This window comes from Nansenia antarctica (assembly GCF_963989245.1).
Source record: "Nansenia antarctica genome assembly, chromosome: 3".
Lineage (NCBI taxonomy): Eukaryota > Metazoa > Chordata > Actinopteri > Argentiniformes > Microstomatidae > Nansenia > Nansenia antarctica.
The window spans coordinates 17,550,843-17,622,931 of NC_137688.1; the positions used below are offsets into that span (position 1 = coordinate 17,550,843).

The window sequence follows — 72,089 nt, forward strand, 5'->3', positions numbered from 1 at the left end:
AATATGAGCAAACTAATGTACAAGTACAAACATAGGAAAAGAGCTGGTGATATTATCTGACGAAGCATGACTTATTATTATTATATATTATGTTGTTATATTATCTGACTAAGCATCACTTTCCATTATAATATATAATATTATATTATTATATTATCTGACTAAGCTAAGACCTTTATGAGCCTTGATGTTGTGTTTCTGTGCCTTCCCTTCCAAACTCCACATGGTTGGAGGGAAAATCATGGTTGAATTCCATCTCTTCCTTTTCACTGCTGAGATCTGCAGGGACAAGCTTGTCATGGTGAGAGAGAGAGAGACAGACAGACAGACAGACAGATACTCCCTCTACAGCTCTGAAATATAAACATTGTGTTATATCTTCCCTTTCATGAACTCCAGCACTGCACAGCCCCGGGAGAGAAGGGTGTGACCTTTAAGAGTCAGCAGGAGGATCTACCATCATGCATCATGTCAATGCACATATCCTTCCCTAGAGAGCTGAGTAAAGTAATATTGGAAACGGTGTTCCCTCTACCTTAAAATGTCCCTATAATAATTGACTTCACCTCCCCTCTAGAGTCTGGATCAACAAGGCCACGAGGTCTGCACAGAGAATTGTCACACACAGAGAAACAATGGAGGCTATGGAGGTGATGAGGAACAAGGAGCAGCTGAACCAAACTGATTGCCAGAACGCCTGAGAAGGATGGAGTTAGGTAGAGGGACGAAAACACAACAGAACACATGACGCAACCAAAACATTTGTAACCAGCACATTTCCAGCAAATAGAGCAAACAGGCCTCAATACAGTGTGGATCCAGTTTAGCAGAGGCATTCTCAGATTGGCAGCATCATTAACCTCCTTGCCCTTCAAAATAAACATGTTACAGTGTCATTTACAGTGTTGAATTAAGAGTTCATCAGTCAGAATCAACAGTTTGGACCCTTATCAAAGATGAATATATCCCTTGAAATGTCTTCTGGTACTGTATATATTCAACCCACACAACGTGTGTGGTATCCAATGGCATATATAAATGAATTACCTTAATTTGAACAAAGTCTACTAGCTGATCAACTTGATAGAAGTCTGCACATTTTCAGCAAAGAGAGCCAGTGATTCCCCCATCACCTAGCCACTTCAAGTTATAGAGGCCTACAGTTATATTATACAATAGGGTTATGGATAGGGTAATTTAGCACTCAGCATGTCCATAGCAACACATAGCTCACACAGTATATTTGACATACAGTATGAGGATGTTTTATATGATGTAATATAATACATTAAATTATAAATGCAAAGAGAAAGATTGAGCGTGGGTAACAATATTGAGTCACCACATGAATAATAAAGGACTGTAAGTGTTTGTCATACAACCTGAATTCTTCTGAAAAACAGACACAGCCCCACATAAAAACATAATACCAATATCTTAATGTTTTTTAAAAATTATTATTATTATAAATGTAAAAATGCTACTACACCATCATCAACATGTAATGGGACCTTCAATGTCATACCCATTAAAAGGTATGAATTTACATCATGATAAACGTGGATCACATAGGGCCGAGTTATTGTTTGCTTGATTGTTTGTAATTGATCACAGTGGTAGCTGCTAACACACAGACACAAATATTTAGCTCTGTGGTGCTCATATAATTGTATGTAACGGTGCTAACAGAGGAACATTAGATCCACAGGCTGATTATATTCATAGTCACAGCGCCATCTCTTGGGCTTTTGAGAAACTGCAGGGCAAAGGGAATATGGACATGTGAAAGTTTTGCTGAGAGGTCTGTAAGTTCTTTAAATAATTTGAGTGGGCTGCTCTTCATATCTGAATTTTCCTGCTGAAAAGTGACCTTGGTTACTCATATTACCTAGAAATCGCACATTTTTATCGTAGTGACATTTTTATCGTAGTGACAGAATTAGTCTCTTAACTCAGACACAGACACACATTTTCTTGTAAATAATAATGTAACCGATCCTGTTTGAAATGTTGTAGATGTTTGTCTGAACCTGTCTGATCTCTTCTGCAGCAGCCACTGATAACAGAGGGGTTCTCTCACTACATTTACATTTTTGGCATTTAGCAGACGCCTTATTCCAAAGCGACTTACAATCAATACATTTGAATACTAAGCATGTGAATCAGCAATCCACCATTCGTTGCGGGAAGAGTAATCTAGCTCAGGCCCGGGGCCACCTTCTCCCTATCGTCTTCTACTAAAACTTCATTTTTTTTCTTTCTTTTTTTTTCTGGAGAAACTGAGAAACAGTATGAATGAATGAATGAATAAATGGACTTTATTGTCATTGCTACAGTACAGGTACCAAACAACGAAATTTAGGAGGGGTGGCTCCCCTGGTGTTAGGAAAGGGAAAAAAAAAAAACTTTTAGAAAACAAAATCACAAGGTAAGGAGCTGGTTTACATAAATAAAGGCTATGTACACAATCCACTGTACTATACTGTACAGATAGTCAACTAGGGTTGTCATATTGCACAATAGTATTTTTTCACGTTATTTAAAGTGTCACAGTTTGCAGGCTTGAAATGTACATGTTTGTGCCTCAGCACTACACCTGATTTTTTCAGTCCAGCAGCTGCCATACAATCCGTCCAGACTGTCCAGGGCCCAGAACTTAGGTCTTTGCTGTGTTCAGGGCCTGGACGGCCCTGTGGTAGAAGCAGTTCTTCAGTCTGTTTGTCTTAGCGGCCAGGGTCCTGAACCTCCTTTTCGAGGGCAGCCTGGTAAAGTGTACGTGCCCAGGGTGGGTCGGGTCCCTGGAGATCTTTGAGGCCTTCCTGAGACAGCGTGTGTTGTACAGCTCTTCCAGAGAGGGGAGGGGGGCGCCGGTGATCTTCTGTGCTGTTCTCACTACTCTCTGTAGCGCATTTCTCTCCGCTGTTGTGCAGCTGGAGAACCAGTTGCAGATGCCGTAGGTGAGGATGCTCTCCACTGCGCCGCGGTAGAAGGCCACCAGTATCTCCTGCTTGTTGTGTTCCTTCCTGAGGCATCTCAGGCAGGGCTCTACAGTGCGACCATTTCACTCGCATTTGCGACTAAAAATACATCTGTGCGACTAGAGAAATAAATTCACGAGCACACGTGCGAGTACAGATTATTATTTTATTTTATTTTTTTAATTCTAAAAATAAATCTGCGCGAACCGTGTGGCCACATTTTAAGCCGTCAGCCAGCCCGCTACGACCACGGGAAGTCATGTTAAAAGTGAAGTTACTTCTGTTAAACTGGCGCTAAGCTAACATCGCTAATCGCTAACTCCCTTTTGGGCCTTAAAGAGACAAGCGCCCTTTTCTCATCTCAAGCTTCATTAGCTTCATTAGCTCACCACATCTACAGATTTGGTCCCACACACTCCAGATTTGAACCCAAGGTTACAACCAGGGTTAACTACCCAGGGTAGAAAGTAGAAAGCTCTCAGACCTTCAGAACCCATTGAAAGTAGTGGAGGTACTCCAGAAGTCCAAATGCATCTCTAATCCTAGGAAACCCTAGGAAGCAAGTTGCCTAATGGCATGAAAATGCAACATGTTGTACTTGAGTGTGGCAGAGAGGTGGGACCCCCGGGGATGGTGGTGTGCTAACAGCTAGCCGCCGCAGAGGCACCGTGCTGGGCTGGCCACCTCCACATGTCACCACCCCGGGCAGCATGGGGCTGGGGACTGGTCATCTGGATGTGGGGTAGTTTAATACCCCTAGATGTGGAGTTGTCTGGCCACCGTGTGTGACTGATGTAGCCTGACCCAGCAGCAGGGAGGTGGGCAGCATGGAGACAGACCTCTGCATGGCCTGGCTGGGCTGCTAGCTGACAGACCTAGCCCTAAAGCCTGGCTGGGCTGCTAGCTGCTAGCTGACAGGCATGACATGGATGAATGAATGAACATGCTGCTAACCAGGAGAACTTGACACAGCTAGTTACCATAATACAATGCCATCAACTCTGCGTCTAGTAGGGCTGTAGGCATGGGCCAATGTGTGATTTTGGTGCAAAAATTGCAAAATCACTAATAAAAATGTGTTATAATTACATTTTTCACTGTGCTCCTAAATTTCTTTGTGTGCCCCTAACATTTTTCATTTAGGAGCACATGTGCTCCTAGTGAAAAAGGTTAGCGTAGAGCCCTGTCAGGGTGTATAGCCGCTGTTGTGCCCTCTTGATGGTGCCTTTTGTGTTGTCCTTCCAGGTCAGGTCATCCCGCATGTGATGTCCCAGGAATTGGAGGGTTGAGACTCTCTCCACGCTCTCTCCGTCGATGAGCAGGGGCTGGATCTCGGACTTTTTCCTCCTGAAGTCTACGATGAATTCCTGGGTCTTTGACTTGTTCAGCAGCAGGTTGTTAACCTTGCACAGCTTGCTCAGTTGCTCTACCTCATCCCTGTACGCCGCCTCGTCCCCCCCCCGAGATACATCCCACCACGGTGGTGTCGTCTGCAAACTTTACGATGTAGTTGCTGGGGTGGACGGGGGTGAAGTCGTAGGTGTAGAGGTTGTAGAGGATGGGGCTTAGCACGCAGCCCTGGGGGGACCCAGTGCTGAGGCTGAGGGCTGTGGAGGTGTGGGGGCCCACCCGCACCCTCTGGGGGCGGTCGGTCAGGAAGTCCTTGATCCACGCACATATAGAGTGTGATAGACCCAGGTCTAGTAGTTTGGTCACTAGCCTGTCTGGAAGGATGGTGTTGAAGGCGGAGCTGAAGTCCACGAAGAGCAGTCTCGCGTTGCTGTTTCCCCTCTCCAGGTGGGATAGAGTGGCGTGGAGAGTCGTCGCGATGGCGTCCTCTGTGGACCTGTGGGCTCTGTAGGCGAACTGGTATGGATCCAGGTTGGGCGGGAGGCGTGTGAGTATGTGGGCCCGGACTAGTTTCTCGAAGCACTTCATGATGATTGGTGTGAGTGCCACCGGGTGGTAGTCGTTTAGGCAGCTCACCGTGCTTTTCTTCGGGACTGGGATGATAGTTGAGGTTTTCAGGCAGGGTGGGACGGTGGCCTGGGACAGGGACTGGTTAAAGATGTTGGTGAAAACCCCGGCCAGCTGGTCGGCGCAGTCTCTCAGCACCCGTCCCAGGACGCCATCCGGCCCGAGGCTTTCCTGGGGTCCACCGCCTTCAGTACGCGTCTCACTTCATGCTCTGTGAGGGTGAGGCTGCTGAGAGCTGGAGAGAGTGGTGTTTGTGTTGCGGTTACCTCCGTTCGCCCCTCGTCGAACCGGGCGTAGAAGGTGTTCAGCTTTTCCGCCAGCAGGGGGTCGTCCTCTGCGGCTGTGAGCCTGTTGGCTCTGAAGTTTGTCATCTGCTGAACCCCCTGCCACATCCGCCTGGAGTCGTTGCTCAGGAGGCATTCCTCAATCTTCTCTCTGTGCTCTGCCTTGGCCGCTTTGATTCCACACTTTAGGTTGGCCCTGGTGGAGCTGTACAGCGGTGTGCTCTTCCCTGCGAAGAAGGCGTTGTCCCTCTCGTTGATCAGTTTTTGGACCTTCCCAGTCATCCATGGCTTCGTGTTGGGGTAGACCCGGACCCGTTTGTCCACGGTGACTGAGTTGGTGCAGTTCACTATGTGGTTCAGAACCGACGACGTGTACTGTTCCAGGTCCTCATGCTCATATTCCTGCCATAGGGTGTCATTTAGGCAGATCTGCAGTGGAGCGGACCCTTCTGGCCAGGTTCTGACAGTCTTAGTGGTGATGAGAGCACTTTTCCCCATGGTAGTGTATGCAGGAATCAGGAGGATTGACACATGGTCAGACATGCCTAGATGAGCTAGCGGACTAGCCTTGTAAGCACGTTTGATGTTGGTGTATACCTTGTCCAGTGTTTTTTCTCCTCTCGTTGCACATTTCACATGCTGATAGAACTTGGGTAGTACTGCCTTCAGGTCGACATGATTGAAATCCCCCGCTATGATGTGAATAGCCTGTGGATCAGTGCTTTGTTGGCCACTGATGACTTCATATAGTCGCACCAATGCTAGGCTGCTGTCTGCGCTAGGCGCTATGTACACACATGTTATTAGCACCGCGTTAAACTCCCTCGGGAGGTATGTGGGTCGGCATTTAACAGTCAAGTATTCCAGGTCTGGGGAGCAGTGGCTACTGACAGTTTTCGTGTTTAAGCACCAGCTATCCTTCGTCGATATTATGATCCCATCTCCTCTTGACTTGCCGCTAAGCTCCGTTCGGTCAGCGCGATGTAAGGTCCTTCCCTCTAAGCTAACAGTTGAGTCCACAATAGTGTTATTTAGCCAGGTTTCGGTCAGAATAATCACACAGCTATCCCCCACGATGTTGTTTTTGGCAACCTGTAGTCTCAGTTCATCCATCTTGTTCGTCAGGGACCTGACGTTGGAGAGGAAAATACTTGGCAAAGCAGGTTTGTCTGGGCTACGTCTTAATCTTGCTAGCAGGCCTCCCCGGCGGCCCCGTCGTTTCCTACGGTCTCGCCGCCGGCGTTTACGCCTCAGGGAGGGAACTGAGTACCAAGGTTCTCCCGGTAGACGGGCGATCTCTTTGTGTATCCTGTTTTGCTCCAGAAACTCCGCTGTAACTATCTTGTCGTTTTGCGTGCCGACTTCTAATAAGTCGAGCCTGCTGTAGGTACTATTTACACAACTGTTCCCTATAAGTACTAAAATAAAAGTGTACATACAAATGTACTTAAAAACACAAAGAAACACCAGTGTGGAAGCCACTTCAGCTGCAGCGTCTAAGCGCGCGGCCATCTTGGACATAGTACAAGGGGGGCAATAGAAGTTCTTAGGGACACAGTACAGGGGAAAGCGGGTGTCTTTAGGAGACGTAGTGGTGAGGGTCAGAAGATGTCTCAGGAGGAGCAGTTAAGATGTAACCTGAAGAGATGGGTCTTCAGTCTACGACGGAAGATGGGTAGTGACTCAGCCGTTCTGACGGCCGTGGGGAGCTCATTCCACCAGCAGGGAGCCAGTGTTGTGAAGAGACGTGATCGGGCAGCCCGACTGCTGTGTAGAGGAGGTGGGGCCAGTCGGCCAGCCGAGGTGGAGGAGCGGAGTGAGCGGGCAGGGGTTTGGGGGGTTACCATTTCCTTCAGGTAGGCAGAGGCTGTCCCTTTAGCTGCCTGGTATGCAAGCACCAGGGTCTTGAATCTGATGCGAGCTGCTATCGGGAGCCAGTGCAGGGTGCGAAGGAGAGGGGTGACATGCGAGTATTTGGGGAGGTTGAATACCAGCCGGGCAGCAGCATTCTGGATGAGCTGCAGAGGTCTAATGGCTGAAGCGGGGAGCCCAGCCAGGAGTACATTGCAGTAATCCAGGCGGGAGATGACCAGTGCCTGGGTCAAGAGTTGCGCTGCCTCTCTGGTAAGGAATGGTCGTATCCTTCTGATGTTGTAGAGGAAGAATCTGCAGGAGCGAGCCGTTGCTGCAATGTTCTCCGCACAGGATAGTCGGTTATCCAGGATCACTCCAAGGTTCTTGGCTGTCAGGGAGGGGGTTACAGTAGAGTTCTCCACTGTGATGGAGAAGTCTTGGAGAGGGCAGGCTTTCCCGGGGATGAAGAGGAGCTCGGTCTTGTTAAGATTGAGCTTGAGATGGTGGTTAGCCATCCAAGTTGAAATGTCAGCGAGACATGCTGAGATACGGGTTGACACGTGTACATCAGACGGGGGGAAGGACAGGAAGAGTTGAGTGTCGTCTGCGTAGCTGTGGTAGGAGAGCCCATGTGAAGAGATTACCGAGCCAAGAGACTTGGTGTAGAGGGAGAAAAGTAGGGGCCCTAGGACAGAACCCTGGGACTGGGGTACTCCAGTGGAGAGGGTTCGTGGAGAAGATAGCGATTCTCTCCAGGTCACCTGGTAGGAGCGGCCCGCCAGGTAGGAAGAAAACCAGGAGTGTGCGGTGCCAGAGATGCCCAGGTCTGAGAGGATGGAGAGAAGGATCTGGTGATTGACTGTGTCGAAGGCAGCCGACAGGTCAAGGAGAATGAGAACAGAGGAGAGGGAGGAAGCTTGGGCAGAGTGGAGGGCTTCCGTGACAGCAAGGAGCGCAGTCTCAGTGGAATGCCCAGCCTTGAAGCCGGATTGGTGGGGGTCTAAGTGATCCATCTTCCAGAGATAGTCAGTCAGTTGTTTGGATGCCGCGCGTTCAAGGGTTTTGGAAGGGAAGGAGAGAAGGGATACAGGTCTGTAATTGTGGACAGATGATGGGTCAAGGGTAGGTTTCTTGAGGAGAGGCTTGACTCTGGCTATTTTGAAGGCCGCTGGGACAGATCCTGTGGATAGGGAGGAGTTGATTAGGGTAGTAAGGTAAGGAAGGATGTCGGCGGAAATGGATTGGAGAAGGGGGGAGGGGATGGGATCAAGAGGGCATGTGGTTGCCCGCTTTGATGTGATAAGTGTGAGAGTCTCATCGGGGGAGAGGGGGGAAAAAGATGACAATCCAGAGACTGAGTGTCGAGGAGAGAGTTTGGAAGGGGTGTTAGCATTGTTAGTGGGAGGAGGGAGAGGTGGGGGGGAAAAGGTGCTGCTGATGTCGTCCACCTTTTTTTCAAAGTAGGTGACAAAGTCATCGCTGGACAGGGAGGAAGGAGGAGGGGGAGGAGGTGGATTAAGGAGTGAAGAGAAAGTATAGAACAGTTTTCTAGGATTAGAGGCAGAAGAATGTATTTTGGAATGATAGTAGGATGCTTTAGCAGCTGATGCCGAGGAGGCATAGTTGGCAAGGAGAGAGTGATAGAGGTTAAGGTCATTAGAAAGGCCTGTTTTTCTCCATTTCCTCTCAGCTGCTCTAAGCTCTAGTCTACAAGCATGTAGCGTTTCAGAGAGCCAGGGAGCTCGAGGAGAGGATCGAGCTGGCTTCAAGGTTAGTGGACAGAGGGTGTCGAAGGATGAGGTGAGAGCGGACAGGAGGGTTGAGGATGCCGCATCAGTGGATAGAAGGGAGAAGGATTCGACAGAGGGTAGGGAGGATAGGACAGAAGAAGAGAGGGTGATGGGGGACAGGGTACGTAGGTTACGACGAGAGGGTCTTAAGTGGTTAGAGGCTGAGAGGGAAGAGGAAGTTTTGAGGGGAAGGGAGAAGGATATAAAGTGGTGATCAGAAACTGGAAGAGGGGTAACGGTAAGGTTGGAAGTGTGGGAAGATCTGGTGAAGACAAGGTCGAGCTGATTGCCTGCCTTATGAGTCGGAGGAGAGGGGGACAGGGTAAGGCCGAAGGAGAGGAGAAGGTCAAGTACTCCAGATGAGAGAAGCTTCTCAGATTGGAAATTGAAGTCACCTAGTAGTACGAGCGGAGTGCCATCATCAGGGAAGGAGCTGAGAAGGCCATCCATCTCGCCTAGGAAGTCACCGAGCTGGCCTGGGGGGCGATAGATGACAACAATGTGGAGTTTGACCGGGGAGGAGACAAAAGCAGCATGAAATTCAAAGGAGGATATAGACAAGTGTGCCAGGGGAAGGACAGTATGTGACCACTTGGGCGAGATGAGGAGTCCTGTGCCTCCCCCTCGACCAGAGGGTCTCGGGGAATGAGAAAAGGAGTAGGTGGCAGAGAGGGCTGCCGGTGTAGCTGTGTTTTCTGGTGTGATCCAGGTTTCAGTGAGAGCAAGGAAATTGAGGGCCATAAGAGATGCATAAGCTGAGATAGCGTCAGCTTTCCGGACCGCCGACTGGCAATTCCAGAGACCGCCTGCGGCGATAAAGTCATGGTCAGTAGAAAAAGGTGGGTAGATGAGATTGGAAGGGTTGCGAGGTGGGATGTAGCATCTAGGTGTCCTCCTGAGTGTCAGAAGAACAGGGATAGGGAGAAAGCACATTGTGATAAAAGTCTGTAGAGGGGAAGAGGGCTAAAGAACCAACAGAACTAGGAGTAGCTAAGCGCACTCAGTAGACCGGAGTGACTAGAGAAGACAGCAACACTACAAACAACTAGAAGAGAAGGTACTTAGTACCCTGGCTTCCTCTCAGGCCTTCCTCGATGGACTCCCAGAGATAGACTCCCTTGTCTTGTTGTCACGAGTCTTAGTGTCAGGAGGCTGTCGCTCTCAGACAGGCCAGATATTAATGGAGGCTCAGTAATTGCTGACAACTAGCAGACTTGTAGCCCCTCCCACTAATGCGAACGACTGACAGGTGTTCTCACTAGTCGCATGTATGAGCCAAATGGCCCCTGGTCTATTCAATATATAGAGGACAGAAGGCTCCTCCTACTTGCAGATTAGCACCTACTTGGGTCAGAACTAGTGGTTTCACTAGAGTTATTCTGACAGGCTTTGTCTTTTAAAATAGACAGTTACAACACTATCACTTAATAAACAATTAAAAACTTTAAACTATTAAACTTAATAAACAACACCGGTATCCACTATTAGTAGTCCAGGAGGTAGAGGTTAGTAGAGGTTAGTAGAGGTTAGTGGAGGTTAGTAGAGGTTAGTAGAGGTTAGTAGAGGTTAGTAGAGGTTAGTAGAGGTTAGTGGAGGTTAGTGGAGGTTAGTGGAGGTTAGTGGAGGTTAGTGGAGGTTAGTGGAGGTTTGTGGAGGGATATAGCAGGTTGTCCTACATTTGCCCAGAAGCAGTTTCCGTATACTGGGGCTGTGTGTAAATAACCTCCTATGCATCCAGATATTTTCCTTTATTCATCCACGTTAATGAGATAAAAATATATATTTTGTTTAGATAGAGAGGTAGCCCAAGACAGCAGCAGCGGGGGAGAATTATGTTTCAGTACAAATCACAGCGTAGACACATACATTAAACAGTACCATAAATAAAGATGCAGAAAATCGTAAAATGAGATATGGGAATATTTATTTTCATTTTCAATCGCATATGAAGCAGCAGCAGCATGTGCTAAAACAATACTGAGGAGGTTGAGACGTCCTCGTCCTCTCTGGGAGTCTCTTTCTCTTCTTTCTTTCTCTCTCTTATCTCCTCTGTCTCTTGGCTGAGGTCTCCTCTGAGTCTGAGTCTGAGTCTGAGGAACAGCTGCCGGCGTCGTCCCTGGTCCTCTTACCTCTACCGCTGGGCCTGGGTGCCGCCGTCACAGGGGCCCTGGCCACCCTCACAGGGGCCGACACGTGTGGGAGGGGAGTCGTCTGGGGCCTCACGGTGTCTCCTCCTTCTAATAATAATAATAATACATTTTATTTATAAAAGCACTTTACATAGGACATCTCAGAGTGCTACAATTAAACACAGGAAGATAAAGCAATAAACATTTTCAATTAAAAGGCTAAAAAAAGGCTTTATTAAAAAGGTGGGTTTTAAGGCCTCGTTTAAAAGCATGGAGAGGACAGCAGACCTACCAGTAGGGAGACCAGCAGAGTGTCCACTAGAGAGACCAGCAGAGTGTCCAGGAGGGAGACCAGCAGAGTGTCCAGAAGGGAGACCAGCAAAGTGTCCAATAATGACACCAGCAGAGTGTCCAGAAGGGAGACCAGCAGAGTGTCCAGTAGACAGGCCAGCACAGTGTCCACTAGGGAGACCAGCAGAGTGTCCAGTAATGAGACCAGCAGAGTGTCCAGTAGACAGGCCAGCAGAGTGTCCAGTAGGGAGACCAGCGGGACAACAAGCAGCAGGGCGACACAGGCCCAACAGTCTGGCCCGTATGCTTCCATCAGGATCGTCCTCGTCTTCGGACAAGTCGTCGCCAGAGGAGAAGGGGGCGTAGCGAGGGTAGGGAGAGGGAGGGCGTGGAGGAGGGGCCCGAGGACGGGCGCGGCCGGGGCGTCCAGGGGCATCGCCCTTCCCTTCCTCTTCCTCGGAGTCATCGGAGGAGGAGGAGGAGGAGGAGGAGGGGACGTAGCGAGGGTAGGGAGAGGGAGGGCGTGGGAGGGCCCAGGAGTCGTCAGAGTCCGAGTCGTCAGAGTCCGAGTCGTCAGAGTCCGAGTCGTCAGAGTCCGAGTCGTCATCGGACGCACAGGAGGAGCAGCTGCCCTCCTCCTCCTCCTCTTCGTCACCTCTGGTGCTGACGGCGACAGGGGAGACGTAGTCATCAACGTAGTCGTCGTCGTCGTCAGGGGCGCTGTGCTCGCCGTCGCTGTCCAGGGCGGCGTGGCGTGCTGAGCCCAGCAGCATCAGGGGGGTCGCGATGCCTCGAGGGCGTCCAGCCCACGGCCTGAGGCCTGGAGGGCGTCTAGCCCGTACACCAGACACCGCCAAAGGAGTGTGTCGTCGTGTTTGTCTGCGGGCTGCTGGGACAAAATAGGACAACATTATAGTTATATAATGTAGCTAATATATATAATATAATATAATAGCACTTCCTAACTAGGCATACATACGTACATTTTACAGTTCTTCTATCTAACCTCCCTTGGGACATAAAAGTACTTGTAACCGATTCAAACATTCATTAAGATGCCTTTTTTTCTTTCTATCTATCTTGGCCAGGGACCACAGATGAAAATGAGCCTCCTGGCTAAATCTGGCATATGTACACTTGTTGTTAATAATAATAATATCTTAGATGTATATAGCGCCTTTCTCAGACCTAATGATGCTTAATTGATATGCATTGTCCTTTCTTAAATAAACTGAAATTGAAATTGAAATTCTGTACAAAAGAAGAGATTTGGTGAGGCTGCATCCTCATGTTATGCACCCAGATTGTGGAATGCACAGCCAGTTTACATTAGGGATGCAACCTCAGCACATATGTTCAAGTCAAGACTAAAAATGCATCTTTTTAATATTCATAAATAATGAAATTATGATTATATAATGATTAAAGTACTTTGAGCTGCAACGTTTGCAGGAAAAGTGCTATACAAATAAAGATTATTATTATTATTATTATTATTATTATAAAAGTACTTGTAACAGACTCAAACATTGATTATTTCACTGCTGATAGATGTTTGTTATCTGTAACTATGAAAATGAGAAGAGAATAGAAGACTTACCAAGGCCATGGGCCAGCCGGTTACTATTGATAGAAGACATTGTAGTGAAGGAAACATCAAAAGTATTACTAGTTGTGTTCTTGTTCTCTCAGCTATGCTATACGTAAGATAGGCACAGTTGTGTGTGAAGCTCTCACAGGTGTGACTGGTCTTCAGTGTTCTGGGTTCTAGAACGTTGGTGATGGTTTCCGTGACAATCAGAGTTGGATGTTCTTAGGTGAGTGTGTGACATCACAAACAGGACAGAATGGCCATACAATTCAGTGATATTTATAGAATATACTTTATTGTCATTGTACAAGTTGCCTATACAATGAAATTGTAGTGGTTCTTCTGAAGGTGCAAAAACAGAAAACATATTCACATATTCACAAACATATACACATATAACATATCACAAATATTACACACTAGACAATTAAAAAGCGAAAATGCTATAAAACAAGCTAAGAGACAATGAGGTCCGTGGTGTCAAGTGCAAATAAAGACAATCTTAAGAAAATAAAAACAATTATTTATAATTTATAGATCTATTCATATTTATTTATATATTTATATATATACACACAGTATATATATATATATATATATATATATATATATATATATATATAAAAGCAATATCACACGAGAGGGAGTGCTGTTATACAGAATATCAGCACAGCTGTGATTCGGTCGTAGGTACGAGGCCACAGGCCGAGTACCAAAGACAATCAGCATATTATGCCTCCAGGTTGAAAATGACAAGAAGGCTCGGTCCTTACCTATGGCATTAAGGAACTGGAGGTCGTTCTCCTCCTCCACTATCGTCCAGTGAAGCCCATGGTGGTGAGGCGATACAGAGTTGTGAACAGTTGTGCAGTATAAGGTTAAAGCATACAGGTCCTCTTAATGACAGCCTGGACAGCAGCCTGAAGTTTACATGCCCACAACAACATATACATGTGCACAACAGTAACATTTCAAGCAAAACGGTTAGTAATTTCTCAGTTAGTGCATTTCATGCACACACACACACACACACACACACACACACACACACACACACACACACACACACACACACACACACACACACACACACACAGACAATCTTATTGCTCTACTGCCCATTTCTGTTATTGTCTTTTTAAACTATTTTTGCTTCTTTGCAATTATGTTTATTACATTGTTGTTGCTTTTTATTATATTGCTGTCTGTGTCTTTATGTCTTATGCACCAACCACACCAAGTCAATTTCCTGTATGTGCAAATATACTTTGCAAAAAAGAATTCTGATGATTCTGATTCTGATTCTCATTGCTTTCATACAATGACAATAAAGAACAACAATTCTTCAGCATTTCTCCCATTATATTGAATCTCTCCTCCAAACATGTAAACTCTCTTCGACCAATAGTACCAAAACTAACAATCAGTCTGTAATCACAAAGGTGAACGTCGTAATTGTAATATACTATTCCAAGAAATGTGCTCAAAACAATCAAGTAAAACTGAAATATAGATTTATAATAGAAGTAGATCTAACTGCACCTCCTGCCTTCAGATGTACTTTAATAAAGTGGAAAAACAGTTGAAGGTGCCTGAGGTTCCACATTTGATTTGAATAACGTTTTGCATTGTTGCTAGGGTGTGAGACTGATGTATGACATTGTTTTTCTTTTCAGATATTTTGTATGGCAGGCTGCCATTTGTGACACATTCATTCTAGTGTTTTGGTCCGCATGTCGACAACCAATCAAAATGTTCAGACTTTTATTTTGAAACACAGACCAGGAATGACCAGGAATTGTATTTATTCACATGAAGGTATGGTCATATGGACCATTCATTGGACGTTGGATGCAAATGGACAGAGGACAAGAGATGCATGCAGGAGCACACAGCCTCTAAGACTCAGGTTGCTGGACGGACACAATTGGATATTACAGAACATGAATTCATTCACATGAACAGACAGTACCATAGTTCAATAAATTATCTGCATGCTCATGCATTTCTAGACATGCCCAACTTTTATGGACAGCATGTATTTTACAGCTCATTTACAAGGTAGGAACAGAGTTTCTTGCATCAACATGTTGGATGGGAGACTTTAGATCCTTTTGTTAATTCTCTTCATGGTCACACCCTTCTCTCCTGGGGTTGTGCACTTCTAGAGTCCATAGGAGGGAAGAGAGAGTTATGAGTAGTGTTTCTCTATGAGTGTATGTTTGCTCTTCTGTCATAAAGAGCGATGCATGCCATCCAGAACTGGAGAGAAAAATGTCACATCACCCTTATGGAATGAAGGAAGTTATACTGCAGTGGTATGTTCCATTGTAGTGTAGAAAATCACCCTCTTACCATAACAAGCTTGTCCTCATCAAGCTCAGCTGTGAACAAGTACTGGGGGAACTGTATACAGATTCTGCCCCCCTCCATGGTGACGGTGGCCTACGAGGGACACAAAGAGTTTGGCACATGAGAGTCACATTCTCTCTGATAGCCATGGAAGCTAGTTTTAAGTGGTCATTTTGTCTTGACACACTTCAGTTTGAAGTAACATTTTCAAGTGTCAAAATACCGTTACTTCAAATATAATGTAATATGTTCAATGACAGAATTAAATACTGGTCCTATTGAATATATCTAATACTGTATAATGAATCTAGTTGTTTCAATATAGTATGTGACATCATGGCCCTATCTTTTCCACAGCAAACTTCCACTTAGGGAGTGTGGATTCTCTTACCTTGAATTTGGTGTTCATCATGGTCTCCAGCTCACACTCCTGGCCAATGGTGAAGCTGTTTGTCCAGCTCCAGTTGGGGATCTTCTGGGTCCAGGTGAAGTCTTGGTCCTCCTGAACCACCTCTGTCACCACCTTGCAGTCTGTCTTGGCATTGAGGAACCCTAATGTGAAGAGTGAAGGAGGGCAGAGGATGGTTGACTGAGAGGTTTGGGTTTGTGACAATGTTGTCTGCGATACATACATCTACAATTCTGTCCAAACATGTTTCATTGAAACATTGTCGACTTTTACCGATGGCCTCTAGGAACTCCTCATAGTTCTCCTGACTCTCCAGCTCGTACCTCCCAGTGAACGCCATGGTGGTGAGGTCGAGGGCGCGCTGCGAGAGAGTTGACGAGGATGAGGTGAGAGAGGGCAGGAAGAGAAAGACGAGGCTGTGGCATGCTCTCTCTCTTTAAATACACCTCCGTCATCCACCCCCTGAGTGAGTCACTGCCACACCTGCCTTGTCCCCTCCCTCCACACACACACCACTGAGTAGCACAGAAACATACGGTGTCGGTCCTTGAGTGATGATGCAATGAGATGTGAATGAGACATGCAGAGGCTACAAGTTTGTACAAGTTTGTCTGAGACTAGAGCTAGAAGCTCTACATCGAGGTACCATGCGGAGATCAGCTAGCTCCCACCCAATACTGTAACACGCAATGGCAACAATGAATGCCTTCCATTCATGATTTGAGGAAAGGGGACGCGTTGCAATATTCCAACATTGCGAACAAGAGCAGAAAACAAACAAGCAAAATGGCATGTACTATACTGATTTATTGCCATGCAATCAGCTTGTCAGTCAATTGTTGGAATTTGGTATTATTTGCTCTAGGCACAGGGTCAGACATATTCAGCACCTCTGGAGCAATTAGGGGTTAAATGCCTTGCTCAAGGGCACATGCAGGCTCACTCTCGAGGCGGGGATCAAACCAGCAACCTTCTGATTGCTAGCCGGCCTCTCTAATCTCTAGGCTACTGCCGCTATACTGATACATGTCGTGAATCCTCGAAAGGTTGCATTTTTAGATCCTCTTGCTGGAAAGGTCACTGTTGCTTTTGCTCCACTTGCTGTTGAACACTAAGGGGGAGAGAAGGAGAACAGAAAATAGGGATAGGATGTAGCGAGGGTTGTAGTGAATTGCAATGATGGTTTTTAATATAACATTAATTGTTGTCGTGTGAAGCTTTAAACACACGCTCACACACACACACACACACACACACACCTCTCTCTCTCACCGCGATGAGCTTGTCTCTGCTGATCTCAGCTGTGTGCTGATAATTTGGGAATTGTACTCATAATTTGCCCTCGTCAATGGTGATGATGGCCTAACATATTGTGAAAGTCATTTCACAATAGTTGCCACAAACACTTCATAATCAGTTGGCAACACTGCATCAACTTATTTTATGTGCTGTCAGTCATTTAACAGCATTGTTCTGGTTAAACTTTAGAAGCACACAAAAGCCATTGTTTGTGAGGGCGTGAATTCATTCTCTGATCTTGAACTTCTTTGCTGCCTTGGTCTCCTCGTCGATGGTGAACTTGTTGGTCATGGGGGTGGTGGGGTTGATCTGGTTCCAGGTGAAATCGTTGCCGTTCTGAACTACCTCTGTTCCAACCTTCTCTATGGGATCCTATCAGGGATCCCTGGGGTAAAGTTGAGAGTCGGTGTAAGACTTAACTATTGGAAATAAGGGCACATAATAGTCAATATGGGCACAGAATATTCATAAGTCAGAAGAGAAGAAAAATTACCTCAGAACCATTTCAGTCACTGTAACATACGTAGATACACTGCCTTCAGACGATAATGTCAGTCTTGTAACATAGTTGTTTTCAAATGTCCTTGAGAAATTCATCGTTAGTTCTCCTGGTTCTCGATCTCGTATTTCCCAGTAATGGCCATGGTGGAGCAGCAGTGAGGAGATGAAGAGATGAGGTGCTGAGAGGCAGACATGTACAGAGAGGTAGAACTCTGCCTCTTGATATACACCTTCACCACCCACCCACACAAAGGCCCATAAAGACATAATACCATTGGCGCCACACTCCCTGGCAGTGTGCCTTGATGCTGATTAGTGACTGGAAGTTTGTTCACCCTCTATTGAACTGGAACAAAGAGACAAGAAGTCATATAAAAAAGCATTGAATCAGTCCACAATGTCCCTGATGTTAGACCAAATCGGGCTAGAGAACACCACCTTGTTATTGGTACCAATCAGGACAATCCTGTGGGCTACTTTAGAGGAGTTTATTCATTGACTACAACGATTATTTTGGTTGAGAGTAAGTCATACCCACAAGAAAAACACAATTGGCACCAACGTAGATGATTTTAAAACAAGCCATAAACTGCATTGTTCTTAAACTGAGAATTGTGAAATCTTGTAGAACTTTACCAACAGGAGGTAGAGGCCACTAAATGACCCAAATGATGCCACACGGAGGATTGTTTGTAGTGTGTCAGGTGACTAGGGTCCAGTGTTGCCACAGTTACTTTGAAAAAGTATTCTGATTACTGATTACTGATTACTCCTTTAAAAAGTAATCTAGTTACTTTACTGATTACTTGATTTTAAAAGTAACTAAGTTAGATTACTAGTTACTTTTTTAGTTACTATTGGCAGCTGCCTAGGCACCCGACCCCCCCCCCCCCCCCCCCCGCAACATAAAAATGAAAACTGGTTTTGCCAAAATTTTTAACAGTAACTTAAATTACATAATTAAACTTTAAACAATAACTTCAAACAACAAAATAAAGAGTCTTTCTTTGCCTCACCCAACATAAATACTTGTTTTTAAACAATAAAATAAATATAATCTTTATTTAACAGTAACTAGCAAGGAGTGGTTTCACAAAACCTAAAACCTACCCTGACCATTCAGATATGATCCTAATATAATCCTAATCCTAAACTGGGTGAGTCTTATCAATTTAGTTTATCAATGATCAACATTTATGTTCTTGTCATCCTTTGCTGACACAAACTCAAAATAATCCTTATATTTCCAGCTATTTAACGCATATCTCTGTTCTCGCTCCATTGTGTAGGCTACGCTTCTGTTTACACTGTGCAATCAGCGTGGTGATACACGTGAGCGATTCTGCTGCAATCTCGCGATAGTCGAGAGCCGTTTTTTGCGGGCATGGCCTTCCATAGTAACCTCGTGTTGAAAACGTGGGCACTGACGTCACTCCCCAAGACGCGAGAAATGTTTGTTTACTATCGAACATTACAAAGAAATACTGCATTTAGCCTAAGTTATGAGGTAGTAACGCAATAGTAACGCACATCCACTTGAATAAGTAACTTTAATCCGATTACTGATTTGGAAATAGTATCGCGTTAGAATACTCGTTACTGGGAAAAGTATTCAGATTAGAGTATCGCGTTACTTAGTATCGCGTTACCGGCATCACTGCTAGGGTCTACTCATAAAAGTCAAGGCATCAATTACTTCTGTTGCTCCATATAACAATTATACCCCTACAACTGAATACGCCCAATTACCTGTAATGCTAGGCTTATTGTCGGTTTTTAGGTCAACTAATAAGGATTAGCAATTTTTGCTTTCAGAAAGACAAACCATGTTAGATAATACAACTGTAGGCTTAATACCAAAAGCAATTGCGATGGTGCAATCCCCATAAATTGTGCCACTGAAATGCATCAGGACAGAGAATACATTTTTTCTCGTCAGGATTACAACCGAAGAGTGGAGAAAAAGCAGTTGCTATGCCTCCTCTGGAATCAACCAATTCTAAACATAGCAGAGCAACCGTTCTCTCTGTAGGTGGATTAGACTTGCAACTTCTGACACGGTCTGGTGAAAAGGGCCACATGTCGGCAATGAGCAAAAAGCTGATAAAGCTGAAAAAGTGTTTTTTGCATATTATGAAAGTTGAAGTGTTGAAGAGCCCACTCGATATAACAAACAACCGTTTTAGGATCACTAAATACTAAGCATTTGTGAATTAGATTCACTGTCTCATCTGCTGCAGACTACTGGATAAGTGATACATGGCTTGTAAACAAACGTACGTTTTAGGACACTTTCAAAAGCAAGGACCTGTGTGATCATCTAATTATGTGTAGTTATGTGTTTTTAGCATGTTGATGTTCCTTTTTAGCCGCTAGCTATAAGCAGCTGTTTTGTGTGTGTTTTGATTCAGAGCCATATTCTCCAGTATTTGGTTTGAGGTGTACCAACTTCCAAATAAGCACATCTTCTTCAACTATTTTGTATGACACATCATTTGAAAGCTTACAATCTGCACTTTCATAATCTAGAAAAAAACTGAAAAATGACCTTGCCCTACTTTCCAGACCCTCTCACAATTGGTTCTGATGTGAGTGCTCTATACTACGGTCCAACTACAAGTGTTCTGTTGCTCTGCCGCCTCATCATGATTGCTGTTCCTCTGACTGTTTCTGCTCTGTTCCACACAGGCAGGAAGGAACAATCTGCCTCTACCCTATATAACACATCCTGGTGAACAACTTTGTTTCCCTGATAAACGCAATGTCACGATGAGCAGGCGGCACTCTCTGATACCTTGAAACTACAAATCACCACTTTATAGGGTTAGGGTTAGGGTTAGGGGTGACAGAACATTATTATCTATTTTATTCAGGGAAAGGATGATACATTATTCATTTTCCTTCAAACAACACAAAAGAGAGGGAGAGAAAATAGGAGACATTGTCCTGCACTTACAGTATACATTTCTTTGTTTCGTAAAAAAAAGAAGGGATTTTTGCAGCCTCACAGTTAGTGAATGATCAGTGGTTATTTTGAAATAGTCTCCAAGGCCCTTTCACCAGTCGGTGGTGACCTCCTGCCCGTTGGGGGTTCCGGCTGTCTGCCTAGTATCCCACATCCCAAGATGGACACAAAGGCATGGCGGAAGTCCCTGTTGAAGGAGGCATAGAGGAAGGGGTTGAGGGAAGAGTTAGCATGGCCTAGCCACATAATGATCTCCAGGACCAGGGGGTTGATGTGATACCCCCACAGGGGGTGGGTCAAGTTGACACTGAAGAATGGACACCAGCACAGCAGGAAGACTCCCATGATTAGACCCAGGGTCCTCGCTGCCTTCCTCTCCTTCCTCATCACGCAGCCCCCCACCTGGCCTCCTCTTGTCGGGTCAGGGCTGCCGTTGTGGCCCGCCTGGTTGTGGCCCACCTGGAGCTGCCCCGCCTGGTTGTGGCCCGTCTGAAGCTGCCCCGCCTGGTGCTCCATAGCATGGATCCACCTCGCCTGCCTCTGGGCTACCATGAAGATCCTCCCATAGGCGAACAGCATGAAGCCCACAGGGAGGAAGAAACACACAATGGAGGAGGCCATGGCGTAGGCGGGTTGGAAGCTCGCCATGCAGGCCTTCTGGTGGCCGTAGGGAGACCCTATAGGGGGCACCAGGGAGTAGCTGCCAAAGGAGACAGAGACGGAGGCGTAGAGGAAAGAGAGAAGCCAGCAGAGCAGCAGGAGAACGGCCACGCGCCTGGGAGACATGCGGGCGGGGTAGTGTAACGGGTCGCAGACCGCCACATAGCGGTCCAGCGCCACGCAGCTGAGGTGAAAGATGGAGGATGTGCTGAGGGTGACGTCGAGCAGGAAGTGAGCGGTGCAGAAGCTCCGGCCGAAGTGCCAGGTGTCGACGGAACGCACCAGGCTGAACGGCATGACTAGCACGGCGACCAAGAAGTCTGCGATCGCCAGGGAAACCACAAAGGCATTGGTGGGTGTCTGAAGATTCCGGAAGAGTCCCACAGAGGCCATGATGAGGACGTTCCCCAGGATGGCGAAAATCGGGATGGGGAGCAGGAGGCAGAGCACACTCACTCTGGCCGCAGTTCCATGGAATAGCACTGAGGTGCTGTCGTTGGAAAGCAGGCTGTGATTGGCTGAGGTGACAACCATCATGAGAGAAAACCCAAGATGTCCACATTAGTATAGAGACAAATACACTAAGACTAGTGATTATGGGTGTAAATATATATCACAAAAAGAGATTGCAGCAGATTCGCTCACAAAAGGCCTCTCTTCCACGTGTCCCACGAGATGTCAGTTCAATCTATCCTCACTTAGTTGAAGATAAAATCCATTCCAATGAACCGATTCACGCTTCCCCCCTCCGCTCTTGAGCCTTGCTCATTGATCTATTGCTGTCTATTCAATACAATACTCTCTGAGCCTTCCCCACAGGGTCCACAGTCCGCAGGCTCTTTGCTCAGAAGTGGTCGTCTCTGCACCTTCTGTCTGCGGGGAATCTGTGTGTCCCAGTGATGCTTAGTGTCACAGCACGGCACAGTCACTCATTAACCAGCATGCATCTCAGCAAGCCTAACTAGCCAAGAATGAGGGGACCCTATGTCAGATATGGTGATTTATGGTCAAGCATGGATCGATTAGGTCTGTCTGTCGGCCATAAACCTCTGTTACTATCTCTCCTCTAGAGACGACCCTCTCTGTCCCTGCGTCATGTGCACTCCCGGCCTAAGACACTCAGGTATGTTTACTCACTGCTTAGTGCAGGACGCATATCACATTCAAAAACTGCATACACATTCACACACCACATACACATTCACACATTGATACACATTCACACACCACATACACATTTACACATTGATACACATTCACACACCACATACACATTTACACATTGATACACATTCACACACTGCATACACATTCACACATTGATCCACATTCAAAAACTGCATACACATTCAAACACACATACACATTTGAACACACCACATACATATTCATGCATACACATTCACACACCACAATACACCTTCACACACCGCATACACCCGATGTCGACCTCCACCAGCTTCCCTTTTACCCACTAGATGTTTACCCACAGGACTACAACACCAGATAAATCAGGTTATACTTTATTTAGGCAAACATAGCATAAAGATACCAAGTGACAGTAACAGAAACGTGATCTGCTCTTCACACACACATATACAGTGGGGGAAATAAGTATTGAACACAACATTTTGTCCAGTAAATGTATTTCCAATGAGCCTATTCAAGTAAAATTTGCACCATACTTTGGTATTAACTCAAACAATCCAGACAATTTTTTTTACATTTAAGTCCATATGTAAATAAAGTTATGTGGAATAAAGTGGAATGAAACAGGAAAAAAGTATTGAATACACTAAGAAAAAGTAGTACACCACAGCAAGGAAAGGCAAGGAACCAGCTGAAAACCATATTAGTTAGGAGTCAACTCTACCTCCAATCTGTGCTAATTAATGTCAGCTGGGTTAGAATATATTTATGGCTATAAAAGTTTTTTTTTGTTACCAAGATGCCACACAACAAACATCTAATGATGGGTAAAAGCAAAGAGCTGTCTCAAGACCTTCGCAACCTGATTGTTGCAAAACATGGGACATGGAATTGGCTACAGACATATTTCACAACTTCTGAATCTTCCAGTAAGCACCATTGGGGGCATTATCCGTATGTGGAAGCAACATCCCTCCACCATCAACCGGCCATGCACAGGAGCTCCTCTCAAGATTTCTGATCAGGGAGTCAGAAGGATACTTAGAAGAGTAGCCAAAGAGCCACGGACCACTAGGAAAGAGCTCCAGAAAGACTTGGAGGCAGCAGGTACAACTGTGACAGAAAGGACAGTAGGCAATGCACTCCACCGCCATGGCCTCTGTGTACGCTCAGCCCGCAAGACTCCACTACGAAAAAAACAAAAAACATGTTGAAGCTCCTTTAAGGTTTGCCAAACAACATTTGGACATGCCAGTGAACTACTGCATGTACTCTGGTCAGATGAGACCAAAATGTAACCTTTTGGCTGTCACACTACACACCATGTTTGGAGGAGAAATGGCATTGCACATCACCCGCATCACAACACTATACCAACAGTGAAGTTTGGAGGTGGAAGTATCATGGTGTGTGGCTGTTTCTGCTCTCGTGGTACTGGCAGACTTCATATCATTGAAGGAACAATGAATGGAGCCATGTACAGACAGATTCTTGAGATGAACCTGCTGCCATCCACCAGGATGCTGAGGATGAGACGTGTATGGACCTTCCAGCAGGACAACGGTCCAAAGCATACAGCAAAGGAAACTCGCAATTGGTTTCAGAGAAAGAAAATCTACTTGTTGGAATGGCCTAGTCAATCACTTGACTTAAACCGAATTGAACATTTGTGGAAGCATCTGAAGATCCAGATCCACAAGAGGGCCCCCCGCAATCTTCTGTTACTTCATACAGAAAATATTTAATTAATTTCAGTTAGTGTGTTCAATACTTTTTTCCTGTTTCATTCCACATTATTACACATAACTTTATTTACTTATGGACTTTAATGTTTAGATTTTTTGTCTGGATTGTTTGAGTTAATACCAAAGTCTGGTGCAAATTTCACTTGAATAGGCTCATTGGAAATACATTTACTGGATAAAATGTTGATGTGTTCAATACTTATTTCCCCGACTGTACATAGTTTCTTTGTCAGGGGCATCACAAATCCCGGAGAGGATTCAAAGAGGATTCAATGATTCAGGACAAAAATGTGAAACAATAGGTAGCTTCTTCAGGCACAGTTCAAAATGGAGCCCATAGTCTGGTATACACAGCCGTGTTACAAACACATGCACTGGTCTCTTTCCTTTCCATAGTATGCAGTATTGTATGTATGTGCGTATGTGGTCCTCCAGTCTTCTGGGAAATGTAGTTTTAGCTGCATTAATGCACTCTGACACTAGGGGGAGTCACAGTCACAGGCCACACAGCCTGGTACATTACACAGCTAAACATACTCTCAACACTGCAGTGTCATCTTTACCCATTCACATTCTTTATGACAATGATAAAATCCACTGACACATGAATGATTGCTTCATTATCACTTGAACCTTTGACATGAACCAGGACAAAACATCATCCCCCATCATCAGTCTGGTCCTGTGTGGGATTGAAATCCCTGTCAGGAATGACTCAATGACTCATGACTATAATGACTCAGTCACACCTTCTCCTCATTTGGGTTGGCTGTGCCCCCTCTCTCCACCACCAGAGCCCTGTTTCCATTCTGACCACAGGGGAAGGAGAACACCCCAGGATCACCAGGCTCCCTGTGCTGGGTCCCTCCCTGGGACGTCTCCGCCCTCAGAGGGCCTAGCTGGCAGTCTGAGGGACTCCCCGGCGGCGGGGAGGAAGGGGAGGGGGAGGTGGATGTTTTCCTGGAAGCCCCCCAGGTGTACAATGTGTTCCCCTCAGGGCAAACGGGCAGACCCGTGCCCAGATAAGTGGGGCTGGGGCAGGGGGAGGAGGGCAGGGTGCGCTGGCTCCCGTTGGAGGTGTGCTCCGCCGAGCCCTTGCGTGAGTAGCCGGAGGAGGAGTTGCGGTTGGAGGTGTGGTAGTTGTGTGCACGCCAGCGGTTCCTGCGGTGGCACTGGCACCTGAGGATGCGGATGAAGGCTAGTTTGAACTCGCGGCTGTAGCAGGGGTAGATGATGGGGTTCAGGCAGCTGTTGAAGTAGCCCAGCCAGAAGATCACCTTGAAGACAGTCTCGGACGGACGCAGGTTTACGTTAAAAGACCCTGAGAGAGAGAAAAATCACAGAAAAGATTATACTAAACTGTATACATATACAACCTCTACAACATATTATTTTATATATAGTAGTAGTAGCATAGTTTATACATGTGTGACTATGGGGACTTTCTCACAAAACAGACTTGTATTACATTTGAGTCCAGCAGGTGGCAGTGTGCTATAACAACAAGCATTGATGCTTCATGTTGGGTCAAGAAGATTGACATTTACACACATCACAGGAAAAATAGAAACCCTAGACTGTTAATGACTGTTAATTACATTAAACGCCTCATTAGTTGCAGGAATGTGGGGGTCAACCAGGGGACAACAGGTCATGGAATGACCCAGAGCAAGGGATGACCTCACATTCTTAGTTGTCCATAAGTAATGAACTTTCACTTTCTCTGGTCTTAACCTCTCTCCTTTCTGTGGGGGGTGGCGGGTGGTGGGGAGTGCACCCTCTAAAACGTTTTTTTGGTCACTCTTTCTTTATTTTTTTTCAATCATGCCATTATTTCAATGTAGCATTTGTTACAGTCCTCAGAATTTTCTGCAGATCTCTAAATGCATATAGGAAAGAAAAAGGAATTCTGTCTATGTTCAAACGCAGCTCATTGCAACACAATTAGGTCATTATCCTTTGAAAAACGTGTAAAGTCCGCTTACTACATAAAGCTACAGAAGTTTTGAATTTCTTAGAACAGGAAAGGAAATGATGATGAACAAGAGGTCCCGTTGGGACCATATATCCTGACAAATGTATACACTCACTGCAATGTAAGTTGCTTTGGATAAAGGCGTTCAGCTAAATGGCATCTGTATATATATATATACACTGAACAGAAATATAAACGCAACACGTTAGTTTTTGCTAAAAAAATTCACGAGTTGAAATCAAAGACCTAATACCTTTTCTATGTACACAAAAAGCCTATTTCTCTCAAATTGTGTTCACCAATGTGTTTAAATCTGTGTTAGTGAGCACTTCTCCTTTGCCGAGATAATCCATCCACCTGACAGGTGTGGCATATCCAGATGCTGATTAGACAGCATGATTATTGCACAGATGTGCCTTAGGCTGGTCACAATAAAAGGCCACTAAAATGTGCAGTTCTATCACACAGCAGGAATGTCCACCAGAGCTGTTGCCCATAAACTGAATGTTAATTTATCTACCAAGTCTTAGGTCTTTGATTTCAAAATGGGAGCAAAAACAGAAGTGTTGTGTTTATATTTTTGTTCAATATACAGTATATATATATATACAGTTGAAGTTGGAAGTTTACATACACTTACGTTGAAGTCCACTCCACAGATTTCATGTTAACAAACGTCAGTTTTGGGAAGTCGGTTAGGACAGATTATTTCACTTAAAATTCTCTATATCACAATTTCAGTGGGTCAGAAGTTTACATACACTAAGTTGACTGTGCCTTTAAACAATTTGGAAAATTCCAGAAAATTATGGCTTTAGAAGCTTCTAATAGACTAACAACTTTTGAGTTAATTGGCGGTGTACCTGTGAATGTATTCTAAGGCCAACCTTTGAACTCAGTGCCTCTAATTGCTGCAGCTGAAGATAGCTGACCTTGTGCCTAGAGCAAAAATACCATGTTCCAAAAATTGACTGACAAATTGATTGCATGGGAATAAGTCAGTAAAAAAAGAAAAGAAAAAAATAATTTTGGCGAATGGGTCTTCCAAATGAACAATGACCCCCAAGCATACTTCCTAAGTTGTGGCAAAATGGCTTAAGGACAACAAAGGTATGGGAATTGGAGTAACTGTCACAAAAAGCCCTGACCTCATTCTTATAGAACTGAAAATGTGTGTGCGATCCCTAACCCCTAATTGCTCCAGGATTGCCGACTATGGCTGACCCTGTGCCTAGAGCAAGAAATACCAAATTCCATCAATTGACCCTTTGTCAAGACCCGCCCATAGTCCCGCCCTCCTAGGCTACTGTTGCTAGGTGGGACAAACACTAGTCTCGTGGGGGTTCACTTCCATTGGAAATAATAGAAAATACAGGGAGATTGATCTTGCTTACTTGAGATTTAACTTAGCTCATAACACTAATCTTGCTCATAACTCTGATCAGTGATATGGAAACGTGTCTACAAATCAATCAATCAATCAATCAAATTGTATTTAGTACCGATATCTTACGGTAGCCATGGCCGCTAACGTGACCTGTCATCCCGCGGTTGCTACCTCTCTCGGCCGTGTCGTCTCCACAGACTTCCCCCTTGAGTCTGTCAGTGACCATTTCTGGAGCCAGGGGTCTCAAATATCATCCAAATGTCGACAGACTGACAAGTTGATTGCACGTGAAATAAAACATTCTGGAGGTCAAGGGAGTCAAGGATGATCTTCACTTCTCTGTTATTGGTCAACTGACATCTCCATTTCCTGTCGTTGTCTTGCCTTCCTGAGTGACACAGTCAGACTGATGGCGCAGGGAGACGCCACAACGTGACCTGGTGTCTGGAGCTCAGCACCTCCCTCCTCCACCCAGCTCAGCATGACTCCGCTAAAACAGCAGTAACACGCTCCAGGGCTATACAAGGTAATTCTGTCATTGGACGAGGACGAGGAGATGGTTTAGAAGAGACAGAAGGGAGGTGTTGAGAGAAGGAACGTCCAACATCCTCAGCTCTGACATCAAGAACATGCAGACATGCAGACAAATTCCTCAAGATGTTACCTAAATACTGTAAATTCAAAAATCCTGGATCCAGTTCCAAACATTTCACTTCAAACAGGCACTTCCATTGACACTTGGCCTTAGTAAGCTACTGAGAGATACTTCACTGTGTTACACAGTGTCAGTCTCCTTCTACTCCCAAACGTCTCTGAGAGGGAGTCCAACACATTAACAAGGTGAGAGTGGAGCTATGTCTGACAGGAGAAAACAGATAACTACAAAACACAGGAAGTGTGTGATTGCCTCCTTTTGTGTGTGTGTGTGTGTGTGTGTGTGTGTGTGTGTGTGTGTGTGTGTGTGCGTGTGTGTGTGTGTGTGTGTGTGTTTGGGTCTGTATCCTCTGAGGAGGTGAACTTCCAAAAAGAACAACACATTCCTGGCACAAGTTTGAGGATGCCCTTGGATCCCAGCCAGTCATGTGTGAAGTGACCTCTAGGACATCATATCACCTAATTACCTCTAGGACATAATACCCCTTTCTAATGTATCAACATCAAAAACATGTGGTAGCATTTCGTAACACAATGTTTGCTTAACACATTTATGGGGCTCACTGCTTCTCATAAGAGCATTTGTAAATGCGTAAATGCCAATAATGCATTCATGTGGTTCATTAAACGATAGATACATCATATCCACTGGGTCAAGCAATATCCTGACACACAGATAACCACTAACCCTAACCACTCTCTAGGATCTGGGACTAACCACTCTCTAGGATCTGGGACTAACCACTCTCTAGGATCTGGGACTAACCACTCTCTAGGATCTGGGACTAACCACTCTCTAGGACCTGGGACTAACCACTCTCTAGGACCTGGGACTAACCACTCTCTAGGACCTGGGACTAACCACTCTCTAGGACCTGGGACTAACCACTCTCTAGGATCTGGGACTAACCACTCTCTAGGATCTGGGACTAACCACTCTCTAGGATCTGGGACTAACCACTCTCTAGGACCTGGAGGGCACGGAAATGGTCACATCCCAATCAGCTCTGAGTGTTATTAAACTGACTCACTGGCTGGGCTCAGGGACTAACACTCAACCCACGAAAGAGACAGAGATAGAGAGAGAGAGAGAGAGAGAGAGAGAGAGAGAGAGAGAGAGAGAGAGACAGAGACCCATCACTTATTCATCATGGACGGACGGGGTGGAAATAGCATGTGAAAATACCAGCCACTAAGAGTAGGGCCATTCATCCACTGTACAGGAGGCCAAGACACATACAGAGCACATTCTCCCTCTCAGTCTCTCTCTCTCACACACACATACACACACACACACACACACACACACACACACACACACCAACCACACACACTATGCTAATGGTTATTATTATGCCATCTGCGACTCAAGCCGTGCAGTAAACAGTAAACACACTTCATCTCTGCAACCTTTGGCCGACAGACCGGGTCCAAACAGCTCTCTGGCTCTCTCTCCCACTAAGCCCTCTGTCTCTGAGGCCTGGGGTGCCTGCCAGTGGACCAGTGTGTGCTGGGAGAGGGACCGGCATGTACTGGGAAGCTTCACTTCCTCCACCGCGGGCCACCGAGGGGCCGTAAGGGCAAACACAGTAGTGGACCGGACTGGACACCACAGACCGCACAGGGACCCGGACACGGGGGGTCACAGCCTGCAGCAGTCCACACAGCCCCTGACTAGACCAGGATTACAGGTTGAGTCAGTTTGACTTAGTGTGGAGAAAAAACAACCTCAACACGGGGTTTTCAACACAAACAAAGAAAACTGGTTTTCCTGTGAGCTCAAGCGGTGGTTTATTGTAAATGGAAGGACTTTTGGAAGCTTTTTTTTGTTTTGTTTTTTTTGTTTATGTAAAGATCCTATAGTGTAAACGGTTCTGTTTGCTGAGGATACAGCAGTACGCCTGGAGGACAATGGGATGAGAGGAACTGGTGGAGGACCATTGTCTCTGCTCTCGATCCCCACTCAGCGAAAATATATTTTTCACCTCCTTCCTGAAGACAAACAGACAAACACACGCAGGCAAACAGGAACCCGTAGAAGAGCCATTGAAGGAAGCGAGACATCCTGTTATTCTGATGGTGAGCAGTGATACCTACAACAGATGTCCATGTCCATGGTCCACAGATCGACCGGCACCATGCACCAGCCCCCCGGCCCACAGATCTACCAGCCCCGCGGCCCACAGATCTACCAGCCCCGCGGCCCACAGATCTACCAGCCCCCCGGCCCACAGATCTACCAGCCCCCCACCGGCCCTCCCAGTGGCCTCGCTACGTTAGCATGAAACACACACACACACAAACACACAACACATGCACAAACTTGCACCACCTGCACTCACACACACACACACATCCCCCCTCCAAACGGACACATATTGCCACTTTATACAACGGTTTGATCAGAACAAGCATTGTGATTGGCTGAGAGACGTTTGAAGCCATGATCATGTCACGGTCAAATCACCCGCGATGATATTCATACACCGCAGTAGATTTGTTTATCACATTCCCTTGAAAACGTTAGTTTTGGGAACTATATTTGTTGTGTAACTGTTATATAAAAGCAATAACCGGCAGGCCCTACAACGGATGGTGGAAACCAACCGCCCAGCACATCATCGGCACCAAACTTCCTACCATCGAGTCCTTCTAGGCAGACCAGCCAGTGTCGGTGGAGGGCGGTAAGCATCATCACGGACACCTCGCACCCCAGCCATGGTCTGTTTGACCCCTCACCATCTAAGAGACTCAGAAAGTACAGGATCCTCAGGTCCCGTATCAGCAGGCTCCAGAACAGGCTGGCCGAGCAGGCTTCTTTCACAGATCTGTCATGCTGATAAACAATCCCCCCCCACACACTCTGTTGAACTATCCCCCCCTCAGCGCCCCCTCCCCACCCCCGGCCACTGTGGACAATCAAATTAGCCTTTGCACTACTGCTTGTTGCACACAACCCTGGTCAATGTGAACACTCATTTACCCTTTGCACTACTACTGTTTACAAATACTGCCTTTGCACATACCATTTTTGCACATACGTCTTTTTCATATAGCCCCTATTTATACATCTGTACAGTGCATTCGGACAGTATTCAGACCCGTTCACTTTCTACACATTTTGTTGTGTTATAGCCTCAATTTAAAATGTATTCCGTAAAGATTATTTGCCATCAATCCACACATATTACCCCAGAATGACAAAGCGACTTTCTTTTTAAATTTCAGTAAATTTCTTAAAATTGAGTCTCTTAGATGTAGTTTTTTAGCTCATCCTAATCTACGCAGTGTGTAATTGATTCCTATGTGAATCCAAAGATATTCATTCAAAGTGAAGAGGTCTGAATACTTTCTGAATGCACTGTACATACCATATTGTACAATGTACAGTGTACATAACTATCTTAACTGTACATAGCTCATAACTATACCTATAACTACCGCACTTACCATACTGTACCTATCACTATCACTGTCATGTTTTTATATCATGTTTATATCACTATTTGCACTTCTGGATAGATGCTGAACTGCATTTCGCATTACTTGTACTCTGTAATGACAATAAAGTTTAATCTAATCTAAATCTAATCTAATAATGCCCTTAATGACTTACAAGTCTGGGTTTCTGTCCTGTTTGGGTATGCTGCCTGCACCAGTCAATAAAAGACACACCCTTTACAGGATATGAGTGCCGCTGCTGGGTGTTAAAGTGCCAGGGGAAATGGGGGGGGGGGGGGGGGGCAGAATAAATAACACAGTTATCCCCTGAGGACTAATGGTTTATCACTGGCGGAGATGAGCCGGGAGAAACAGAACAGACAGCTGAAAAGGCATGCGTTTCGATTCCCTTAGAATGAGCGTGTGCATGGATGAGATTAACTGGATTGGTAGTGTAAACTGAAGATGTTTGTTTACTGTAAGCGGGGGGAGCACTGCATGACAAACAGATGTGTTACTGAATGAGAAATGCAGTGGCTATTGAGATTGGGAAATATTTCTCTAATTAGGGATGTGTGTGTGTGTGTGTGTGTGTATGCATTCATGTGTATCTGCCCTTCGGTGCCTCTGTGTGCCACCTGGCCTGGCAGGGTGAGGGCATGACAGAGTGAGGGCATGTTAGGGTGAGGGCATGGCAGGGTGAGGGCATGGCAGGGTGAGGGCATGGCAGGGTGAGGGCATGACAGAGTGAGGGCATGGCAGGGGTGAGGGCATGGCAGGGTGAGGGCATGGCAGGGTGAGGGCATGGCAGGGTGAGGGCATGGGCATCAATCGACTGTAGACAGGAGCAGCTGTGGGCACATTCAGCACATCACTCACGGCTATCACATTACAGAGTATTGGCTGCAGTGCAGGTACTGTCAGGGGTGAGGTGGACACACACACACACACACACACACACACAAACAAAAACATACACAGTGAGTTAAGGAAATAGTGGCCGTATTGACAAACAATAATGAGTGGCTCACAGGAAATCTCCCTCCATGGGTGGAGGCTAATGAAGGCTCAGTCTCCCATTACTGAAGCTTTCACACTGAGCCAGACATTCAACCAGGGCTCCCCACAAAGGCACAGGCTGATTCTACAAAACCAACAACCCATCCCAAACTCTCCAATTACAGACTAAAGCACAGGGTATCAGCTACTGCCTACGCTTTGGGATTCTCGATGACATGATAGAAGACCTACAATGCTCTGCGTTTTGGCAGTACACTCCAAACCTTTTTTTAAAAAACGTTGGCCTTAAGAGTGTCAATTACTATGAGGTTAAAGTAGAGATCCTCAGTTTTTATTTGATGGTATTGTGGTACATATTGGTTTCACCATTCACAAATTACATCACTTTGTATGTGTAGTCCCCCTATTTCAGGGTACCTAAAAGTAATGGGACCGGTGCATGAAATGTCCAAATTACCGTAAGTAGTTTAGTATTTGTTTGACAATGTTTTGCATGCAATAACTGCCTGAAGTCTGCGACCCATTGACCCCACCAGACGATGGGAATTTTCTCTTAACCCTTTTCTTAACCTTTTTTCTATACCCTTCCTCTATTATGCCTGGACAAATAATGTGACGGAACACACCTGATTTACGAGAAACAACCGTCAAGCCAATTTTCCCATTACATTTGCGTACCCTAAAATAAGAGGGACTATGTATGCATGTAAGTGTAATTTCTGGATGGTGAAACCAATATGTAAAAATACCATCAAATACAAACTGACAATTTCTACTTTAACTTCATATTCATTATTTGAAACCTCAAACCTTCATACTCCAAACCTTTGGAATGTGGAGCCAAAAGAAGAGAAAATGCTTCACTGTCACACCTGTTGCACACCAGACTGACCCCACAGGAGTTAAATGAGGTTGTGTTATGGTTAGGGGTGTGTAATATTGATTTTTTAAATCTCTAATAATAACAGTATCAAAAACTAAACAGGATACCGGTCATTAGGACTAATGGTTGTCTGTTGATACGTCTTGAATAAACAAGAGTACAGACCATCTCATTCTCCCATTCTGCTTGTCCTCCTTCCTGTCCTCCTCTAGACCCATGGAGCAGCAGAATCCCAGAAGTTTCCCAGAGTTCTGGGCATCTGGGATCTAATTAAGTGTCCCTCTAGACTCAAGAATCTCTTGCTGTCTGACCTTGCACAGTGACCTTGACTAAGTGACCTAAGCTAAGTTGATGTGTGTGTGTGTGTGTGTGTGTGTGTGTGTGTGTGTGTGTGTGTGTGTGTGTGTGTGTGTGTGTGTGTGTGTGTGTGTGTGTGGTGGGGGTGGTGACCAGCCAGGACCATCACAAATGGCAACCACAAGTATTAGAGGCTAGTGCCCTGATTACTATGGGCCAGAGAGGCAGATTGGAACAGACAGACAGACAGACAGACAGACAGACAGACAGACAGACAGACAGACAGACAGACAGACAGACAGACAGACGACAGCCAGAGAGACAGACAGAGAGAGGTCCAGAGAGGGGGAAGTAGTTATTAGAAAAAGAAAAAGCCTGAAAAGAAAAGAGTATATAAAGATTTGTGTTTTCTTATCCCCCTCATCTGCTTCTCTGGACCCTCACCATGGCATGCCTGCAGCACAGGCCTCACACTCCATATTGTTTCATTTCCTCTGAGATGTTGTCTCAAACAGCCATGACGGTGGGCTGGGTTTGAACTCCTGTCAATCTCCCTGGCGTCTGAGGCCCCTTGAACTAAGACTGGAGGACCAGAGAGGGGGCACGCTCCTTACGTAGAATACTTTGGGCCATCTCTGTACGAACACACTCAACATATAGAACTATATTTAGACTATATTTATATTGAACATATTTAGACTCCTCTCACATACCCCTGAGAACCTCAGCACTGACATTTACCCTGATTTATAGCAGTCCCACTGTAGTACAACTACTATCACCTTATCATCGTATTACCTCATCCTACATTTACTTTATTCTATTATTGTTGATTTTGTATTCTGCTGTTATTGCTGTTATTGCTGGTATTGCTGGTATTGTTGATTGTGGATTTAGTTGATTTTAAATCCTGCTTTATTTTATTATTGAATTTGTATTCGGCTGTAATGCCAATGTTGAAGAACGTGAACCCAAGAATTTTACTCTGTGTACCCGTACATTGATGTAGTAAAAGCAATTCTGATTCTGATTCTGGTTCTGATTCTGATTCAAATTCTGATTCTTGCATCAGTGGCTTGAGTAGAAGTCTGCTCTATAGCCAACTTATTGGGAGGGGTGAGTATTGGTGTTGAACGCAAAAAACAGCCAGGTGTCCAGGTTTATAAGGGGCCAGGCAGATGCTTGAACATATCACAGTAAATATGCAAATCTTAAAAAGCGAACAAAAATGTAGAACCATGTATAAATGTAGGCTACAATCATAAGCATAGTCACAGCCAGCCAGCTGTGTTGCGTCAGGCGAGCTGCGCACCACAATATATTAAAGTCAACTCTGCCACAGCATGTTAATAAATCAGAGCAGTTAATCCTGAGATGGAAAATGATTGCTATCCAAGTGTGGACTTCATGGGTGCTGGTGGGATTTATGGACCAGTGACCGATGAATATACCCCATAGGCGACTGACATGTCCATTCAGATATTAGTCTAATGAAAAAGCTTTTTAGCAGCATCTCTGCAGTGTCTCGCCTGATCAAATTAGATATGACGTCCAATGTCACTAAATAGTTCATGTTCTAAATAGTAGGCTATACGTTGTTAGTATACATTTTTTTATCTTGATGATCATTCATTATTAGTTAGCCTATCTGCTATTATGTGTAGGTAAACGTGCGTAAAAGCATACCTAAATAATATATACATCATATTAAATATGAAATTAAACACAAATATACAATTCAATTAAACATGATCATTTCAACCTACCGATAGGCAAGGCTAGGAAGAATGGGAGCCAACAAAGCGTAAACATGCCAACCACGACTCCCAAAGTTTTAGCAGCTTTCTTCTCCCGTGAGAATTTCAGAAGTTTCACCGTGAGCGTACTCCTCGCCTGGTGCGCGCGGTTCTTGCCCGTGGTGCCGGAGTCGTCGACGTGCACCTGGGATCCCTTGTGGATTCTGAGCGTCAGTTCGCTGGAGTTCATCCTCTCCCGCATCACCCCGGCCTCCAGGTTCTTAGTGGTCCGTTTGACCACGACGTACACCCGACAGTACATGAACAAGATCACGACCAGAGGGATGTAGAAGGAGCCGAGGGAAGAGAACAGTGCGTAAAACGGTTCCTCGGTGATGAGGCACACGGTGTCGTCCGGCGACTGCGGCTGCTTCCATCCGAGAAGGGGTCCGATGGAAATGACCACCGACGACACCCAGACCCCGAGCATGGCCAGCAGTGCTCGCTTTTCGGTCACTATACTCGGATATCGCAGCGGGTGACTCACGCCGATGTACCGGTCGATGGAGATTACGCACAGGCTCATGATGGACGCGGTGCAGCACAGCACGTCCATGGCTGCCCAGATGTCGCATAAAATCCGGCCGAACACCCAATAGTTTAGGACCTCCAGGGTGGCGGACACGGGCAGCACCGTGGTCCCCAGGAGAAGGTCGGCGATGGCCAGGTTGATGATGAAGTAGTTGGTCGGGGTCCGCAGGTGCCTGTTGCACACCACCGACAGGATGACAAGGATGTTCCCCACGATGGCGAACACGATGAAAGCCCCCAGGACCAAACCGAGGGGGATGGCTCGGGTGAGATCCACTTCACCGACCTCCGTCTGATTGCTCGAGCTGTTGCTGGAGAAGTTGACAGCCGACGTTGTACTCCGCTCTGTCCCACCGTAAAGTTCCGAGGAACCGTTTTTCCAGGAGTTTTCCGCATCATCAGTGCTCCGATTCATTTTGACTGAAGGGGTCCTCCATAGCAGGGTTCAGATCACTTGTAGCCGCACACAAACCCGAGTAACACTATGCCAACATAAATCGACACTGTTTTGTCAAGTGACATGAGGCTACATGGTTTAATTAAAAGGTTTTCGAGACATAAAATTCCATTCCTCAAACGGCGGTGACTGTTCTTGTCCCGCAATACGAATAGAAATGATACTATATAGCTTATCTTAAGTAATAATGGTCATGCAGCTCCCTTCAATCCAGCTCCAGTCCGTATGTCGCTCTTTCTCTCTCCTAAATTGTCTGCTCTCTAGCATACAGTACTGTACGGTGCAGCAGTCACCCTCGAGTTCCTCTCAGACCCCTCTCCTTTCCCCTGAACACAACTTGACTAATTCATTCGGCTATATGGAAGGAGAGATATATGCGACCAAACAAAAAGCGTACATTTCGTGACACCACAGAAAAACGCATAGATTGCGGTGCCTTACGCACAAGTATTTCTCACGACTCGGGCGGAGACTACTAAAGGTCATGTTTTCATTGGTGTATGAGTATAGTAGAGTAAGTCTATAGGCTTCTTATCATGCATGATGTGGTCTAGGGTTCCTTTGGGCTATTGTAAGTGGTGGAATTGTCCCCCACATTGTTTACTTTTCCCATAAATAAGGAGAGCTTGTCTTCAATAGCAGCTTGTCTTCAATCAGAAGACTAGCTGGACCAAGATTTTAAGATTTAGATAGTTGGATTTGGGCATGCCAAAAATGGAAATTAGAATTTATGTTTCATTATAAATCTGTTTTATTTATCTCTTATTGAACCTAATGTTACCTCTGATTGCTGATAAATGTTCTCCCTCTGTCCTAAATTACACTGGTTTGATTTATTATTTGGCCAAACTTTGTAGAGGTACAGGTGATGGAATGTGAATAAAAGTCATAATAATTCCTCTTGATTTCTGGAGAATGTCCCACCACTAAAGCTGCAGTGCTGGGAGAGCACTAGTTATTCCTAGTTAGTTATTCCTCCCATACCCTGCAGGGTATACTGTATGTGTGTGTGTGTGTGTGTGTGTGTGTGTGTGTGTGTGTGTGTGTGTAAATTCCACCATTTACAATAGTGTAAAGTGGTGAAAAGGTGAGGGGGTGAGGAGAGGTCACAAGGTTACAATCTGCCTTGGAATGATGCTTCTCCAATGCACCTGCTAATAATTACACCACACAAGACAGCAAGCTGCAGGGCTGGGAGGGGGGAACAAGGAAGTCCTTAACAACCACTAAGTGGTTAACACAAATAATCAGAATCAGAATCAGAATCAGAATCAGAAGACTTTATTGCCATGACATGTAAACATGTTAGGAATGTGGTTTGGGACAATGGAGCACGGTTTACAGCAGGACAGGTGCAAGACAGTGCAAACCAACATCAAAGTGCAAGAGTCATAATTAATATAAATATAAAGTGCAGAGATCAAGTAAATACACCATGAAGCTGATCATTAAGTGTGAAGGAGAAATCAACTAATACCCTCAGAAGTGTTTTTGACTCTCCCTGCGCCAGTGTCTGAGGCAGAATATGACAGGCTTTTACATAATATATATGCTATTTAGCTGACGCTATTATCCAAAGCGACTTACATTGCAGTGAGTGCATACCTTTTTCAGTATATATGGTCCCAGCAGGAATTCGAACCCACAACCTAAGCATTCTAGCACCATGCTCTACCAACTGAGCCACAGAGGACCATACTGAGCCACAGAGGACCATGAAACATTGTTAATCACTCCAGGTCAATGACATGCTCTTGGGTGCATGCTCTTGGGTCATTACTAGACATTAGCCCAGTTCCAGGGCCAACTGAGAGGTCGTTGCTCTGAGGGTGAACGTGGCTCCTCGGGTCTGGAAGTGCTTGACGGGCTGTATTCATATAACACAGGATGTTGTTGTAGCATCATTCCCATTCCCACTCCTGGAGTTGTATTTGTTTTCTCCCTTTGTTTTGTCTCTACCACACACAGTCCCATTTCAGTGTAACACCACTTCAGATCTCTGGATGTCTGTCTTTCTGAGTGGCCTCCAGATGTTCGGTCCAAAGCCAGAGCCTGCCTATATACAGTATGGTTCATTGGCAATATGAGAAGAACCAAAAATAAAACTTTGATGAGATGCCTTTAGGATAATTGAAAGTATATTATCACTCGTCACAGTACTTCTCATTGAAATGAGGGGTAGTGGTGGTCTAGTGGATAGTGAGTTGGACTTGTGATCGGAAGGTTGTGAGTTCAAATCCCGCCTGAAGCCACACCACTACTAGTGTGCCCTTGGGTAAGGCACTTAGCCCTCAGTTACTCCAGGGGGAATGTCCCTGTAATTCGTAATTGTAAGTCGCTTTGGATAAAAGCGTCTGCTAAATGGCAAAATTAATTAATTAAAATTTTTAATAAATGAAATGAAATGAAATTCAGTTCAGTTCAATTACTTCTCCAATGATTGCCAGAAAAGACATTATGGTGACTTTGGTCACAGTACTTCATAGCTGTGTCTCTGTGATATAGCATTTATATGGCATTTAGCAGACGCCTTATTCCAAAGCGACTTACAATCGCTACATCGCTACATCGCTACATCGCCACATATGTAGAATATTTTCTCTGTTTGGTGATCAAAAATGAGGGAAAAAGTCCTGAACAAAGTTAAGACTATTTATTCAAAAAAGACAGGATCGGGTCATCAGATTACACAGGATTGGTTCCTAAATTTCGTTGTTTGGTACCTGTACTGTAACAATGACAAATAAAGTCTATCTATCTATCTATCAATCAATACATTTGACTAAGCAAGTGAATCATCAATCGACCAGTCGTAGCAGGAAGAGTTATCTAGCTCAGGTCAGCGGCCATTGGCAGTCATCGTGATAGAATAAGAAAGATATTTCAAAATATTAAAATTGGTTTCTTCTTCTATCATGACGACGATATATGTATATATATATATTTATTTATTTATTTATTTTTGACACTGGAGAAATAGTACAAGGGGGTAGTAGAAATCTTAGGAGACGCAGTATAGGGGGAAGCAGGTGTCTCAGAAGACACAGGGCTGGGGGGTAATAGATGTCTCAGTATATACAACATATGACCCCCTCAAAAATGTGGAACGGGAGGTTAACTTGCTGAAAAAGCTTCAGCTTGTCCATATCTAGAAGAGTTTATATAACTCTAGGTCCCCTAATGTCAAACATGTGCATAGCCTTTGTCTTTGTTTAGGAAACACAAAATCCTCAAAAGAAGCTCAACAAATGTTGAGATGATGTTGCTTGGCATGGATGTCTGGCTTTATTATTATTACTTTTCCCCTGAAAGAAGGCGTGATTATAGTCTTCTGGACCGAGTCTGAGCAGGCAGTGTGTGTGTGTGTGAGTGTTTGTGTGTTTGTGTGTGTGTGTGTGTGTGTGTGTGTGTGTGTGGCAGGGGGGGGGGGGGGGGGTGGAGAGAAAGAGGGAGAGAGAAAGATAACTTCTCACTCAACACCCAGCCAGGCACTCCATGCATAAATCTCCTCCAATAGTATAGTATAATCTATCTTAAACTTTATATAGGTTAAAAAAACTGAAGTCAGCCATTAGATAAAAGCCTCCTTCCCAGCTAACTTGTATGATCACACTCATGTGGAGGGAATAAATCGGAGGACGTCTCATTGTAATGCATGGAACGGAACAAGGGATAGTCAAACCATGTTTGATACCGTTCCGCATTCTTTTTAGACACATTCCTGATTCTATTCCATGCATTACAATAAGCCCGTCCTCCGATGTCTACCTCCTCCAGCCTCCCCTGGGTCTCACAGGGTCTCGTAGGCATGGAGACCTCACGCAAGCCAATCAAACTCTACTTCATCCAGAATGAGAAACACAGACTCACAAACTGTGGGAGGGACATTAGGGGTCCTGGTCAATGTCGCTGTGTGTTCTGGTAATTGAAGGTGACAGGAGAACGATCCGTCATGCCCATAGGGGACACACAGGCATGGGCTGTCTCCGATTTATCCTATTTTACAATTTTATGGATGTTACATTAGTTATTGAACTTCATTTTTAAGCCCACGTTTTATAATTACATTTCTGGGTTTTTTTGTGGACAGGGCACACGGACCAGGTCCCTCGTAAGTAAGTAAGTAAAGCTTTATTTCTATAGCACCTTTCATACAGGAAATGCAGCTCAAAGTGCTTTACAACAGGATAAAAACATATACAAGCATAAAATGAATATAAAAGCAGGGGAAGTATATAAAACAAAAGAAGGTAGAAATAACATACAATAAAAGAGGAGAAACAAATGTAAGAAATAAAAAGATAAAACATGAATAACACAGTCCCCTAGGTACTGTACGGCTCCCAAGTTGCAGGGCAAAGGGAGGCCCAGGCAGGATACTAAACACTCTAGTCACTAGTGCATGCAGTATCATCAGTTCATCAATCATTATTTACTAAAAAATACCATAAGGCAGGCATCTTATACAGAGAAGAAGAGAGAGTGTATAGAGACACACACATATTTATGTCTGTTTGTAAATGAATGTAGGCTTACCAAGCTATGTGGTCTATTGATTCAGTCTTGATAATGAATAAAAACAACAAAATGGTTAGCTTTTTCTCTGTAATACTAGCCTAGCAATTGTATGCAATTCTATTTTTGACAGAGTAATTAGGCATAATTAGATTAGATAATCTAGATTGCAGGAAGAAGTTGTTTCAGGTGTTCGAAAAATGCAAAACTTCCTAACTTCCACAACCCCCCCCCAACTCCACCACATACATTGGGCCCCTCAGAAATAATGGGTGCATGACCCCTCTGACAGGAGAGTTTTTTGGGAGGGAAATTCTAATAAACTCACTTTCCCTCCTGAGAATGTCACCTTAAATGAAAACACAATGCAGTCAAAGATTTGTTCATAATATTACACGCTTGAATGGTTAGGATAATATTTTCTCTTTCTTTCATCTCTAATAGAATGGAACAGTTTTGAGTAGTTTAACACCTGTTAGATGAGAGGTTCTATAGGTGAATGGTTTTCATTCAGTTATAATGGTGTTTTTTCTTCTTCACATTTGATATGGATATCATTTGTCTTGCTTCTGCAACTTGAGAATGTTTTCTCAATTGAGCTCTGGATTGAATGGAACCAGAAAAAGGTATACAAGAAAGAAATAGAAAGGTGTTTCAGTTAAATGTGGAGGTCCCAGACGAATAGAACACGAATTTTCACGAATTTTCCCTCTTCCTAACTGAAAAGGTTGATATTGTCAAATTAAAGTAAATACAATTTAAATGTAATTACATAAAAGTAGTCTAAATGCAGTGGCTTACACAGCACTTTGTATGGCTATTCTGATTAATGTAGACTCTGAAGATAGTGTGTAATGTTTTTCTGAGTGGTCCCACTCATGTTTTTCATTTTTATTGGACAGATATAGTGAAGACAGACAGGAAAGTAAGGAGGAGAAGGGAGAGAGGGTATGTCAGCAGGGCATGGGCCAGATTCGAACCCCAGGCCAACATGGGCATATGTGTGCACTGGAGACCACTGGACCACCCCCGGCCACGATATAGTGTAATGTTAATGTTGAGTTTCAGACCTCTGGTGAGTTGGTTTGCCGTTGTTGCATCACATTGCCTGTCTGTGTCCCTCATCAGTTGGATACTAAGGGACTATGTCTCAACACACTTATGTAGTTCCTTCTCTCCTTTCGTACTGATTTCTGAGCTGAAAATGTGTCTTCTGGGGGGCTTTTGGCGAGCTTTCTGCTTACCCTAAATCTTTGAGTAGAGAGAGAGAGAGAGAGAGACAGACAGACAGACAGAAACCCTAACCCAAAGGCAAGGAGATAAGGAAGCCAGTTATGAGATGAACCAAAGGAATGAGCCCTTTTCTAGATCCTGTCTGTCCCCAGAGCCCTTGCAGTGATGAAGTCCAGAGCAGAGGATTGGGTTTCCCTCAGCAGACCTTTCTCACATTAACACGAAACATTCACACGTTAACGCAATCCTCTCCCACCGGCCCTGCCACGTAGATCACAGTGCGCAGTACGACATGTGATCATATCTCTGCACAGCAAGCACACTTAAGGGAATCTTATCTCTCTTTTTGATTATTTCTCTCTATCCCAGTCACTCACTCACTCTCTCTCCATAGTTCTACATTTCCCTCTCTCCCATTGATTTCCCCGCTCCCTTTCACCTGATCTTTTGTGGTTCCTTCTCAGCCTTCTTTTTCTATATTTTGTTGAAATATTTGTTTATATTTTAACTTTCACATGTTCATCTCAGGTAAGATGGGTTGGCCATTCCAACCAGTTTGATCCGCTCATTCGTTTGTTGGATTGTTCAACCAGTGCTGAACAGGAGATTGCCGTAGATTCTGTTTGAAAACAACACTCAGACTGGCTGTATGAGCCTCAGGCTTTGACAGATTAAAGATCGCTTGTCCCAATGATTACATCATCGAAACGGAGCCAGCCATCACTCAATAAAGAGTAATGGAAAGGGAGGCTGAACAGAAGATGTATTTAATCATGCTGTTACGTGGCCACTGAGCCAGATAGGGCTGTATAAGGACACTGGGGGGTTTTGGCTTCAGAGAGGAATTGAGCAATTGCTTTCACTTGTTGGTAATGGAACCTTATGATCATCTCTTATGATCAACAGGGAGAGAGAGTTACTCCTTCTTTATTCAGCTCTCTCTCTCTCTCTCTCTCTCTCTCTCTGGCCCTTCCCCCCACCTCTCTCTCTCTCCCTCCCTCCCTGTCTCTCGCTCTCTCTCTCTCTCCTCCCCATCTCCGTGTTCCTTCAGGATAAGGTATCACAGTGGTCCACATGGTGACAGTCACAGCCTATAGAGGTAAACACCATGGTGACAGTCACAGCCTATGGAAGTTAACACCATGGTGACAGTCACAGCCTATAGAAGTTAACACCATGGTGACAGTCACAGCCTATAGAAGTTAACACCATGGTGACAGTCACAGCCTATAGAAGTTAACACCATGGTGACAGTCACAGCCTATAGAGGTAAACACCATGGTGACAGTCACAGCCTATAGAGGTAAACACCATGGTGACAGTCACAGCCTTTTGAGGTAAACACCATGCTATTGGGCATTTAGAGCTGCACAATCAATCTGAAACCTACTGAAAATGAACAGGTGGCCAAGAGGTGATTTCTGACCTCACCGGATAAAATGCAAGGCTGGCACATTCTGAAGCACCATTTATATTTGGAGAGGGTGGGGGAGCGTGTGTGTGTGTATGTGTGTGTGTGTGGGGGGGGGGGGAGCACTTTCATCTCAGTGCAACCCTCCCTGAAAGAATGCCTACTGTACCATACTCAATGTGATAGAGAGCAGGTGGTTTGACAGAGACAATGGTGCTGTTTGCTTTCTGTAGGGAGGGTTTGATGGGCCATGGCAGAGCGGTAGGTGGGGTTGTTCATCAGGGTGAATGCCTGCCCTGGGTGATGCCTGGCGCATTGGCCGGTGGAAGGAAGTAGTCTGGCACATGGCCCAACCCACCCCCAGCGCTGCTGAGTGGACGCTTTCACACTGCGCACTCCGCTGACCATTAGATGATTGACTCCTTGGGTTTCTGAGGATTGAGAGAGACTTAAAAAAATTATAATTGTACTCCATTGTGATGAGAACTGTGAGGTTGGACCCTTGGTCCATAACAATGTTCTCTGAGCTCTATAAAGCAGGTCGTGTTCAATGACACTATGCTTTGTGAAAACAACCCACATTATTGTACTAGATTTCCCTTCATACTCTCATAGAGGGCAATGTCATTTTCAGTTGTTCTAGATTATGAAAGTGCAGATTATTGTAAGCTTTCAAATGATGTGTCATACATTGAAATCTGAAAATAGTTGAAGAAGATATGCTTATTTGAATGTTGGTACCCCTCAAACCAAATACTGGAGAAACTTGCTCTGAATCAAAACACATGCAAAACAGCTGCCAGTAGCTAGCAAGGTTGCAAGGAACATCGCTATGAACATTTAACTGCATGTTCAGCACATCACAATTTGCTGATAGAACATCAACATGCTAAAAACACATAACTACACATAATTAGATCACACAGTCCTTGCTTTTGCACACGTCCTAAAACATATGTTTGTTTATAAGCCATGTATCACTTACCCAGTAGCCTACAGCAGACTATACACTGAATCCAATTCCCAAATGATGAGTATTTAGTGATCCTAATACTGTTGTTTGTTATATCGAGTGAGCTCTTCAACACTTCAACTTTCGTAATATGCCAATAATAAGCTTTTTGTCATTTGTGCCACTTGAGAATTGCCGACGTGTGGACCTTTTCACCAGACCGTGTCACAATAGCTCACTATGAGCAACTTTGGTTAGATGAAGGTATAACAGGATTAATTTGATGTTGTTTATGGTGAACAATCCATACCACGTGATGTGTCTTCATTCACATTCCTCAGAATGGAATGCCTGTTTTGGCAATGAACATATCCTGTTGAAAGAACACATAGTACACATATGAATGTGTACACACTGACAAGTTACACTAACATCGTAACCTTAGATAACAGACTACCAATAAATAACAAATGTTGATTTAAGAACTAACTAAGTTATTTTCAGATGTTTGTGAATATGTTTTTGACTCTTTCGATAGAATTGTCTGCATCATTGCCTGTACAGCTGCAGGGAGTTCAACTGACCTGTCACACTGTTCAAAACACAATAAGACCCATATGTGATTTGCTCTGAATAACACTTAGTCTGTTCTGTAATAGGCATGATGATTGGACACGTTAAAAAGAGTATAAACAAGTACGCTAGGTTTCCACTATATTGCCAAATAGACTGTCACTCACAATCCACAAACTTTCTACCAGACATCATAGTCGCTATGCTCCACAATCAACATTCAGACTGCTCCCCCCCCCCCCCCCCCCCCCCCCCCACAGGGGAGCCTTGTATCCATTGATTGAGGTGACAATGACGTCGCTGAACTAATGAAATGACGGTGTGATTGTCCCCTCTGGTGCGCTGCTGTCTACTATTAGAGGAGATGGAGTAGTGAGTAGTTGTAGGCAGGGTCCTGTTTTTATTACATTTACCCATCTATCATTTTGACTGGAGCCAGACAAATTGTATTGAAGCGTCCGCATCCATGCATTCCAATGAGGGAGTTGACATTACAATCGTCGGCTGATATTCATAAAGCTAAGCCCAAGTGTGAGAAACTCTAAACACGTTAAAATTCGGCCATTTATGTAACTCCTACAGTTGAAGTCGGAAGTTTACATTAGCTTTAGCCAAATACATTTAAACTCTGTTTAAATACAGTTTTTCACAATTCCTGACATTTAATCCTAGTAAACATTCTCTGTCTTAGGTCAGTTAGGATCATTACTTTATTTTAAGAATGTAACATGTCAGAATAATAGTAGAGAGAATGATTTCATTCAGCTTTTATTTCTTTCATCACATACCCAGTAGGTCAGAAGTTTACATACACTTAGTTAGAATTTGGTAGCATTACCTTTAAATTGTCTAACTTGGGTCTAACATTTCGGGTAGCCTTCCACAAGTTGGTGGAATTTTGTCCCATTCCTCCAGACCAAACTGGTGTAACTGAGCCAGGTTTGTAGACCTTCTTACTTTGTGATCAGGGCTCCAATACCTTCACTTTGTTGTCCTTAAGCCATTTTGCTACAACGTTGGAAGTATGCTTGGGGTCATTGTACATATAGAGCATCCTAACCAACTGCATCAAAGTGTGGTATGGCAAATGCACTGTGTCTGACCAGAAGGCCATGCAATGAGTGGTGAAAACCACCCAGTGCATCATCGGCACCAAACTCTCGACCATGCAGACCGGTGTCGGCGGACACCTCACATCCCAACCACGGTCTGTTCGATCCCCTACCATCCGATGAACATTCCCCCCTCCAGCATGAAGTACACTGACTCCCGGTCACTGTGGACACTTAATTTAGCCTTTGAACTACTACTGTTTGCACACACCCCTGGTCACTGTGGACACTAGGGGTGCAACGGTTCAGTTGGTCCACGGTTCGGTATGAACCTCGGGTTTTGGGTCACGGTTTCGGTTCAGTTTTGGTACGTGTTTTTGTAGGAGAAAGAAAATGCTACTATAAATTTATAAACTGTTACATTACTTTATTTTGCTTATACTTATGGAACTTTAACATTTAGACACATTGTCTAAACCAAAAATAACAAAAACACTTTCAAATGTGACACCAGCCAGTGTTTTGATAAACCAGTAGGCTACATTACTTGAAACTACAGATTGTAAGCTTTCAAATGATGTGTCATACATTGAAATCCGAGAAAGAATTACGAAATTAGAGTCATTTGAATGTTGTTAGACCTCAGGCACATATAGGGTTAAACTGGTTGTCATCCAGGAAACCGGAAACTAACGCTGCTAACAGCTAGCGGCTAACAAAGCACAGCGCTAAGAAGGTCTAAACTCTAAACTGTATTTTAATAACATCACAACATGCTGATAGAACATCGACATGCTAAAAACACATAACTGCACATAATTAGATGATCACACAGTCCTTGCTTTTGAACACGTCCTAAGTATATTCAGGGCTGCCAAGTTTCACCAAAAGTTTGGAGTGAGATTTTTTGGCGGTGGAGCGACCCAAAACTGTCCACGTTTTGGTAGCAGCGACCCCACCCAATTATTTGTGCTAGTTTCCTGCAATTTGACATGTTGTTTTTAAACTTTTTTTTTAGGACTTTTATTCTGAAACTTTTTTAAAGGACTTTTATTCTGAAACTTTTGTTTTTAGGACTTTTATTTTGAAACCATTTTTTTTAGGACTTGTATTCTGAAACTTTTTTTAGGACTTTTATTCTGAAACTTTTTTTTTTCAGACTTTTATTTCGAAGCTTTTTTTCCGGACTTTTATTCTGAAACTTTTTTCCGGACTTTTATGCAAATTGGTATTTGTTGTCTTGTATTTGTACTTTGCACTGACAATGAAGTTGAATCTAATCTAATGTAATCGAATCTAATTTGGAAGACTCATCTGCGACCAAGTTCTAACTTCCTGGTTGATGTCTTGAGATGTGGCTTCAGTACATCCACCTAATTTTCCTTTCCTCATAATGTCATCTATTTTGTGAAGTGTATCAGTCCCTCCTGCAGCAAAGCACCCCCACAATATGATGCTGTCACCCCCATGCTTCACGGTTGGGATGGTGTTTTTCGACTTGCAAGCCTCATCCTTTTTCCTCCAAACATAACGATGGTCATTATGGCCACATAATATAACAGTTACATTTTTGTTTTATCAGACCAGAGGACATTCTCCAAAAAGTAAGATCTTTCTCCCATATGCAGTTGCAAATCCTAGTCTAGACATTTTTTTGGAGCAGTGGCTTCTTCCCCACACCCCCCCCCCAGGGAGCCCCCGCCGCCCCATACACCCAGCCCGCCCCACCACCAGCACACCCGGCCCAGCCAAGCAAGCACAGACCATAAAAGGCCCTGCACAAGGACGGCCAAGCAGGTGCCCCGGCGGCGGAACAGACCAGGCACACGGGGCAGCCGGGGGCCCCCAAGGGGAGGCCCAAGGACCACCGGCGCAAAGCAAGCAAGCAAGCAAGGGCGAAAAACCTGTACACCATGTATCCAGGAAAAGTTCCATTGCATATTATTGGTGTACACACTGTCCATAAATGTAGTGTTATATCTGCATCCAGCATGGGCACAGGTCCTGCCAAAAGAGAATCTCAAGCGCAGTTATGATGCAACAACACAATAAAGATGACAGCAATACAACCTGATGGTGGTCCAGGTACATCCTGGTACCGGTTCTGGTACTGCTCTAGGTGCTACTGGGAGCTGACAGTGCCTCATCAGCACCCAGGTCCTTTTTCCTGTCAACACAAATATCAAAACACGAGTATGGTGTAAGCCTAGTGATCCTAGTTCTATAATGTCCAATGTCTCCCTTAGTAACAAAAGGCGACATTGAATAAGTAGGTTTTGAGGTCTCGCTTAAAAATGTCCTGAGTTTTAGACAACCTCAGGCCCTCAGGTAGGGTGTTCCACAATCTAGGAGCATATACGCTAAAAGCTGATCCTCCAAATCTCTTAGTCCTAGCCTCTGGCACTATTAGAAGTTCTGTGCCACTAGACCTTAGGGGTCTAGCTGGTGTGCATCTTATGAGCATGTCCACCATGTAATTGGGCGCGTGGCAGTGGAGTGACTTATAGACTAGTAAAAGGATCTTAAAGTCTATTCTATAACTGACAGGGAGCCAGTGTAGTGATCTCAAGACAGGTGTGATGTGTGCTCTTCGTTTGGTCCTAGTAAGGACACGAGCAGCAGCATTCTGAACCATTTGTAGTCTATTTATAATTTTTTGGGGGGAGACCTGTCAGGAGAGCATTACAGTAGTCTAGCCTACTAGTAACAAACGCATGGATTAATTTTTCGGTGTCTGCCTGGGAGAGAAATGATTGTACCTTAGTGATGTTTCTTAAATGGTAGAAGGATGTTTTAATAGTATTATTAATATGAGTTTCAAAATGTAGATCTGGGTCAATTATGACACCAAGATTCCTAGCCTGACACTTAGTGTTAAGAGCTAGTGTTTTCAAATGTGCAGATAATTTCTCTCTCCCAGTTTTCTCGCCAATGATCAATACCTCTGTTTTTTCTTGATTGAGTTGGAGAACATGTTGTGTCATCCAAATATTAATATCAGCAATACAATCTATCAGGTGGTCGATCATCTCGTAGTCATTGGGAGTTACTGAGATATAAAGCTGAGTGTCGTCAGCATAGCTATGGTAGTTAACGCTATGCCTCTTGATAACAGAACTGAGGGGTAGCATGTATAGGCTAAAAAGCAATGGTCCTAAAATGGACCCCTGGGGAACTCCACAGGTTGCGCTATAATTTTTGGACTTATGGTCACCAAGGGCGACAAAGTAGTCTCGGTCAGCCAGGTAAGTCCTGAACCAGTTTAAGACCGGACCTGAGAGGCCAACCCATTTTTCAAGTCTCTGAATAAGTATGGAATGGTCTACCGTATCAAAGGCTGCACTTAAGTCTAAGAGTACAAGAATCGAGAGTTTTTTCGAGTCTGCATTAATCCTAAGGTCATTAGTTACCTTAAGCAAAGCGGTTTCTGTGCTGTGGTATGATCGGAAACCTGACTGAAGTGGGTCATACCTATTATTTAAGACTAAGAATTCATGAAGCTGTTTGTACGCTGCCTTTTCTAAAATTTTGCTTAGAAAAGTGAGATTGGATATTGGTCTACAGTTTTTTGGATCAGAAGGATCGAGGTTACTTTTCTTCAGGGTGGGTCTAACCAGGGCAGTTTTAAGCGCCGCTGGAAATATCCCTTTAAGTAGGGAGTGATTTACAATGCCTAGTATGTCATCAGACACAGATTCGAAAATTTCCTTAAAAAAGGTGGTAGGAATAGGGTCAAGAGGACACGTAGACGGTTTAAGCTGTGACACAATTTTGCCTAATGTTTCAGTACTAATCATGGTGAACATGCGGATCTACAGTGTTACACAAACCTAGTCTTTCCTGAGTAATACACATTCTAATATTTGTTATCTTATCCCTGAAGTGGGCTGCAAATTCCTCGCATTTGGTGACAGGGGCTGCGCCGTCTAGTGTTCTAGGAGCAGGGTTTACAAGGCAATCAATTGTCGAGAACAAGACCCTGGGGTTATTCTTGTTTGTAGATATTATATTTGAGAAGTGATTTTTCCTAGCATTTCGCATTGCCAAGTTAAAGGCAGATAGATGTTCTTTAAAAATATTCTGATCAACCTGTAATTTGCTCTTTCTCCATCTGCGCTCAGCTTTCCTACATGTTCTCTTAAGGAGATTTATTTCACTGTTACGCCATGGTGATTGATTATAGATTATTGATTTAGGCCTATTTATTTGAGATAAATAGGCCTATGTACACAAAAGGCCTATTTATCTCAAATTGTGTTCACAAATGTGTTTAAATCTGTGTTAGTGAGCACTTCTCCTTTGCCGAGATAATCCAACCACCTGACAGCTGTCCAGATACGGATTAGACAGTAGTGCAAAGGTAAAAGAGTGATCAATTGTTGGAAAAAAAATAATTACTTGTGTCATGCACAAGGTAGATAACTGACTTGCCACAACTATAGTTCATTAACATGAAATCTGTGAAGTGATTAAAAAATGAGTTTTAATGATTTCAACCTAAGTGTTTGTAAACCTCCGATTTCAACTGTATATTCTGTCCATCAAGGTAATGAGAGCAGCTATGTGGGTGAGGGTGACCTTTAGAACATTAATGAAGTGGGTGGTGAGTGCCAAGTAGCATTGTCAATTAAATTGAAAAGGAGGGCTTTTTTGTGTGTTTGTCAATGAGGTGCTACAAAGGGACATTAAAGTTGGAATTGGACCTTCACGGTGTAATGGATTACTCTCAGTAAAAGCAACTCATTTCCATTATAAATTCAAAATTTCTTGTGGAAATTAGGACATCATATTCATCATACACTGCTCAAACAAAATTCAGGGAACACTTAATCATCACAGTATAACACCAAGTCAATTAAACTTCTGGGATATTGATCTGTCCAGTTAGGAAGCGTAAATAATTGTTAATCAATTTCATCTGCTTTGGTGCAAATGAAAGCGACAACAGGTGGACATGAGAGGCAACAGCAAGACAACACCCGAAAAGGAAATGGTTTTGCAGGTGGTGGCCACAGACCATTTCTCTCTCCTTGTCCTTCCTGACTGATTTTCTCTAGTTTTGCATTTTGCTAGTGCCCTTGTCACTACTGGTAGCATGAGGCGGTACCTGCAACCCATTCAAGTTGCACAGGTAGTCCAGCTCCTCCAGGATCTCAAGAAGGTTTGCTGTGTCTCCCAGCACAGTTTCAAGAGCATAGAGGAGATACTGAGAGATGGGTCATTACACTAGGAGAGCTAGACTGGGCCGTAGAAGGGCAACACCACAGCAGCAGGTATCTGCTCCTTTGTGTGAGGAGGAACAGGAGGAGCAGTACAAAATGACCTCCAGCGGGCTACTCGTGTGCAAACTGTCAGAAACAGACTCCATGAGGGTGGCATGGGGGCCCGACGTCCTCTAGTGGGACTTGTGCTCACAGCCCAGCACCGTGCAGCTCAATTGGCATTTGCCAGAGAACACCAGAATTGGCAGGTTTGCCATTGGTGCCTCGTTCTCTTCACAGATGACAGCAGGTTCACACTGAGCACATGTGACAGACATGAACTGGAGACGCCGTGGCGAACGTTATGCTGCCTGCAACATCTTCCAGCATTGACATGTCAGTGATGGTCTGGGGAGGCATAGCCTTGAAGTGTTCCCTTTCTTTGGGCAGTGTAGTTTCAGATGCCCAGACTGTACTGTAGTGTAATTATACAGTATACTGTATATTCAATTCTAATTCATCATGTGCATTACAGATTTATTAACCTAAAAATAACAAATCATTTGAATACTGTTTATGTTTGATAGAAAACTAGAAACAAAATCAACACAAATGAACTAGCTTATATTGAGTGGTGAGCCAGTGTATTGAGCTTCGAAGAACCAAAGGGACAAGAATGTGTGGATCATAGTTTGTTCTTCAGAAAGCTTCTAAATTCTCTGTGTGACCTGGTAAACATACCCCTCTGCTTGGGGTAAACATAGCCCTCTGCTTGGGATAAACGTAGCCCTCTGCTTGGGGTAAACGTAGCCCTCTGCCTGGAGCATCATGTCAAACCGAGAGAGGCAGGAAACACAGCAGAACCGAAGACACACCAGCATCGCTCCCATTGGAATGCTCACCTTCTGAAGTTGTCCACTGCAGTGACTTTTTAATTTCCCTTGGCAGAGATGCAGAATTCTCTTAAGTGGGAGATTTTGTTCTCCCACACGCACACACACACACACACACACACACACACACACACACACACACACACACACACACACACACACACACACACACACACACACACACACACACACACATCTCTAATTATAGATTTGCTTTGTTTTGATTTAGTCAACTCTGTACAATGCTTTTCCTCTTTTATGACACAATTGGGAGATAAAGTATGCTTGGATTCATTCAACATGTTTCAAAACAATATGTGACAGGGACAGGATGTGGAAATATTATTTCATAATTAATTATATGCCAATATAATGTTGTATTATAATTAATTTAACGATTTAATGTGTATAAACCACGCCCACTTCAGGTCTTCTATTCGAATACAGGTACAGATACATTTAACTTTGTAGATTGAACAGATACAGATACAGATACAGATACAGATAATGACATCTCTGTACATCATACATCTTCCATCATAAAGCTCACTGTGATGGGAAGACCTCTCTCACAGCATCCTATGCCTGTTTGTGATCCCAGACATCTGACATTGATCAAAGAAGAGCCTTTGAAAACAGCACAAGGCCCACACAGCCCCCCTGTGGAGAGAGAGAGGGGCTGCCAACAACACCTCTCCTCACACAACCCTGATTCCCCCCAGGATCTCAACGACGGAGCAAAGAAACGCGACTGTTCAGTGGGTGGGAGGCTCACACTGTGGATGAATTGAGGGTATACATCAGTGGTCTCCATAGTATACAGTACTGGATGTATTCAGACAGGATGTAACCTTTTGTTCCAGCCAAGCTCGAAAATATCGAACTTGTTGATGAGTTGATTCATGACTTTTAGAACTGGACCGGAAAAAACACAAGCCTGCCTGTATATAGCTCTACATTTCCTGGTTTTGTGACCACTGAGTGTATCAGGAACAGACCCTCACATCATCCTGTCAGTTCTGGTCCATACTACCCTAATATGCAATACATGGTCTGGTAAACAAGGGTTTCTCTCTGATGCACCTGCAGATGGAATCAATAGTTCAAACAGAGGCTGTCTGAGAGGAGCAGGTATGAGAGGACAGATGATACCCAGACACCTCACAGAGTTATTGGTCCCAAAAGTAGTGGTTGTATTTATAGGGTCATATTTCTTATAGCTGCCATCATAAATTAGAGCCACTGGGAGCCTAAACTGTGTGTGGGCACCAACAATGTCCTTACCGGAAAGCCGATAATCATTAATGGATTCCATGGATTTGCTGAGGCTGCTAGTTTTGCTGGACTGCAGATGATCATTGACTTATTGTTGTTTGAAAAGTTCTCACTCAGCAACCTGCAACCTTTCTGTGAGAGATCCACTGATGACTTATCCTGTATACACACGCACCCACACGCCCACGCCTGCACACGTAAGTGCACACACACACACACACACACACACACACACACACACACACACACCCACACACCAACACACCCACACCCACGGCACACACATTCCCTCGCTTCGTCAGCTTAGACCTTCCTCCAACAAAAAGAGGAGGATTCTGTACTTTGGCTCTGTTGATGTGAGGCTTTGTTTCTGGAACAGTAAGGCTTAAGAGCTTAACGGTCGTGACATGAGGCACACCTGCAGCCCGGTGGGCTTGATAGGAACAGAACTGTAGAACCAGTTGACTCTGTGGTGTTGATCATCTGAGAAACGTAGGGAGGAGGAATGTAAAGTAGACGAACAGAACAGAAGTAGAGGAAAAAGAGCAGAACTGCAAAATACATGGTCTAAAGACGTTTGTAAATAAATCCCAAAATGAAGACTTGGCCAATAGCTCTCTTGACATCGGACAGCGCCAAGACTCAGTGAGGAGGGAGATATTTTCATCCTGAGAAATGTTAAGTATCCTGAGATCCAGCTGAGGGGAACAGAGGAGGAACAGGGAGACAGACAGACAGACACAGAATATCTCAGGAGAATATCTGCAGAACAGAACGTCTGTCTACTTTTAGAAGCACATTAAGATGGTTGGCTATAAGGAAGGACCTCCACTCACGTTAAGTACTGGTATAAAAAAGTACTGCTATCAAAACCATTTAGGTTTTCTTTCTTTCGTTCATCACTCAAGACCTGACTTCAGTCATAAAGAAGTTGATCTCCTTAAAGTGAACAGTAAAAAAAAGTAAACATGCGAAGGCTTATGCAATTCTATCCCTCTTCGCTGGAGCTCTGTATCTGCTTATAGCATCTCAGGGCCTAATCTAAATCAGGCTGTTGTCAGGATAATTACCATGCGACGTGTCAAACATAATGAATGTTACACCAGAGTCACCCAAATATTAAAAAAGTAAATATTATTTAGTTTCTATAGACATGGCGAAAGTGTGTGGGGGGTCCTCTTAGTTTGCAAACATATTTCAAAGAAGTTCAAATTCTTCAATGATGGAGACATATGGTTGCACTTATAGCTATATTACACTTGAAGACAAATGTGTATGTGTGTGTGTATACGACACTGTAGCTTGTAAACATATTTGCATGTGCTTGTAATCTGGAGTGTACGTGTGTATACAGTATGTACGATTGTCTCTGTTTATATGTGTGCCTGTATGCAAGCTTGTGTGTGAGCATGGTCCAACCTGTCAGATGTAATCAGTGCATTGCAGTTTTATTGATCAAGCCTTCATTATGTAATGTCTCAACTCAATTACTATTCCCTTTGTCTCTGTTTAACATTAACTATTGAGCACCTGCTACGTACCTTTGAATGTGCTGTCAGTATGCTTTGTCCTCTGCATGGAGGATTGCTGAGTGACAGCTACTTTGCTAAACCTTCTATGTCTCTCTGGCCTACTGGCTCTGTGAAAGCAATTAGACAACTTTCTTTATCAGCGCTTAACAAATGCTGAGCTTTTTTTTTCTCTCTCTCACTCTCTCTCTCTCTCTCTCTCTCTCTCTGTGTATTTGTTCAGTAGATGTCTGCCTATGAAACTGTTTTTCTTAATTAGAATAAAATATTTAATTTAGGTGCAGTTAATGGATCAATGCTTGTGTGATAGAGGGAGAAACCGCTAATTTCAAGGAACATTGCCTTTTTGAGAGCTGAAGGTGTGGAGATAAATAAGGGGATATTCAATTACATTAATAAATCATTATTAATGAATTTCTATGTGAGTTCTTTAATCTTACTCATCATGGGAAACATAAAAATGTCTTGAAAGACTTTCTTCGTCTCCACTACACCTGCCAGACCTGCTAAACTTCAAGCCAAACAATTTTTAATAGATCACTAAGGTGTCAGTGCTTCAATGTCTGTAATAATATCTTAGTATTATGATAATGGTATTTCATGAGATCTAGGCATCGGTATGGGGTTAGACTACATCCAGTGAGCCTCACAGAGCGGTCCTGGCACTGTTAATTGTTTCCATAAGCACATCATAGAAACTTGTATTTTCTTGTATTTTACTCTAAAGAGTCATGCATTGGTATGTGAATGGTCACGCTTCAATGGCAAGTATTCCGAAAAACATTCAGTATCTTGATAAATACACAACTTACACAACGAAAAGAGTGACAGAACTTTTGATCTATCATTATGTTATTTTCTTTTGTATAAAATTGTATAAAATTTAGCAATTGTCTATTTTGGGGACAACTGTTTGAGCCAATGTGGATTGCTCCCAGAGTGTGTTCATTTGAAGTGCACACTACAATGTCAACAGACTGAACCACTGTTGTACAGTGTCTGTGTTTTCGTTCTGGCCATAGTCTAGTCTGAAAGCAGTTAGCCAACTGGATCACAATCTCACTGCTGTGTGAAGGCTTGATCCTAAGAGTAGGAGGCATGTGCTTTATCTCAATATCCTCCAGCGTTAAAGGGTTATCACAACATCATAAACAGAGACTGATATCGCACCAGGGTGTATTATCGTCAACTCTGACCATATCAACAAGTAGATTCTCCCACTCCTACTTCTCCCACTAAACCACTTCAGCTTGACACTTTTGAGGACCTAATGTCATGGGACACCAGCTCTGTTTAGGACTCTCAGGGGCAAGGGATTCTGGGATAGATATCCCCAGTGTTGCGTAAATTCCTCAGCTAGTTATTGATCTGTGGCTGGTGATGAACATTATGAACAACGCATACAGGACATGTCATGTTGTTCTGGGTTAATAAGTAGCAACTTCCTGTCACATCGGTTGCTTCCTGTCATAAAAGAGGTATGGAAAGAGCTTGAAGGTGCTGTCTGGCTGATCATGAACCTAACCTAAACAGTGGCTAAATGTAAATGTTTAATCAACTGTATACAGTACATACACATTATTTACATCCACATATACTGTATACCATGACTTGGCCTCATATACTCTCTTAGTGTTTGCCCTTAATGTGAGGGGGATAGATGGTAGGACATGAGACAGCTTCGGAAATTAGCTTTAAATATCCAACCCAGCATGTCCACACACACAAACACACACACGCGCACGTACGCACATACACCAGCAAGCACACACACACACAAACACACACACACACACACACACACGCACGCACGCACGCACGCACGCACACACATGCACATGTTCACACGCACACACACACAATATTAAACTGCCACTGTTCCCATTAGTGGTTTCCTGTCTCTCCCTGTCCCCCTCAGAGGGCTACCCAGAGGCCTCTGTGACCAGCTTCCCATGCGAAAACTAGCCAGGCCTGCCAAGGAGACTGTGGATCTCTGTCACAATGGAAAGCCCCAGTCCTCTCCACCTCTCCCCACGTCTCTCTCTGTGTGGTAGGCTGATCTTCGTCTCCCCATGTCTCTCTCTGTGTGGTAGGCTGATCTTCCTCTCTCCATGTCTCTCTCTGTGTGGTAGGCTGATCTTCCTCTCTCCATGTCTCTCTCTGTGTGGTAGGCTGATCTTCCTCTCTCCATGTCTCTCTCTGTGTGGTAGGCTGATCTTCCTCTCTCCATGTCTCTCTCTGTGTGGTAGGCTGATCTTCCTCTCCCCACGTCTCTCACTGTGTGGTAGGCTGATCTTCCTCTCTCCATGTCTCTTTCTGTGTGGTAGGCTGATCTTCCTCTCCACCTCTCCACCTCTCCCCACGTCACTCACTGTGTGGTAGGCTGATCTTCCTCTCCCCACGTCTCTCTCTGTGGGGTACAATAGGCTGATCTTCCTCTCCCCACGTCTCTCTTTGGGGTACAATAGGCTGATCTTCCTCTCCACCTCTCCCCACGTCTCTCTCTGTGTGGTAGGCTGATCTTCCTCTCCACGTCTGCCCAAGCTAAAAAACATTCATGTTTTGCAGCAGTTATGATTAAACACAAACACTTCCATCAATGTCTTTTATCCATAAACTATTGTCTTATTGAATGTTTTATTTTTTTGCTTCTTATATTTGCTTTTATCTATACTTCTTATATTTGCTTTTATTCATTGTCCTTTTTATTTTCTTACTATGGTCCATCCTTGCTGTATTTTTAAATAATGTATGTAAAGCATTTTGAATTGCCCCTGTTGTATGAAATGTGCTATACAAATAAACTTGCCTTGCCTTGCCTTAGCACAAGCACTTTTGGATGCACGTATAAAAACACTGTGAAATCCTGAAGGGGCAGATTAAAGGCGTACATGCAGCATTAGTGTCTACTTTGCCTTCTATTTTGTTTGGCGTTAAGTGGGTTTATGTGTGTTTTTTTTTAAGGTCTCTGGTGGTCCCCTGGTCTCCCCTACATACCATTGAAATGTGAAGTCAGGACAAAATACATTGGATAACTCAAAACACAGAGGGTCACTGCAGGTGCAGACAGACATAAAAAGTGATATTAATATTTAAATATTTGATAATATTTGTCATAAAAAACAGCAACATGCTGCTCTGTGCTAAGGTGCCTGGTTACTACTGCCCTTTATCATGACACTTGTTTCATCTCATATATACTTAAATACTCACCTCTAATCACTACACAGCACACCTATATGGAAAACTATAGGATTTATGAAAGATGTTCAGTAAAGAGTCGTGTTTAAGCTGTACATTGATGTCAGCATTGTAGTGGGTTCTTTTAATAATATATATTTTTATAAGCCAGAAATGAACCTTTATAAAGGCTAGGTTACTGTATATTTGAATTTGGTGGGAAATTGTTTAATATGCCATTCATAGTTGAGCTGTGCTGAGATTATGTTAAGGGACAGAGGCTACTTGCTGGGCTCAAGAGAGGACACAGGCAATGCAAAACATGACTTACAAATAATTATGATTCATATAATCATGATTCAAGTAATTCAGTAGACCTAATGAAACTTGTATTTTGTACTTGTGAGGGATATTGAGATTATTCCATTTCAGTCAATATTATGTTAATGTTTTCATTGCTAACGAGAGGGGCAAGAGAACATCTTTACAACAGTTAATTGCCCAATGGAAACAATAAATACACCCTGAGATGTATTGGAATTTACAGTATATTACAGCTTCTTCTGCAATAAAGATAATAATCACTGGCATTAAGTCACAGCATGTGGATAGGATTTTAATCATGCACTTCTTCACAATGTTTTTTTTCTCCATTTAACCAAACTTGATGTTTCGAGTTTCTAGCATACTGTGAAAAGTCTTAATTTGTTCATTATTTTTCCTTATCAGTGAAGCAAGTATTGTAGGGAAGTATTGTATCCAGAAAATCATGAGGGAAGTTAATTGTGATTATTTGTTTCCATGACATTCATTAACCACACGCATTCAGTGTGAATCTTCCAGAATCTTCCAGAAGTTTGCTTTCACAGCAATGTCTCAGATTAGTGGGCCATCAGCCAATGTTTCACCATGAAACACACAACATGAAACACACAACAAACACAGTAAATTCCTCTATAATACAGCTAAATACACTGTTAATTCCCATAGTGACAATTTTTGTCATGCTAGTTATGTATAGATGCCTATAGTTTTAATTATTTTAAATTATGGGAACAACTAGAAGCCTAGAAACAGGGGAATCTATACTATGGTTTTCATGTCAGGAGGAAAAGCTGATTTTCTAATGAGTACGTGCATTTGCCAAATATGCTCCCCCTTAGAGAGGGTTAATTTTAGAATTTGTTTTCTAAATATGTTACGCAGGAATTTGCCTCCAGGCTTTGATAATGAGTCAACATGATTCTTTCCACAGATGTCTCAATCAGTTGTGACAGCAGCTGGTGAATGCGGGAACAAGTCGGCAACCGATCAAATTCCATATTTCAATGCAATGGATTCTGTGAGTAATCCCCACTACTACCTAGTTAGTGTAGAGTAGTGGGGATTACTCACCGAATTCATTGCAATGTTTTGGCTTGACTAGTGAGTGTGTATTTTTTTTTCAACAACGTTGAAATGTATTTACATTTTTCTAAATAACAAACACACGTTTGTTTCATTAAAAAATATATCATCATAAACTTTCACAATCATAACATGATATCACCATGGTAATAGACCCAGAATAACAGAAACGGGCAAATCCAAATGTTTGACAAAAGTTGAAAGCTCTCACATCTAAGCTGTGAACAGTACCTTTAAAAGAGCTAGAGGTTGTATACTGTATAGACAACCTGAACTGACAGCTGTTATACAGGCCTGAAGTCAGTATTATTACCACACAACTAATATATATGCCATTTAGAAGACAATTTTATCCAAAGCGACGTACACTGCAGTGAATGCATACATTGTTCAGTATATATGGTCCCAGCAGGAATCAAACATACAACTGTAGCGTTGGCAACGCCATGCTATACGAACTGAGCCACAGAGGACCATGTGTTTTATGAGTTGCTGACTTCCATTTTGTGAGAATGAGCAAGAAGCACTGTTATCATTATTGAGGAATGTGTACACTTGACCTAAAGGAGGAATGGACAAATTGGGGGGGGAAAAGCAAGAGATTTCCCTCAGGAGCCACTGATGTTTAATGAGCTGCATTATAACTTTTTCTCTCATTCCAAAGTACCCACTCACTGTCCCTGAAATAATGTCCCAAATCCATAAATCCAATTAACTTACTCTTCCTTTGCTTCCTTCCAGTTATTTCAATATCCAAAAGAGCTGAGACGACTTAGGAGGAGCAGTACACTAAATTGGGCTTAGTAAAGGGCTATTACTTTATGCAGAAGGGCACCAAAATAGTAGACAATCATCTACTCTATATTAGCCTTTAAATAAAGACCAACAAGCCCCTTATTCAGATAAATAAATATTAATTTTGCTCTCACTTACTCTGAATACTCTTTATAAGGATAAAAAAAAGTATTTGTACACAGTATTTTATTTTTTATAGTACACACACACACACACACACAACGGTGAGCCAGTGCATCAAACTGATTGCAGTAGTAGTATTGACTAATTTGTAATTACTTGTCATTAGAGGAAAGAGTCCAGACCTGCATTTATGTTGCTTTGTTTCATTTGTTGCTTTGCTGTTTCTCCACAGACTCTGAATGATTGCAAACCATGCAGGATCAACACCCAGGTTTGGGCTGCCAGTCACCAGCCACATGTGCTTACCCACCAGGCAATGTTCTTGTGACGTGAGTATTTTATATATATATATATATATATATATATATATATATATATATATATAGTTGAGTCATTAATAGGTAGCCAAAAAGCGAATATGCTTTTCCTTCGCTGCTGGTTCAAGGACCAAGATCTACAGTTCCACTAAAGACAACAAAAGGGAAGCTGTGTAGACCTACACAAAGACGAAAGCCACACAACGCTTCACATGCATGGCTGGCCTATTAAATATGGGTTCTGTATTACTACAATTATTATTAATACTGTTATTATTTCATACCATACATTTGATCCCCTACCTCCTGTGTTCAGCGTTCATATCTAAACATTTGCACATTGCACCATATTCCTACTACTGAATATGTTTTCCATGGCAGGAAATCTATATAGTATACAGTAGGAGCCAGTTCCCTGTATGACTGTGGTGTAAAAAACACAGACCCAACAGCTCAGAAGTAGTAGCATGGTTTTCATTGGAGGCAGCTCACTGTTTGACTTTCGTTTGGATCTTTCATTTGATCCGTGAGACCTTCAAGCTTCCTATGGTAACTGTATACCCAACAACAAGGAGTCCTTCTATTTGCCTTGGCTATTCTGAAGGTGATCCAGAATTACACGGACTTTTGGAGGGATTCCGTGGGAGGTCCAGGTTGTTTTGGAGAGAACTGGTGTGAGGGGGCTGAGGAAAGTGATGGTTTCAAGGGCCTTCAGGACTGTTTCTGGTACATTCCAGATGTCTATGTATAGCATATCGATACAGTCATCTAGGATTCAATACTTCAAATATCCATGATGGGTTAGGGTTCCGGTTAGGGTGCACTGACAATCACTAGTTTGACGCCATCGTGGCCGGCTACATAAGTCAATGATAACGATCAACCAATAACAATCCTGCGCAGGTCATTATAGGGTCAACTAATCTCTAAATGGGGTTCACACAAGCTGTACTGTTGTCATTAGCTGCCTAGTTACAGTAGACACTTCACACCGAACTACACTTGACCTGCATGGTTCGTTATGAGAGAAAACATAAAGGTTGACGATCACTTTGGATAAGTGCAGTTTTTTTGAGTGTTTTTAAGGTAATGCAATTTCCCGTTAATGTGTCTAGTGACATCACTGACACAGCTGATAGGGTGAGCTGGCATGCCATCGACTGTTGCCGTGCAAAGCAACGTGGATAGGTATCAAATTCAGACTGGGATTGCGTGACGTCTGGTCAAGAAAAGTGGTAGGTGCATTTGAAAATAAGGAGCAGATCACGTACTAAGACCTCTTTTATGAGCAATAAACCTGGCTTACATTCCCTACATTTAGCACTTTAGAGGGCCAACGTATAATATTGTTTTAAACATTAGCACAGCATATACCTTATATGGAGGTTTTCAAAAAAAGGTAAGGGTATCGGTGACAGGGATGTTTTTATGGACCTGTGCTTCGCATGCTAGACACTTCTGTGAGGATTTCTATAACAATTCAGTTAAAAGCCAGAGGCTTATGGACATAGCCCCTATACAGTGTTATAGGACATAGCCCTTATACAGCATTATAGGACATAGGCCCTATACAGCATTATAGGACATAGTATAATGATCGCAAGGACGGCAGCTCCACGGTTCGAACCCTGGCTGGCCATGTGTTGAGGTGACCTGGAGCAAGGCATTGAACCCCTAATTGCTCCAGGGTCGCCGTCTATGGCAGACCCCTTGCCTAGAGCATAAAATACCAAATTCCAACAATGACAAGTTCATTGCATGGCAATAAAACTATTATTATTATTATTATTATTATTATTAGCCCCGATAGAGCGTTATAGGACATAGCCCCTCTACAGCGCGCTGTTGATCATGCCAACTAAATCAACGGACTACAGGCAGGCGGACTGAATAAACAGTATGATACGGCCCTTCAATAACTACCACTTCCTCTTGTGATGTTTCATTGCCATGTGCTTAGTATAAAGCAGGAGGAAAAAAAAGTCTTGTTTTGATAGATGTAATAAACTGTGAGCACAAGTTGTATATATATCCCCTCAGGGATTCTGTGCTTGTAAAACAAACTGAATTGTTTTGGTGAGGCCAGCCAGCAATATGTTATTCTCTCGCTTCTTTCTTTTTATTATTGTTTTTTTAATATATACATCCTTAAACAGATATTTCACTATAAAACGTTGATTGATTGTCACACCCAAATTCTTAATTGATCATTTCTAAACAGTTACTAGACAAACTTGACAAAGGGGATAGTAGTGTGGTATCAACAGGAGCTTACCTTAGAAACAGGAAATTGTTTAAAAAAAAAAAAAGGAAAATACAAAAATAAAGATTTGCCATGGAGTTTTGGAACTGTTTTTCTTAGCCTAATTGAAATGCTGTGGGGGTTTGTGAGAAACTGGATGGCCATTCTGTCAGACCTGAAGCCAAGTGGGCTGGACACTGTTTCCAAGGCGATTGCAGTGAGACTGTAAAAAAACGTCCCTTTTTTTTCTTCTACAATGCAGCAAAGACTAGAGAGATTGCGTAACCCGGTAATAATTGTCTTGATTGGTCACCCTTTCTTGGCTCAGGAGCTGATGAATTGCACAAGAAAGCCATTAGCGTTGAGAGAGAGAGAGAGAGAGAGAGAGAGAGAGAGAGAGAGAGAGAGAGAGAGAGAGAGAGAGAGAGAGAGAGAGCTGCAGGACGAGATGTGGTAATTGGACAGAGAGAGGGAGCGAGCGCTCCTATGTTGGAAGATGCACAGTGCTTGTGTTATGTTATTGTTATGCCTTATATATTTCAAGCATTATACTGTAAGAAAGATACAGTTGTATTTGGGAGCGAGCAAGTATTCAACATTTAAGCCAAAGTGTGTGAAATACAGACGTATGAAACATTGATTCCTGGCATATCTTATCCACAGTTTTGATGATTAAATAGATATTAGATATTATACTGAAGCAAACCATTTTGGATCAATTTGTCAATTATCCAAGGCATGCAATCATGCTCTTTAGTACAGATTCTTCTATAAATTATATAATGTAAAACTACATCCCTTTTGTATATTAGAATTATTACTACTATTATGAGTATAGTTGATTTATTTGAGACACTATATTGATCTATAGTTACACTTCTCCCCACAGCTTAAGTCTTTGTCTATGACTTCCTGCAGTCTGTCCCAGTTTCCTTTATGTCTAGCCATGCAGACAGTATTTAATTCAATTTCAGTATTTTCATTATTTCATTCAGTCACTGTCTCCTCTTCCCCAGCTGATTTCAATAACCAGGAATCAGATGTGCTTCAGTGTTGGCTATATCAGATATAAGGCCCTAGAATGGAACAAAACATCTCAAAAATTCTTCAGCCGACTGCTGGGTAGGCTGACAAAGTGAAGTCTGCCCTGCTGGAATCTATGTCCTGGTGCTGGGATAGATTCGTTTTTCTTATGATGACTGACTGTATAGATGATTCACTTACTTTAGACCAATGGGCTTGTTGTAAGTTGCTTTGGATAAAGGTGTCTGCTAAATGTCTAAAATGCAAATGTGAATGTAATGTGTAATGTGTCCTCTGAGCACCAATTAGCTCCATCTATCCATTAAAACTTCTGGTTTCGAAAATATAAAAAACTGAATAAAAGCGCAAGTTAAAACATGAACAGAAAGTGATAGGATCACAATATTATCTCTTATCTTTAAAAAAATAAAATAAAATAATGGTTGATAGTAGATCCTGTGGAGACCAAATAGCCACCCTCAGGATTGTCATCAAGCAATCCATGGAATGGAACTCTCCTGTATGAAAAATCACACAAACTGGGGCAATACAATAGTTACTACAAATACAAAAAAAAATGTTTTTATGATTGATATGTATTTGTTAAGCTGATTAGCATATTTGTTTGTGGTTACTTGAACCCTATTTACCATGTTTAAATGCTAAATAAAGTTTAACTTGGCGTGCTCTTATTTTGAAGAAGTCTTCATTTACACACATTTACATTGACCGGAAGTAGAAGGGCAGAGTTCCACTATTGAAGCTCAGAGAACACATCTGGAATCCCAAGTAGCCTCGCTTTTATGTCTGTGAGGAGTTGCACTAAATCATGTCCCCAACTGACTTCCTCAACGGCTCAATGTAAGAGGCCTCTGGATTTACGGCTCCTCAGTGTTGTTCACTTGCTAGAGTGGCCAATGAGATCAAAGATGGAATTGCCCTAGGGGTGACCACACAGGTAGTTCTGGTCAGGGAAGATTCTCTCTCTCTCTCCCTCCCTCTCTCTCCCCCCAACAGGAAAAAACAGCCTGATAAAACTTGAATTTTAGACATTTAGCAGACGCTTTTATACAAAGTGATTTACAACATGTACATTTGTCTAGTAAGTCAACTCAGAGTGCTCTCACCTCTTCACCCTCTGTAGCCTGTTGGTCCAGTACAACTGCACTACATTTATGACACGGTCTGGTGAAAAGGGCCGCATTTCGGAAATTCTCAAGTCACACAAATGAGCAAAAATCTTCTTCTTTTTTGCATATTACGAAAGTTGAAGTGTTGAAGAGCCTACTCGATGTAACAAACAACAGTTTTAGGATCACTAAATATTTATAATTTGTGAATTGGATTCACTGTCTCGTCTTACCCTAGGCTACTGGATAAGTGAAACATGACTTGTAAAAGCAAGGACTGCGTGATTATCTAATTATGTGTAGTTATGTGTTTTTAAAATGTTCATGTTCTATCAGCATGTTGTGATGTGCAAACATGTAGTTAGATTTTCATAGCAATGTTCCTTTTTAGTGCTAGCCTACTAGCAGCTGTTTTGCCTGTGTTTTGATTCAGAGTGTTTCTCTGCTATTTGGTTTAAGTTGTACCAATATTCAAATAAGCATATCTTCTTCAACTATTTTCAGATTTCAATGTATGACACATCATTTAAAAGCTTACAATCTGCATTTTCGTAATCTGACCCTGTCACATATAATAGCTTGGGGTAGTACTGCATGGTATCCAGGTGAAGTAACTGCATTTGATCATCTATCTTCACTACACAATGTTCAGTGAGGAGCTAAAAGACAACACTTCCCAGCAAACATTTCTGGTCTGAGACCAGTTAGTGTCAGATTGAGAGTGACGTTTCCCCAACTACAGTTAGCTACAGTATACGGATTCACTGTTAGTGTTGTCTCGATATTTTCCTTCCTGTGTTGTGTTCACATCAGGGGTGGCCCAGCCATGTGACAAATGGAGAGGGATGTCTTGGTTCCCAGAGGAGGGAAGAAAGAAGCGGGTTTGGATCAGGCCTGCCTGGCTCTATTGAGCTCTTCATCCCTAATCATCTTTCCTTTCAGCATGTTTACGTTTGCACATCCCTAACCCTAACCCCCCCCGTCCCCCCCGCTCACCCCCTAGAGGAGACTGACCTCATGAGAAAGTGGTCTGACTCTCGTTCCTCTCCAGCAGTTCTTCTTTGTCTTGAAATCCCTCTTGATGTGCTCTGGATGACATGGCCTCAGCATCCTTCACTGGCTCAGCATCCTTCACTGCCTCAGCATCCTTCTCCTCACATGCCCTTTTAGAGTCAAAGAAATGGTAAATGGACTGCACTTATATAGCGCCTTTATCCAAAGCGCTTTACAACAGACTCTCATTCACCCATTCACACACACATCGGCAAGCTACCATGCAAGGCGCCGGCCCACTCGCTGGGAGCAATTTGGGGTTCAGTGTCTTGCCCAAGGACACTTCGACGTGTGGCCAGCTGGGGCTCGAACCGCCGATCTGCCAACCTTGCGATCATTAGACGGCAGCTCTACCTCCTCCGCCACAGCCGGTAAATGCTGTCTTCTCTTTAAGTATTTACATATTTACATAGTTATGTACATACAGCATCCTTATACGTATATCATTTTAACACCATTTCATTCAAAGAAAACATAAAGAAAAACATAAATTACACTTATTCCTAGAAAAGGTTCATTTTGGGCTTGGGTAGGAGTTGGGGTAGGGTTTGGTATTGGTGCTGGGGACGTGGAGTTGGTGTTGGGATTCTCTCTAGTGGCTGTGGTTGACCTAGCGGTGCCGCAGCTGCTACCATAGTGACCTACAGCTGTAACGACTGGTGATTGGCCACCATTACTGCTCACTGGGCCTACGGTATGCCTACGGTTTGTTCATTTCTAGGATTTATCCCAGCACAACATCTACAGTACATCCCAAGGGTACTCAAAGCAGACTGCGTGAGTATCAGTGTGTGTTTTTGGAATGGGAGGTATCGTTTTGCAATGTCTAAAGCTCTAGACCAATATTCTCCAAACTCTGTCCCAATAACTCTCTTTCCTTTCTCTTTCTCACTTTATCTCCCTCAGACGATCTCTCTCTCCCTCTCTCTCCCTCTCAGTTCATCTCTCCCTAATCTCCCCCTCCCACCCCCCCACCCCCCCACACACACCCGCTCTCTCTCCCTGTCTCTCTCTCTTTCTCAGCCCATCGCTGTCTCTCTCTCTCTCGCTCTCTCTCTCTCTCTCTCTCTCTCTCTCTCTCTCTCTCTCTCTCTCCACCAATTCTCAGAGGCGTTTCCGCTCTCAAAGCCCCTGTGCTGTGGTCCCCCTGCTGGGGTATTAATAGGCGGTAGGAGGGACAGCGTCAGTCTCTGGGGGACGCTGCTAGCGTCTGTCAACTCAGCATTCACTGAGTGTACACACATAGAGAGGGGGAGAGAGGGATGGGGGGGTGATTTGCTCTAAACCATATACAGTCACAATATGCCCCATGCAAGGTAACACCATATATAGACCAGTCTGTCATGCACAATTATAATTTTCTATTCTTTAGATTTTTGTCATAGTTCAATGGCTGAGGACAGAGGAAGAGCTCTGAGGGTTAGTACTGAGGAGGTACTCTGTTATTATCCATTATGCATGATTCTCTTTGATATGGTCTCCGGTCGACCGTGTTGACATGTGGAAGGGGAAAGAAGATTGGGACCTTTCAACAGGAGTGGATGAAAATATTTACCTTAGAGAGCTTTCACAAAGTGCTGAGGCGCAATGTCTCAGTCATTCCATGGCAACCTAATACAGGCGAGCATAGGGCCTTCTTATCCTAGTACACTCTTATACACACACATACACACACACACACATACACACACACACACACACACATGTGCACACACACACACACACAGACACAGACACAGACGCACACGCACACGCACACGCACAGGCACACGCACGCACACACACACACACACACACACACACACACACAAACACACACACAAACACACACACACTCAAGCAATTTTAAAGAGCTCAAGCTAGGTATTCCAATCCCTCCATAAAACATCTTTTATACAAAGGGTAAGTATATCGGCCAAATGTGGCTTGAATAGTGAATGGGAGGGTGTTGAATGTGGCGTCCTCGCCAGGAATATTATTGCCTCATATCCTCACCAGCAGCTGCCTTCTGTCTCTGGCAAATGTTCTGTAGCATTTAAGGATACTTTGGGAGTCAAGGTCAGCTCAGGGACAAAACAGCAGTTTCACAATTTAGCAGGTTTAATTTGGAACAAGACTGCTCCAATATGCCTTAACTGCATCTCAGTATTCAGAGAGCTGTGCACAACCATTCTCTATGCAATGCCTCTGATTTAATCATTATACTGGCCTCAAAGGATAAACAGATAGGCTGTATCATATTGTGTTGTTTTGTTTTGTATTCCTTTAGTTTAGAGCAAATGAGATGTATAGAGAGTACGAGCTGGTCCCTCTGAACACTTCGGGTGAATCCCAATTCACCACTCCGGCTCCGTTTTCACCCCTACGGCTCCATTTTGCGTGTTCACGTGTAGCCGTAGTGGCGTCCCAATTCATTACTCATTTAGGGTTAGGGGGAGGGTTAGGGTTTTCCATGGCTCCATTTGGAGAAAATCTTGACCCTCGTTCGATTCGGAGCCATGAGACTCCCTTCCGGCATGCATTGCGAAACATCTACAGAAATGTTCTTTTCGCTCTCGTAATACGGAAGCGAGCCTGAAATGTCACTTTTTCTGGAATTACTTGTAATTAAAGACTTGAAAAATTATGATAACCATCGTATTATCTTAGTTTAATGTAATTTCAATGCATTATAGACCTTTTCTTTACAACAAGCATAACAAAAAAAGATTGCTATTATGCCGATATTGTGCCTATGCAGGAGCGCCCCATGGAAGCGTCAAGCACAGCCTTCCCATAAGGAGCGCGATTCACATTGAGATGTACATTCCTGTTTAGAAATAAAAGATTACCTGTGGCATTTGACAGCGGATGATGATAGACATATTTAATGTGAAGTTATCTATCTAACGTTAGGCTGATGTGTGCATGATAGACGCGCATGAACTTTTTCCATGTTTTATTTACAGCTATGGCACGTATTAAACAACCCGCAATCCTATCCGAGCAGTTGTTATTATGTAATATTGTTGATGGGTTATATAATTTAATGTTATTTCAATGCATTATATACCTTTTCTTTATAACAAGCATAACAAAAGAAATCGCTTTTATGTCGAGGTGCTGTGCCTGATGCTTAACATAGAAAGTTCCACAGTCCAGCGCGCTCAGGACAGCGGCCAGGACACCGGAGCCAGCAGGACAGACGGAGCACTCATATTTGCGCGTTTGTCACAGGCTGACAGTCACCGTGTTCCGCTGCCCCGACGTCAGTCCCATGGAAGTGTCAAGCACAGCGCGATTTCCATTTCAGAGATGTACAATCATGTTTATTTAGAAATAAATTATTACCTGTGGTGTTTGACAGCATGATAGGCGCAAATTTCCCCCCCTTGGTGGTATATGACGCTATAGTTGTTATTATACCAAAACAACCAGCAATCTAATCCGAGCAGTTGTTATTATGTACTATTATATGTATTAGTACTATACTGTATATGTGCCATTTTTGATGGAGGGCAGTGAGCGGGAGACTCATCAAGGACATGTAGTTAACTAATGCAGTGGACAGCGGCTGTTTCTCCAGCGTTCCTGTCACATCGGATTTCGTAACGTCATAAAATTAAATCATCATCAATCAAAAAGTCATGCATTTTTCCATGTTTTCCTTTGATGGCATATGACGCCGTAAATGTAACTAAAGTTCAGCCTCGAAGTTGTTGCACTGTTGTCATAAATCAGTGCAGACTGGCAGGGTAGGAGCACAGGTTTCATACAGGTTAGAGCTTATTCTGTCATGGTCTGATAATGAAGCATTGTTCCGAATCCGACGCCGGGAGGCTAAATCGGGATTACCAGCGTTATTAGTTAGATTGATTGAAAACTTTATTAGAAGATTTGCAGAAGTAGGTACATGAAAGTACATATTACATACAAGGTCAACTAACAGGATAAAAACCCAAGAAAGCCACTGGCTTATTTCAATTGGGGTCCTTGATTCTCAATTCATCGTTACATGTAAGACAGACAAAAAAGCTAGTACTATCTACAAGATAATACAGACAAATAACTATTACTATCTACAAGATAAACACACATCCATCATGGGAAGAACAATACAACAAAACATAAGGTATGTACAGCGGGTAGGACAGGTGGGGACATACACCACAGGTGGGGGCGGGGGACAAAACACAAAGTATGTACAGTGGGTAGTTCGGGTCTTTTAATCTGATTTTTGATTTAGAGGGTCCAGTTACGGATTGCAGCCTCCTGTAAATGTTTTTTGAGAGTGGTTTTGAAGGTGGGCAGTGTTTTGCACTCCTTTAAGATTATAGGAAGGGCGTTCCACATTTTTACTGCATAGTTTGCAAACGAGTTTAACCCCTTGTTTGTGGTGCAACGCGGTTGAACGTGGTTCGTGGAGCTTCCTCTGGTGTTGTATGTGTGGACGTTGTTCACTTTTTGGAAGTATGTTGACAGGTACTTGGGTGTCTTTGTGGTGTAGCGTATCTTGAAGACCAGGCCCAGTGCAAGTTGCTGCACTCTGTCAACTACTCGTAGCCAATCAAGGCTCAAAAAATGAGCAGCGGTTAGATGTGTCCTAGGGTTGAGGCCTAGCAGAAGCCTAACCAGTTTATTTTGGGCTGTCTGGAGTCTTGTTTTATGGGCCTTTGTGGTTCTATAGTACCATGATGTTACGGCATAGTCGAAGTGACATTGAATGAGAGCTCCTGATAGGGTCCTCAGTGTGTTTTTACTGACAAGTGAGGATATCCTGTACAAGAATCTAGTTCTATAGCTGCCGCGGCTAACCAGCTAGCCATCTTTACACTTTTTAAACGGACTTTTTTCTATCGGGATACCTCCACGAACTACTAACTACAATAAATAGCTTTCCTATCCTATATAACATCGGGACCTCGTTCCGCCGAATCCGACGCCGGGAGGCTGAATCGGGATTACCAGCGTTATTAGTTAGCTACCGCGGCTAACCAGCTAGCCACTTCTACACTTTTTAAACGGACTTTTTTCTATCGGGATACCTCCCCGAACTACTAACTACCCCCACTAGACCACCACTACCCCTACTAGACCACCACTACCCCTACTAGACCACTACTACCCCTACTAGACCACCACTACCCCTCTACTAGACCACCACTACCCCCACTAGACCAACACTACCCCTACTACTACCTCTACTAGACCACCACTACCCCTACTAGAACCTTATACACTTTTATATCACATATCTCTGAAACACTGATTGATCACTATCAAATTGTTTTTCTCTCTCTCTGCAAATAACACCATTTTTCTCTTTCATGGCCTGCCAGCGCTGCCTGGAGCTTAGCTACCAGGTTGAGGAGATGAAGGGACGAATCTCGAATCTATACCAGATCAAACAAGGGGAGTCGGATCTAAATTCATTTTATGACACATTACATAATGATAAAACAATAATTACAGACATAGAAAGCACACAAACCACAACATCAACATCAAAGTCTCCACCTGTAAGCCCAATTCCAGGTGTAACTCACACTGTCCCTATATCACCAGGGACTTGGATCACCGCCAGGAAGAGGAGTCGTACCCACGACTCCTCTGGCGCCAACCCCCATGAGGCCCTCCTGCTGCGGAACAGCTTCGAGGCGCTGCAGAGCCACCAGTCCACACCGAAGCCGAAGAGAGCCAGGGCCTGCACCCCCACCCCCAGAGACCACACGCCTGGCCCCGCCCCCGCCCCTAGAGACCACACGCCTGGCCCCGCCCCCGCCCCTAGAGA

At 43.7% G+C, this 72,089-nt stretch overlaps 3 protein-coding genes and 1 pseudogene across 4 annotated transcripts; all 4 read right to left on the reverse strand.

Annotated features, from left to right (window-relative positions):
• Positions 1–14,998: 14,998 nt before the first annotated feature.
• On the reverse strand, positions 14,999–15,995 carry LOC308152203 (gastrotropin-like; the record flags this gene model as incomplete). The annotated part of the gene is made up of 4 exons (XM_080525126.1): positions 14,999–15,058; positions 15,250–15,339; positions 15,638–15,798; positions 15,929–15,995. 4 exons carry the CDS (start codon positions 15,993–15,995, stop codon positions 14,999–15,001), a joined length of 378 nt encoding a protein of 125 aa, XP_080381252.1.
• Positions 15,996–17,179: 1,184 nt separating this feature from the next.
• Positions 17,180–17,598, reverse strand: LOC308153799 (gastrotropin-like; annotated as a pseudogene). Its single transcript has 2 exons — positions 17,532–17,598; positions 17,180–17,326 (listed from the first exon to the last, which is right to left on the reverse strand). The product of its transcript is annotated as a gastrotropin-like (transcript).
• A 2,885-nt stretch (positions 17,599–20,483) lies between these two features.
• On the reverse strand, positions 20,484–21,614 carry LOC308153800 (trace amine-associated receptor 1-like; the record flags this gene model as incomplete). The annotated part of the gene is made up of 1 exon (XM_080526989.1): positions 20,484–21,614. The coding sequence occupies one exon, from the start codon at positions 21,612–21,614 to the stop codon at positions 20,484–20,486; it is 1,131 nt and encodes a 376-aa protein (XP_080383115.1).
• Positions 21,615–24,717: 3,103 nt separating this feature from the next.
• On the reverse strand, positions 24,718–36,394 carry LOC308153801 (alpha-1A adrenergic receptor-like; the record flags this gene model as incomplete). The annotated part of the gene is made up of 2 exons (XM_080526990.1): positions 35,398–36,394; positions 24,718–25,295 (listed from the first exon to the last, which is right to left on the reverse strand). The coding sequence occupies exons 1-2, from the start codon at positions 36,371–36,373 to the stop codon at positions 24,718–24,720; spliced, it is 1,554 nt and encodes a 517-aa protein (XP_080383116.1). The 5' UTR covers positions 36,374–36,394.
• Positions 36,395–72,089: the final 35,695 nt, after the last annotated feature.